At 40.5% G+C, this 72089-nt stretch overlaps 3 protein-coding genes across 4 annotated transcripts; 2 read left to right on the forward strand and 1 right to left on the reverse strand.

Annotated features, from left to right (window-relative positions):
* The first annotated feature begins 2036 nt into the window (after window positions 1-2036).
* LOC109212921 lies at window positions 2037-7709 on the forward strand. 2 transcript variants are annotated; one of them, XM_019376650.1, is made up of 5 exons: window positions 2037-2358; window positions 4954-5039; window positions 5684-5920; window positions 6003-6107; window positions 6627-7709. In XM_019376650.1, the coding sequence occupies exons 3-5, from the start codon at window positions 5737-5739 to the stop codon at window positions 7373-7375; spliced, it is 1038 nt and encodes a 345-aa protein (XP_019232195.1). In that variant the 5' UTR covers window positions 2037-2358; window positions 4954-5039; window positions 5684-5736; the 3' UTR covers window positions 7376-7709. The 2 variants fall into 2 exon arrangements, with proteins under 2 accessions (XP_019232195.1, XP_019232197.1); XM_019376652.1 differs by lacking the exon at window positions 2037-2358 and adding an exon at window positions 2855-4437.
* A 437-nt stretch (window positions 7710-8146) lies between these two features.
* On the forward strand, window positions 8147-15477 carry LOC109212923 (chromatin assembly factor 1 subunit FAS2). The gene is made up of 12 exons (XM_019376654.1): window positions 8147-8409; window positions 10465-10576; window positions 11673-11699; window positions 11835-11907; window positions 13012-13115; window positions 13202-13413; window positions 13501-13597; window positions 14239-14311; window positions 14404-14492; window positions 14578-14716; window positions 14848-14948; window positions 15046-15477. The coding sequence occupies exons 1-12, from the start codon at window positions 8296-8298 to the stop codon at window positions 15249-15251; spliced, it is 1347 nt and encodes a 448-aa protein (XP_019232199.1). The 5' UTR covers window positions 8147-8295; the 3' UTR covers window positions 15252-15477.
* A 479-nt stretch (window positions 15478-15956) lies between these two features.
* On the reverse strand, window positions 15957-20044 carry LOC109212922 (protein trichome berefringence-like 7). The gene is made up of 4 exons (XM_019376653.1): window positions 18278-20044; window positions 17385-17543; window positions 16847-17155; window positions 15957-16288 (listed from the first exon to the last, which is right to left on the reverse strand). The coding sequence occupies exons 1-4, from the start codon at window positions 19105-19107 to the stop codon at window positions 16270-16272; spliced, it is 1317 nt and encodes a 438-aa protein (XP_019232198.1). The 5' UTR covers window positions 19108-20044; the 3' UTR covers window positions 15957-16269.
* Window positions 20045-72089: the final 52045 nt, after the last annotated feature.

Genomic DNA, 72089 nt, shown 5'->3' on the forward strand with positions numbered 1-72089 from the left:
GCGAGATGGATGAAATGGAGGCTTGCATCTAGCATTTTATGTGATAGGAATATGTCGCCAAGACTCAAAGGTAAATTTTACAAAGTAGTGGTCTGACCAACTATGCTATATAGGACGAAGTGTTGGCCAATCAAGAACTCACACGTGCAGAAGATGAAAGTAGCAGAAATGGGGATGTTGAGATGGATGAGTGGGTATACCAGGAGAGATAACATTAGGAGTAAAACTAATCGGGTTAAAGCGGGAGTGACCTCCATGGAGGACAAGATGCGGGATTCGAGACTGAGATGGTTCGGGCACGTAAAAGCGAGAAACATTGATGCTCCCGTCAGGAGATGTGAGAGGCTGGTCGTGGCGGGTTTGAGGAGAGGTCGAGGTAGGCCAAGGAAGTGCTGGGGAGATGTGATTAGGCAGGATATGACGCGACTTCAGCTTACTGAGGACATGACCCTTGATATGAAGGTGTGGAGATCGAAGATTAGAGTAGAAGGTTAGTAGGTGGTTGTAAGTTTCTTCTTTTCTTACTAGTTACTTTAGTAGCACTCATGTTCCTCCATATTCTTAAGTAGATTTTTATTACGTCATGTGATCTAGTTCGCTTCTATTATCGTATTTTCTGTTATTAGTATTTAGTAATACTTATTCTCCCCCTTCTTTTTCTCACTCTTTCTGAGTTGAAAACAGACCCAGCAGACCCTCTCTATTAGGAATAAGGTCGGTATACACACTACCCTCTCAAACCCCACCTGTAAGAATATATTGGATTTGTTGTTGTTGTAGATTTGATTTATGAAATTTCAACTGAAAAAATCCTTCTTTTATATAACCATTAGGTATTCGAAACTTATTCATCGATTAATTTATATTCGTATATATATGGGGCATAGGGCATAGGGCATGGGATTCGTTTAAGGAAAACGTTCTCTACTGAAATTTCTCCTCTCCTAGACATAAATTTTCCACTCTTAGGGTGTGTTTGGCATAAAGGAAAATATTTTTCAAGAAAATATTTTCTTGAAAAACAAGTAGTAATCTTATTCATTTTTCGCTGTTTGGTACGCAAATTAAGGAAAATGGCTTCTCAAGAGTATTTATAAATAATTTAGATATAATAAACATGAAGCCATAAACTTTCAAATCAAAAACCTTCCGAACCCACATATTTCATAAACTTTCGAACCGCTAAACTTTTGAAAGCGCAGAATTTCGAACCCGTAAACTTTATAATTTCTAAACCCGTAAACTTCCAAACAAAATAAACCTTCGAACTCATAATTTTGGAACTTGTAAAATTTTGAACCTTTAAAATGATAAATAAAAAAATTAAAACTGAAAAATATATTTAAAAAATATTTTTTTCGGGGGGGGGGAGGGGGGAGGTGACAGTAAAACGAAAAAGAAACAGAAAATTAAATTACAAAAAAAAGTTTTTTTTTGTAACGGGGGAGGGGGAGAGGGGGAGGTGAGGGGGGTTGGGGATGATGGGTGGTGCAGAAAAATAAAAAATAGAAATTTGAAATTACAAAAAAAAAAAATTTAAGGAAAATTTAGTTTTTTTAGACGGAAGGGGGTGGGGTAGGGAGGTGGGGTGGGGTGGAGGGGTAGTAGGGTGGGTGGTAACAGAAAAACTGAAATTTGAAAAAAAAGCTATTTTTTGGAGAGAGGGGGTAGGTGGGTTGGTGAGGGTGGAAGGTTGAGAAGGAGTTTTGGAAAATGTTTTCCCTTTCTCTTGATAAGGAAAATATTTTCCTCCAATTGGAGAAAAATGAGTTAATAAGGAAAATATTTTCTAAAACATTTGAGCTAACCAAACATAAAAAAATTAAAAAATATTTTCCTTCGTACCAAATACACCCTAGCTCGAACACATTTTTTGATTAACGGTAGATTGATCTTATCCGTCTCAAAAAAGGTCAAAATATTGCTTTAACATAAAATTAGGAAAACAGATAAGCATCACATAACGCTGAATCCGTTAGCTCAGTTCTAACGGCCCCAGATTTCGCAGTCCACATAAATTTATCCTAATTATAATTTTCATAGTCAGACGAAACGTGCATTCCGATACTGGTACGACGTGCAAAATATTTTGTACTTTCTCCCCAAAAATTCGACCAATTCTTGAATTTTGATCCACAGGCAAAATCCCGACCCAACCCCTCCCAGCACCCAAAGGGGCAAAATCCCGCTTTTGCTTTAGCTGGTTCTTTTTGGCCACGCCCCCACTCACACACCTAAGCCTCACCTGTATTAGAAGGTTCAGTAATATTAGTGTTTGTTAATTCCACAAAACCCTACACCAGAAACTTCTTTATTTATCAGTTCTTGGTCAATAGATGCACCTTCCCCATTAATCAGGTACTTTCTCATATACCCTTTTCATTTTGGGGATAATGTGTAGATATTAGTGGGTTTCTCTCTCTGTGTGTGTGTGTGTGTTTGGTGGCATTTGGGTCTTTGTAATTTTTCGTCTTTTCTTTGTTTTTATATTTTTTTTTATACTTGGGTCTTGCATTTCTATGGATAGTTTCATCTTAAATTTGCTATGACCTGTTAAGTATGTGCAAAATAAATGGGGTCATTTAGCAGTCAAAATTAGCTTGCCGAGAAAATTTTCTTCTAATGCTTCTATTTATATTTGCATAATATTAGCATGAGATGAGTTTAAATGGAGTAACATGATTGGATTCATATAGGTGACGCCAACTTGTTTGGGACTGGTTGTTGTTGATGTAGTGTCTTTGTATTCATTTCAATGCATATTTTTCTGTTTGATCATGGAAGTAAAAACAAGGGAAATTTGTTAGAAATCTGGAAGAAAACTAGACAAANCCTACATTATCTAAAGCACTAAGCCATAAAGGAAGTTAAAACAAACCCACTTAGTCCACTAAGTACACAACTCCCCCATATACCCATAAGACTAGGAAAGCAGAAACTAACTAATTAAAATATCTAACAAAATTAACAAGGGAGAAATTGTATTTAGCAGGATCAAGCTGCTCCATGTCTCCACCTATTAGCTGTTTAGGCCGTTTCTGGCCATTTTTGGTGATTGAATCTGTGGGTTTGTTTGACAGATTTGTTTTCGTGAAATAAAAATTTCACGGTTTTATTTTGTTGTTGTATGGCAAGTCAAAGATAGCTTGAGTTGGTGGGGGCATTCAGTTGCTATTTTGACTGCACCTATGTCTCAATGAGCCATTTGATCCTAAATGACCAATGAGGTCAACAATTTTTGGATGGATGAAATTCAAAAGAAAGAGATGGTCATGCATGTTCAATATCTTATTTGCTGCCTCAAGTGAAAGGCATAAGTCATTTTCAATCTATTATATTAAGTAGCACCTACTAGTAGCAGGCTTTTAGATGTCATACTTTACGTCTTATATATGCTAGGTACTTCTATTTATTGAAAGAGTATAATGGATTTCACGAGCAGCAATCAACATTCGTCATTGTGAAATGGTGCTTGCTTAATGCGTGTTTGGTGTGTTGCTTGTTAAAACTTTTGAATATCATGCCATCATCCAGTATTTAACTTGGTCCTCGTTAGGATAGAAAGAAACTTCTAAGTTATCTTCTTAATGGCTACCTTAATACTTTAATTCTCAGCCATGGGCTGTTGAAAACTGCTTCCTGTGCATTTATCTGTTGTTCTGGCAGTTTTGGATCATGTTTAAGTCTATGAGTTAGCAGACTATCTGGTGGTGGAGGACGAGTAAGTAGTTAATTGCATGATAAGGTTAGGTTAGTTATCAACTTCAAAATTAAATGACACCAAACTTATCATCTGCTGCGTGCAGAAAAACTGGCCTTTTCTTTTAACTTTTTTCTTGACCCTTTGCCAATTTGCCTCATTAGGATCTTTGCTTTCCAAAATCTGAATGGAGGAGACTTTGATATGTTGGCAATTTCCTTATATTGATGCCACTCTGAATCTGCTATAGTTTTCTAGTCTTTAAATTCATTTTGATGGCTCTGATAGGCTTACAGCTTACTGCTTCTTTACATGGAAATGCTGACTTAGGAATTATTTTGTCCATTTCACTTCAGATCTTCTATCCTATTTTGCCTGTGAGTATGTGTATACTGTGTGACTTATGAATTGCAGATGTTATTCAAGGTTGGAATTGTCTCTACCTTAAAAATAAAGTATTTAGTTCTCAGCCATTATAATTGTCTTGGTTGAATTTGCCATTTTGAGGATCCAAGTCTGACATTATACTTTATCAGGTGCAATAGTGTCATTAAAACCAGGACTCTTTTCTGTTTGTTTTGGGGGTGGGGGGTGGGGGTTGTAAACAGGAGAGTGAAAGTGTTTCTTCAAAGTTCCCAGGGGAACAGACATCACAGAATTTTAGGCGTTCTCTGCTCATTTTAAATAAATCTCTCTTCAGATTTTTCTCCGATGAATAGTCTCCCTTTTTTCTTGAGGTACTGTCTCCATAATCAGCTTTCCTCTCTAGTCTTACTTCTTTCGTCAAAATGTTTTATTAGCAATGTATACCAATCCACCGTCAAGAGGTTGGAAACGACCTTTAGTTCTTGTTTTCTATGTTCTTTGCTTTGCCCATATAAAGGGCCTTACTACTTCTATTTTTTATAAAGGAAGATGGAAACTTGTTTAGCCTATACTGGTTTAAGTCGTCAGCATTTACTTGACTCTGAGCCTGTGAAGCGTGAACTGTTGATTTGTGCTGTAAACCAATTTTCAATGAACCACATGAATGTAACGTTTTGAGATTCTGAGGAATGCTAAATATTGAGCAGCGTGTTCCACACATACAACTTATTTAAATGAGCAAGCATGCAATAGGTTACTGTAATTGCAATGTCAGTGGATGGCTACAGGAGCTTATTCTATTTGTACTTTAGTTAACTATTTCTTTCCTTATTATTCTGTTTCTTCTGGGTAATAAGTGCTGTACTTTCTGTTGCATTTTCTTTCAGAATATTTCCTTTGGGGGTCCTACTGCCATTGTACCATCTACTGTAGTCAGATTCATGAAGGTGCGGCACCAGCACTTGACGTGAAGGTATTTATGCTATTAGAATTGCATGATTGCAGTTACCTTTCCTTTTGGGAACTGGGAATTTGTTGCTTGTTCTACACTCCGGCACTTATTCTTCTGGGAATCTTGTTGCTTGTTCTACACTCTGGTACTTATTCTTCTGGTATCTTTTAGAAAAAGGAAATGAAGTACAAATGTGAACCACACTAGCTAGAACAGTTTAATTTTGTATGTCCACCTATACATTTTTATAGAAAATTGCTTCCTCCTTCAAATATTTGTTCTTTATCAAAGGAAAAAAGCCCTACCCTTCATTCAAAGTTTCATCGAGCTCCACATAGTTTTGCCATTGTAGACTTGCTTTTCTGCCTTTTAATAACTAAAGTGTTTGCAATATTATAAATAAACATGACTCTGGAAATCCCCTCTTGTTGGCGAAAATCAGAGTTCAACAGATACCAGACTTAACTTTATCTGGACATCTTTCGTTTGGATTTTCTGGATATTTTTTCCTATCAAATATCTGTTTTAGACTTGTTTACCTGCAAAATTCTTGTGGTTATAAAGTGTTAATACTTTTCAATTAGCCTATACCCACTTGATTTGAGTGATCAGAAAACTATGCTTCTCCTGGCATAAATTGACGTTATGCTGCATTTCCTATATAGGGTTACTTTGATGGTCTGTAGCTTCTCCATCTTCCAATTCAGTGACTCCAAAAATGAAACCAAGAACTAATGTGGGGCCAAGGTCCCAGAAGTCCAAAGGTGTTCAGAGTGAGGGGCCAAACTGGGTCATAATTGCAGGTAGTGCGTTATTAAGTACATTATCTGTCCGCTTAGGCTACAAGCTGAAGCAGGTGCTTGACTCGAGACAACAGAACAAGACTACCAGCAGTTTGAAAGGTCCGATATTGTGCAAAGCATTTTGGTCTGTCTTGTGAAATTATTTTACCCTCTTAGATATGAGAAGTGGCTTAAAATGCAGGAAATGAAAAATCTCCTGATGGAAGGAAGTTAGGGAATGGTCATTTGCAGTCAAGTACTTATTATTTTGCGCAAGATGATGGTGGCTGCTACAATTGCAATACAGGCACGTAAATTCTTGTCATCCCCTTGGAGTTTTTAGAATTTAGGTTGTTCTTTTTGGAGTAAAAAACACGGCTAGTGATTTCATGTTGGCATCATCTTCTTCCAATGATCATGTTCAGTTTTTTAACTCCCGATTTTGTGAGAGTATAATTTGAACTAGTAAAGTTAATTAGAGTTGTATGCATCGAAACTATCATTTGTAAACAACTTATGCATGATAATGTTGATCCTCTGGTTGCTTTCTAACTGGAAAAGCTAGACACGATGTTCTTCACAAAATGGACATATTTTCAGTTATCTTGCTTGCTTTAAGAGGTTTATGGTGATGTCAAGTGAAAGATTGGAACATAATGAGGGAGGATTCATGTGATCAATATGATGCTTTTCTTGGTATACATGTTGCGCTAGCTACCACGTAGGACCAGTTTTTACCTTCTATGCTGAGTTTTCTTCAAAAAAAAAAAAAAGTTTACCAAATCACTAGTGCAGTTAATGAACATTTGCTATTTTTACAAGACAGGAGCTGGAGGATTGGGGGTTATAAAGCAGCAGCAGTGTAATGGGTCTGAGCCTGAAATGGTGCTCCCTCTTGTGACTGTTCCTGCCCTCGAATTCAATAAAGAGAATGGTGGGCCATGGTCAAGCTCTCCTGACCGTCTTGAACTGCCACAGAAACCATTTCATCACTCGAACAGCTCCGAGTCGCCATGCGTCTCAGAATCTGGTTCCGACATATACAGTAAGCGAGAAGTGATACAAAAGCTGAGACAACAGTTAAAGAGAAGGGACGAAACAATATTAGAGATGCAAGAGCAGCTTGTAGAGTTGCAGGGTTCTCTCAACAGTCAGCTGTCGCATTCTGCCCATCTGCAGTCGTTGCTGGACGCTGCAAACAGGGATCTGTTTGATTCGGAGAGAGAGATACAGAGGCTGAGGAAAGCAATTGCAGATCATTGCGTTGGACAAGTTGGTTCTTGCGAAAAGTCCCCAACAGTACCTGTATGGCCAGCTGAAGTCCGATATGGTCATACGAACGGTCACACAAATGGTCACCTGGAAATTGATAGAAATTCTGATACCTCAGAGAAGGGAAGAGGAGGAGATGTGGAAAGGTTCGAAATGCTGAAGCGCGAAAAAGATGAGTTGAAAGAAGTGATTGAAGGGAAGGATTATCTAATCAGGAGCTACAAGGAGCAAACTGCTGAGTTATCAATCAAGGTGAAGGAACTGCAGCAGAGATTGGATGCTCAGCTCCCAAATATTTTGTAGGCACGCGTTAGAGTTGTGTATTCTTTAGTTTGCTTCCATCTTATGTTTCTCATTCCCTTGATTGGTTTTAAGCTTCATGATATGGGAATGCTCTTTTCTCGGTTTTCTTCTGTTTTTTTTCCTTTTTATGTTTTTATTCCTTACCTCCATCTAATCCATTCTGTTTTCTGTTCATAATGTTTGACGAAACGATTTGGAGAACGTGCGTAGAAGTAGTAGATCGAGTTTGAGGATTGCTTCCTGTATTGCTGAACATGTAAAAATGGTTCATACATGCATGGAGTAGTTTTATCTGAAGTTTTGAAATAGACATTTGCTCAGCAGTTTGATCATATTTCTCACCTCCAAAACAACCATGGCAAGCGTTACTGTTCTCTCTGTCAAGGGGATTTTTTCAACGTTTAGGATATCACTTAAAATTTGTTTTATGATATTATATGAAAAAACTCCTATATATACCTTTCTTTCTATTTAATAATACAACTAAAGCGTAAATCATGGTACAATTAGATCTCCCTATAGCAGGCATATTTTCTAATATTACTATATTATAGCTGTCGAGTTTCTTTGGAATCAATTTTTTATATTATGTTATAATATATGTTCTCTTTAATACTACATTATTATAGCAGCCAAAAAATAGAAAGTTTTGATCCTGCTGTGATAAATTCTGCTCGGATCAATCCGCCAGAAAGAAAAAAGAAAAAGAAAAAAAAAGAGAAGAGAGAGAACAATTATTTAAAAAAAAAAAAAGAAGGGAAATTAAGGCGCCCTCAATTTCCCGCCAAATCTCAAAGTTCCCCCCACAAAATCACTCACCGTCCAGCTGCTCTTCTAAACCCTACTTCCTTCTTCAATCGCAAAAAGAAAAAAAATTCAATTAAAAGAGTGGAAAAAAGATCAGGGAAGGAAGATAAAGAATGAAGGGAGGTACAGTTCAGATTAATTGGCACGACACGAAACCCGTTTTGTGCCTCGATTTTCACCACCTCTCCGGCATCCTTGCTACCGGTGGCGCCGACTATGACATCAAGGTTAAATTTACTATTTCACCCTTCTTCATTTTCCTCTATTACTTCTAAATTTTGTCTCTGCATGTGTGTTTCGCACTTTGATATTTCTTGCATGGTGAATTTTGGTTTTAGTAATTATTTTAATTGGTTCCTCGGAAATATCGAAATTCTCTTTTGCATTTTCATTCACTAGTTTACAGTTTCTATGTTACTTTTCTCAATCCGGAAAAGTATATTTGTGATATTGTAAAAATCGAGCTAAAAGAACCTTTAAAGTTCAAAGGAAACGAAAATACAGTAAACACCATCTCCAAGGCGGCAAGGGCATGCATCATTAATCATGGTCAGTTACTTCTGATGCGTCGCATCTCCAATGTCATGTAGAATGATCCATGTTAAAAAGACAATATCAAAAAATGAAAGTGCGAAAATTGGCCCTGAAGGTCACCAAGGGTTGACACTTCAGCTACAGATTGTAGAATCATCTTCTTTGCAGGATCAGGCGAAAGTTGGGGATAGGCATTTGATACAATATTCCTAGTGTGATATTCTTACCAATTGAGTATCATTTAGGTGAATGCCCACATTAGTCGAATTAGAAAACTCATTCATGAAATTTAGAGTAATATCTAACTGCCAGATTTACTCATCCAGTTAACCAAGCAACTACAATGTTTCTCTTCAGGGAGTTTATGATCCCGTACACTGACTCAAAAAACTCTTTACTTTGTTGAACTAATTCATATAACTCCTATTAAAAGGAACATCACAACTAAAGCAAACGTCCAACCAAATCTGTTTTTTGTCCAATGCAGACAAAATAATCCAACTAAAAGGATGACAGCAACAGCCCTTACTATTTTCACCATGCTTATCTTTGGTTGGTCCACCTTTATGCCACTAAAAGTTGAAAGACATGATGTAACAGGAGTGACAATTCCATCGGTTATGCTTGTGTGAACTTCCAACAAATATAAGAATAAAAATTTCACTCTTCCTGAATGAATAGGCCTCCAGCTATCTCTCTGTTGTTGCAGCAGATGAATGCTCACAGAGGTTGCTACATGTAGCTTCTTTTCTGTCCAGTTGTAGTTGTGAAATATCTTTACCTCCACATGTTGGTGTATGAGCATTTTCCTAGGTTTGGTAGCTTCTTGATAATTATAAGCTAAGTTGCTCCGACATGGCAGTTTATGGGATCCGTACCAGATCTGGTCAAACAATTTTGGATACTTTGACCATGACAGAAGGAAAAATTCGAGGCGAGATACAACTTGATTCCCGAAATCAGAACCAAAACTAGGGTAAATTTGAAGAAAATAGCATATCTTATCTAGGAAATCAATCATTCACTTATCTACAACTTGAGAATAAAAAAGAAATCCATACTTTACAAGTCGTACGTAGGTATTCCACAAATTTTCTCATAATTTAGAGATATTTTTTTATTTTTATTTTTTTGAATTATTTTTAGCCGGATCCCCGCACCCGTATCCGTATTAGGATCCGCATCCCCGAATCGTAGAATTTATATTTTGAAGGATACGACCTCTAGATCGCACCCGTGTTGGACACCCGCGCTCGTGTCTGAGCAACTTAGATTATAAGCAGTAGCATTACATCTGGGCTAACAGATCCTAACTAATACGCCTTATCACCCACATAAGCTGAAAATTTATTTTCTCCAATTCAGTGCTAATTCTGTTTGTTGCATTGCCATTTATTCAACTATTTTCACTGGCTCTTGTAGTTTCACAACTCGGTCAACAAAGTCCGCTAGTGAAGCATCATTTTGATCTCCTGGTTTCCTACTGTGCTTGTGTTGAGCACCAAAAATCAATAATGCATTCCACATTCCTTAATTCCTAAAGGCACAATTAGCACTTCTAATCATACCACATGGAGTATTAAGGACACATTTCTTGTACTGTGTTGATGTATTAACCACTAGTTTCAAATTAGCTGATATATAAAGGACTAACATATTAACTTTATTGACTAACATATTAACTTTATTGATACCATTTTTATGTGGGATGAAATATGACATCATTGGGTTCATAAAATTTTCAACAGATGTGGGTGATTTATTCTGGGGAAAATGAGAAGAAAGCGCCTTCAGTTTCATATCAGACTAGCCTTTCTTACCATAGTTCTGCTGTTAATGCGCTTCGGTTCTCTCCATCAGGTAGTTGGCTCTGTTAAAAGGCTGTGGTAGCTATTTTTGAATTTTACGTTGATTAAAGCATTATTACGAGGCAAGAATTCGTGCATGGTTATCTTCTGTGGGGTGTTGGAGTTTCCTCTGAAGCTGCAGGTTGTTTCATGCAATTTATGTGTATGTTGGTGTTCGAATGACTGCCTTTCTTCTCTATGTTTCTCCATACTTTCGTGAAGCAAAATGTAATATTGGTTTTCTAGAGGGTCGGCATTTGATAAATTTATCTGCTGACTCTACTAAGCTGCACTGGGCTGTAAACTTGGTTCTTTCTATTTTTTTTTTAGCTCCTTTTTTCTTTCAAATGTTGCTATCGTTGAAATAGTCTTGTAGGTTTTTACCTCCTTTAGTTTCAGAAAGCTGATGGCTTGTTAGCCAGTTTCTTGAACTAATAATTTCTGTGAAATGTATTTTTATCCAGGTGACCTCTGTGGTGCTTAGAAGATTAATACTAGAAAGTAAGATTATCAGTAGTTAGATATTCTATTAGATGATTTTTCTGGAATATTTGCTATAGATTCAGAAATTCCTGTAGTCAGAATCTTTTTGCTGAATATGCATTTGAGCACTCGTTAATTTGAGAACCGGAAATACAGAGCGGAGCGTGGAACTTCTTTTGCAGTCAGATCTGTTGGATACTGAGCTGTGATGAAGTTCACGAAATCATCAATTACCTTGGATTGTATAGAGAAGGTTGCTCTTGCTATGAATGAAACAACAGAAAGAGATGTTTCTGCAAGTATTTGCAGCATTTGATTTGACATGTAACAGTGTGATGGAGGGTTAGAGTGACAATCTTCTGTAGTTTCATTTGACTTACTTCAAAGTCAATGTCATATTACAAGCCTCTCTTGCCTCTCTGGATTGATCATTATATTGAAAAAGTTAAAGTTTCTGCTGACTGTGTGACTGTGGGTACTTCATTTTTAGCAACTTTTGCAGTTACCAAAAGTTCTACTATAATTGACCTAATGCATGCTTCTGTCTGATTTATTAAACTGTTAGATAATATACTTGTACTATCTAGTTAGCCAGAAAACTGAATACCATTTTCTGTAAAATGCAGGAGAGCATTTGGCCTCTGGTGCAGATGGTATCGACTTGTCCCTATAAATCTCTCCATTTAGTCTAGATCAAATGATTTAACTTTCTTCTGCTGCATTTTCTTCTTTTCCACTTTTTATTTATATGCCTCTTTGTATTTTTAAGAGTACTACTACTGATGTAGGTGGTGAGCTCATCATCTGGAAGCTTCATTCTTCAGATGACAGTAAAACATGGAAAGTCCTGAAGACGTTATCGTAAGCCTTTGATTTGGTCCAATTGTCACTTTGAATTACTAAGCACTCTTAGGGATATCTTAGGGATAGCTCTAGAGTTCTTGCTGCTTTTTAGATGCTGAAAGGAACTGGAAAATAATACATTTGAGGGCACTGGCTCGAAAATGGAACATTAGCTACTGTTTTTCTGGTTTGAGGTTTATGGTTTATCCAGGGAATTATCAGAAAATACTGTTTGGTTCTTGTCCTGCATTTTCGTATTCTGATCCTTATCTTTTATGCTTGTCAAATAAAGTTTTAGATCTGATGGTTGAAGAAAGAAATAGTTCTATTTGGCATTTGAGTAGCCTGGCTTTGTTTAGTGGATGCAGGTAGGTAGAAGAGGGTTTTACTTTTGGGATTATAGGATATTTTAACCACATGAAACAGTTGCAGGGTGAGATAACAAGTAATGTTTTTTTTTTCTTGATAAAATAAAGTAAATCAATATAGATTGTATTCGAAGAGTCAATTCATTTGGATACTATTTTGGTTTAAGCAGAATGAAGGGGAACCTTGGAGTAACGGTAAAGTTGTTTCCGTGTGGCCTATAGGTCAGGTTCAAGCCGTGGAAACAGCCACTAATACTTGCATTAGGGTAGGCTGTCTACATCACATCCATTGGGTGCGGCCCTTCTTTGGACCCTGCGTGACTGCAGGATTATTTGTGCACCGGGCTGCCTTTTTGGTTTATGCAGAATGTTGCAATCAACCAGCATATGTACTATAATAACTGATTTTACAGGAAAAGCATCGGATTTATGTGTTAATCAAACTTTAACAAGAATGTTATTCTATATATATATATTCAATTATTTTTGCTAACATCTCCCTAAATAATAAGTAATCCCAATATAAATAATCCATAATATTCTGATAGTCCATATTAAACAGACTTCCCGAATGTTGGTCATAACTTTCCAGCTTAGTTTTTCTTCGAGGAAGTGCTTTGAAACTGTCAACTGCGATAGTCATGGATAAGATATTTCACCTATTGCCTTTGAGTTGCTGTAACAAAAGGAGCAAAATCATTTTTTTAATGAAATTGTCATTCGATACAAGTACTCATGACTTAATCTTTCTCAGATTTCATCGTAAGGATGTATTGGACTTGGAGTGGTCTACTGATGGTTCTTTTCTAATTTCTGGTTCTGTTGATAATTCATGCATCATATGGGATGTCAACAAAGGTAAGAAATAACTGAGGATCTAACTGAAAGATTTTTTAGTAGAGATTAATAAACTTTATACTGACAGTCTGCCATTTCCTCATCAGGTTCAGTTTATCAGATATTGGATGCTCATTTGCACTACGTGCAAGGTGTGGCGTGGGATCCATTGTCCAAGTATGCTGCCTCACTCAGTTCAGATAGATCTTGCCGGATTTACATCAACAGACCATCTAAAACAAAAGGAGTTGAGAAGTTGAATTTTGTGTGTCAACATGTCATTATGAAGGTTGAACCACAGCTGCCGGATGAGTCCAAGGTCAAATATCATTTCAGTTAGTCATTGCCTTCTTCAGTATAAGTTAATGTTACATACATATTAACTTTCTCATGCAAATGCGTGCAGTCTACTAAAAATCATCTCTTTCTTGATGAGACTCTGCCATCTTTCTTCAGAAGATTATCTTGGTCCCCTGATGGTTCCTTTCTGCTTGTGCCTGCAGGTACAACCTTGACACTCAATCCCATTATGCATTTTGATAATTCTTTTGATTTGTTTCCTGAAACTTATCTTATCTCTTTCTACATCTTCCCTGCTCCCCCTCCCCCCTCTCCTCACCCTCCAGAAAATAAAAAGAAAAAGAAAACCATCCTGAGAGAGACAAAAAAAAAGAATTTTCTATCAAGTCTTCATGTGTTTTTTTTCTTGAGCATACTTTGTTTAATAAATGACAGGGCATTGGTGTCAGTTCAGTCACTGTTGTGAAATATTGTACTCTGATTGTATCCAAACAGTTCCTTTTTTTTTCCTTTTAAGGAATTTTTCAATATTTCTCCACTTTCAGAGTAAGCCAATAATGCGGCATTAGGACCTCCTTTTGTGTCCCAAATTTGCAGATTAAAATCATCTAATAGCCCTCTCTGTTACTGTCTTGACATTTTTGTAGTGTCAGGTTAATCTCCACACAGCTGATGTAATTCCCATTTAAGCTATATATATTTGGACTTTTCATTTGCATTTCTTCAGTCTCTCTACTTCTCACTTTCGCTTCAAGCCACATGGACCTCATCTTGTTTTATGTTTTTTGCTGTTAAAAACACTGCGTTGAAGGTTTGAGGATATAGAGGTGTTCTGCTATTTCAGGTTCTTACAAGTTTACACCTGCTTCAGAACCCTCAAATACTGCTTATGTGTTTTCCAGAAAAGATCTCTCAAGGCAAGGATTCTTCTGTTTCTTTGGTACTATATTATTGCTATTAGATCACAACAGTCTGATACTGTCGTCTTAACTTCCTCGGATATTCACAGGCCAGCTTTAATGCTCCCAGGTGCCAGCAAACCTGTTGTTGCTGTACGCTTTTGCCCCATGACTTTTAGCTTGAGAGGATCAAGCAATTGTAGGTTCTCCTACTGGATTCCTTTTTTAGTTGATTGTGCTGTATTATTCTCTGATACCACCACGATCCTTTTTAATGACTGCAGCCTCATTCTTCAAGCTCCCTTATCGTCTTATTTTTGCTGTGGCTACATTGAATTCTTTGTACATCTATGACACGGAAAATGTTCAACCAATAGCCATCGTAGCTGGTCTTCATTATGCTGCCGTAACAGACATAGCATGGTATTCTTTGCTTCTCTATTCTTTTTCAAATACAGTCGGCACTCCCATTCTCTTCCGTACAGCATTCTAGAAATCTATTTGATTCCTTTTGGCCTAAATCAATATGTATGTATGTTTTTGACTCTGTCAAGGTCGGCTACTGGGAAATATCTGGCTTTATCCTCCCAAGATGGTTACTGCACTCTGCTAGAATTTGAGAATGAGGAACTAGGATCCACTTTATGTAGCCCAGGTTTGCTATGTTTCTCCAACTAAATGGTTAATGTTTTATCCATGTTATCTTCCTCATCCTGACTAACGATTTTGTTTCTGTTGGAAATTGTTTGCAGAGAAAGAAATTGCTGGAGGTGATAGAAATATTGAGCAGAAACAGGCTGAAAATGTTCCGGAAACTATTAGCCGTGATAAGTCCATGGATATAGATAGTGCAAAAGCAGAAGAGAAAACAGAACTGAAACAAGAACCAATAATATCAACTCCACAAATTCCTAATAAACCTACCAGAAAAAGGATCACACCAATGGCCATTGATTGATTTTGGTAGTTCTCTGAAATTCTAGTTTGCTTTCTTTTGTTCCATTTCCTTTTTTTAGAGGTTGGGGCTCGGAAGTGTTGGGGGAAATTTGAACAACTTCTCATGTATATATGTATACCAGTAATATTGTTAGCCAAATCATTTGCCTATTGTTTACGACCAGTTATATAAATGTAGTCACTTTGACCTATTTTTAAGTTAAATTACACAAGTTTGTCTTCTATAAGCTAGATGATTATATATTTAGCAAGTTGAAAAATCTCAGAACGTTTCAAATATTTACGGATACTGACTAATTTTGGTGTAACAAATCTGTTAAAATATATTAATGGCCAAAGAATGAAAAATGACAGTAGTCTTTGCGCCATAAGCATAATTTAGTTAGAGACTAATGGCTATTCTATTAGAGTGGAAATTTGATATCACGTACAGCTTTTCCGAAACAAATGGAAAAGCATTCCCAAGCTAAATGTTGATTTTGTGTACCTTTTATCTCTGAATGATTAAGTTTGGAAAATAAAATGAAATAAAGAATAAAAAATAGTACTATCGTTTTAAGAGTTTACAAAATTCAGACCTTACGATTCAAAAATAACTTTGAACCACATCAAACTGGACAAGATCGGAAGGGGAAGTGTTACATTTTCCTCTTTTCTGCTGCAACAAGAATAGAATGAACAAAATAAAACTCAAGAGATGCCAAACTTAATATGCAACACTTCTCATCAGTGTAATAAATTTTTGAACACTGCATATAAATTTTCAAATATTACACGATACAAGACAAACATTCTGGGAATGATATACATTTTCTCCTTCCCTCTTACAAAATGAATTTAGTGAACGAAAAAAAAAGATGAAAATGAAATAAATTTCCCGGTACAAGAGTTTCTTCTCACCATGTAACTATACATTTCTGTTCAACTTTTTTTTTTTTTTTTTTTTTGTGCTGGAATTGCAAAATTGATTGACCTTCACAGAAAAACATAAGCTGGTATGAGTTCCTGTTTATCGTACATCAGTCCATGCTGTTGAACCTGCATCAAACAAATGACCTGTAAACAAGACTAGGTTGAATGTTAAAGAAATGTGGCTAAAGAAGAACACAAGCGCCAATCCAGGTATCTAGAAAAGACAGTTTGCTCTCAAGTCTCAACTCGACAAAACTTTGCCAAAGTCAGCCAGGGTTGAAGAAGCAAACATAATTCAGAGTTGAAACTGAGGTCATTTGGTTGCAAATACACTAGTCAACTTATGGCGACTTTTGGTTTCACTAAGGCAACTACGTCCACCAAGTTATAAATGAACTTATATAGAGGTGTATTTGCAAAAATATAAGCAAGGTGTCAAGGAAGATAGAACCCCAAGCATTTATCTTGAAAAATGTCATGTAAAATGTGGATAATGAATGAGACTTTTATGGATTTAGCAAACATGGCTCTATTTTGCTCTATCTTGGTGACGTCTTGACTTCTCAGTACATACTGGCTGTTTGAGTCCACTTAGAATTTAGATTATCATAACACATCACACAGTGGGAAAAGAGAAATACTATTGAATTGACCAATTTTCATATGCAAGTATACAAAACTTACTCTCTTTGTTGATGCAAAGGCGTATGGCGATAGCTACGATGAAGGTATGAAAAGACCATTTCGTTCCAAAGATCAGGAACTCCAGGTAGACACCAGTGGCTGCAATCAGAGAGAGATGGATTATCACTCCAAATACCGACATGTGAATCTTTCCTGAACGCGGACATGGGAGTTATGTGTAGCACAGTAACTGGAACTTTCATTCCGCGCGCCACCTCTAGTGCTGCGTCTGAAAATGTGTTACTCTCCTGACCCTTAGTCTCTGAAAGAGGTTGATTTGTCACATTGCACAACCGCTGAGTTAGATTGCTGATGCAAAACCAATATGCATTTCATTAGTTGCAAAGACATACTATGTTCGATCTAAAACCAACAAAAATAATGCACTCTGAGAAACTGGACAACAGAAGAACAGCAAGCTCTATGACTAATAAACGATGTTTGTTTGACGGTGAAAGAAAAGACATTTGCTGATATTATTAATGCAGAGCTAAAAGCATATAGCTGTATAGAATGCATAGCTATCAACAACAAGTACCTCCAGTGAGATGGTTCAAACGTTCTGAAAAAAACACGTGTCCTGTTAGGGTTAATTTTGGTATCTATCCAGGATGCCCAAGTCTCAAGGGCAGTTCTGAATGCTGTGGGAATTGACATTCCAAGCTTGAGTGTATTATTTAGTTGGAAATAGCATCCCCTGTAAAAGAAAAATTTAGGAACATCGTGAGAACAACCGACACACAAAAAAAAAAACCAGCTACTTCTGGATGAAAACTAAGAAGGAATCACAATCACAATATCCAGCTCATGAAAGTTCCTGGATTTTACCTAGGTTAGCAATTTGAATTTTTTTTCATATCAACTCTTTAAACAATATCAAATTGAACCACTATCTTTCCATAGAGTTTTGTTGCACATTGGATTAAAAAAAATATTTGAATAAGTCAAGGATGAATCGTAAAGGAAATCTTTATTGGTTCTACACTTCTACCTCCTATTTTTTATGAAATGAATGGATTTTTTTCTTGAAGGACACAAACCGTCAAAACAAGTTCAACATCATAATGTTCATCTAATATGATGTTGTTATTATGATATGTTCTTTGTTTACTTCTTTACATATCAACACCACTTGCAGAAAACCCTGCCTGCGCCCCCGTTTGCACATACAAAGAAGAGGCTTTCTACTTTTTAGGAAGAAAAAAAGCATATATTTACAAATGTAGGAGTGACAAAACAAAATCGAGACATGTGAGAAGAAAGAGAAAGAACAGGGGGAAAAGAAAAAAGAAAATCAAAAGGGGGAATCCATAAATGAAAGCCCCATCTATACGTTAAGGATATTTTAGTTCAATGATAGTTCGCAATTATATGAATTATACTAGTAAAAGGAAAGGAACTTGTGCCAGTAAAAAAACGAAGTGCACTTACACTCCAAAAAGCTTCCCGGGTACCCACCACTGTCCAGAATTGAATATGAGGACATCTGCATTAATCCATTCGTTGCTGATATCATCAAGCTTGTCCAACTTAAGGGTTGATCTAACTCTCTTTATTCCATATTTGGAAGACCAGTTGTGCTGGACAAGGAATACTGATCGATAAAATTCAACAGTGAAATTGAAGGAACTAAACCTCACTCCCAAAAAGCGAATTACTTTTGTGATCTTATTCCCATTTACTTCATATACACTTTCCTTATCTTGCACCCCGGTCATTAGCAAGCATATCAAGGACTCCCATTGAGTCCTACTCATTGAGTCTCCAACAAAAACAATTCTCTTATTTCGGAGAATTTCCAACAGATTATGCACATCAAACCTCGGGATTTCACAATTCCTCGGCTTCCACCTCCACTTAAGATAATCATCATTGGTTCTACCATTAGCCAAACAGTTGAATCCTTTCTCCACAAAGGGGCATTCTGAGGCATTGTACAAAGGATAGCTGTTATCGACTACCCATTTTCCATCAAATATGTCACAAAAACTATCCGAACCATTAAAACTAAGGCCGACATCCTCCTCATGAGATGCTTTTGTAAGATTGGGCAAAACATATAAATACCCTCCTCCAATTGCCAGGAAAAAGGAAACAACAGATCCTAATGCTATAAGTACACAAAAAAGTCTTGAAACCTCGCTTTTCCTACTAAATCTAGGGCTGCTAACGGACTTATCGAACAATCTAGGGCTGCTAACTGTCAATGCCCTCTGTTTATGAGAGAGACTTCTACCGAAAGTACTTATTGTCCCAGACATTGATTCCACTACTTCCAATAACCAACGTAATCACCTTCAAAACACATTCTAGTCAGTACCATTGATCCCTCACAGGCCAAGATAATCGAACAGCAAATATCCAAGAAACCATTAGCCCAACTACCATTTACCAAAACAAGTAGAACCCCTTTGAATCTTGATTCACTTGATAAAAAAATACAAACTTTAACATATAATACTACTACATAAACCAATGTAATCACCTTCAAAACCCATTTTGATACCTCACAGGCCAAGTAATCGAACAGCAAAAATCCAAGAAACCATTAACCTAACTACCATTTCACCAAAACAAGTAGAACCCCTTTGAATCTTGATTCACTTCTTCAATAAAAACTCAAACTTTCACATTTAATACTCCATAAACCAATGTAATCACTTCCAAAACACATTTTACTCAGTACCATTGATCCCTTAAAGCCTAAAATAATGCATCAGCAAATATCCAAGAAACAATTAGCCCAACTACCATTTTACCAAAAACCAGTAGAACCCCTTTTAATCTTGATTCACTTCATCAATAAAAACTCAAACTCTTCAATACTACATAAACAATGCTATCAAAAACCATACAAATCGTTTATTGTGTATCAAAAGGGACAAAATCTTGAATAAATCTAATGACAAACAAGCATTTACAAAGATATACCCTCAAAATATTTTTGCCAAATGAGGAGATTTGGCAAATGATCTAGACAACTTACAGCGGCTTTTTTTGACAGTGGGAATGCAAATCTTGAATTGGTATAGATCGAAATTGCAATATTTTTGTGATTTTAAGAAAGAAGCACCTGAATGAATAAAGAAAAGAGAGATTAGTTGCAGATTTGGTACGTGGGATGCAGACTATCGAACAGAACACAGAGTGGGTGGCCTTTCTTTTTTTCCTTCTTCTTTTTCCCCCCCATTGTTCAATTTTTTTTCCCTATTTCCTTATAATTTTGTTTGTTTTATAATTGGGAAAATTTCACATAATAACAACTGAGATCCCTGCTTTTCAATTTTATAACCCATATTTTAATTTACAACCAACTAGCCTAAAAATAATAGGCTAAGATTCAATATCCAACTCCAATAGGTTCTAGAAATTACTATTTAATTTTTAAAAAAGATTGCTCAAGCTTTTAAATTAATTTTTGAATCAGTAATTGTGACTCAAATATTAGTTCAACAAACCAAATCCATTTGGATGGTGGAAATTAAATTTGTAACAAGCTTAAACATGTGGGTTTAAATTTCGAATTTGATTTTGTGAGAAATTTGGAGTGGGTGTTATTTAACTTGTTAGAAATAGTATAAGGAGGTTGTATATAAAATTTGAAGTCATTTAATGGAGATTTGGACTGGTTTTGAACAAGAATTGCAACTGAAAATCGTGGAAGAAGTTCGTCTACAGACACTTGTATAAAGGTGTATAAAAGTGTATAAGATATGTTTATACACTCATATACACTATTATACAAGATTATACATAATTATACAAACACTAACTTTGTCTTCTTCCTTGCGTCTTTTTTAAAGTTTAACTCAATTTTTGCTCAAATCTACTCCAAATTACTTCAGATTTAAATTTTGAACTCCTTTTGATATTTTCAATCAATTGGAACAACACCTAATCCAAACAACTAACAAACTCAAAAAATTCTATTTTCGAAAGCAAAGCTTTGAATGTCCTTCAATGGTGGACTTCTACTCTTCAATTTTCTTACATTGCAATCAGGTGACACAGGGTAAGANAGATGTTAGACACCCCTCAAGATCCACTAGTGTGGTTCCTGGCCATGTCATATTGTGACTTTAAAATGCAAACAACAAGTAGGCAAACAAATACAAAGGGGTTTTCACATAATAGTTGCAAGAGATTAAGGAAGTTAAAGAAACTGAATTTTAATAGAGGAAGCAGTTTCGAAATCTTGAATAAAGGAAGAAATTTTCATATAGTTGTTGCAAGCAGTTTAAAAGCTGAAGTTTTGGCGAAAAAGTAGTTGAAATTCTGAAAATAAAGTGGACAAATGAGGGAAGGGGTCCTAGGTTTATACATAATATGGATCACTCCACACAACACCCGGTAACCGTTTATACACATGGTGTTATCGCGTGGTCATCATATCCATATCTACCCGTTCCCACCCCGTTAAGGTATTAAACGCGGAATGGTCTCGTTTTACCTATTGCATGTTATTACCCGCCCCTATCTTATTAGTCCCGGAGGCACTTAGGACCACTAATCCTAAAGGGTAGGATATTAGGCTGATTTGTTTCAAAGGATAAAAATCTAAGGCGACATACAAAACATATACTGCATGTTGGGGGAAGCATGTAGACATATAAAGGCTCATATATACCTCCTCAAACAAAACACATAAATAGCATGGCTTAAACACAATTAAGGTCTCAAAAGATAGGAGCAGTTAAAACATGGTTTTGAAAACGAAGTAGTAGCAATAATAGCACGATTCTGGGCAGAGATGAGTAACCTAGTAAATAAAATCAGAAGCTCAATAAAAGTAAGTAGGTGCATCATTTCAAAATCGTTTTCAGCGGAGTTTTGTTTAAGAAAAAGATTAGTGAACTTCAGAAAATCAAAATAAGAATAGGAATGGCAGAGTTAAAACATAAAGAAGTTGGTTGGTTTTAGGCCAATAGAGACACAATTGATCAGTTCTTATAGGACCTGAAGTTTGCCTAGGCGTCGTTACACATTGTCTGGTTATTTAGAGAATGAACACACATATTTCGATTCTGATTTATAAAGGTACGCGTGATAAGACATTTGCATAAAATGTTTCAAACCACTTAGCCATATTTTAACAAAGTTATTAGCTAAACGTGAATTAACTACTGCAACTCAAACGAGTGAGAAGTCCTATGGGCAGGATATCTAATGCACAGAAGAGTCCCTAAAAAAACATGATTTCTAATATGCCAGTGCAGTAATGACGAGTTATTTCGCTTGTTGTTAGTTATTTGCTGGTTATTAACTGATCGTGATTCAAAGAGAGCGTAATGACAGGCTGAAAGTAAAGAACCTAAAGCAGGATCTTTAATGAATGAGATGCATGGCCTATACAGGTTATCTATTGCGCAGATAAGTAAATAAAATCCTACAAGCATGTTTTCTACCCATTATTTATACTGAGCATGCATAACCCTCTCCCATATTCACTATTCAACCTCAATCGTTTGTTTACAAATTATTACAAACCAGTATTATCTGAATTACAGTAAATAAGAACAAAAATAAGAAGTTACTCTATAGGGAGCCTTCAATCAGGCCCAGTCTTCCAACCTCAACCCCTTCGAGTTTACAGCCTTTGCCATGGTCTAGGTGCGGCAAAGCTCCCTAGGGCCCCATTAGGTCCCTGGCCAATACCAGCACCTAGACATTTAAAAGAAAATGCAGGACATGTGCAGTGTGGAATACCAACCTTGTGTGTCAAAGTTCAGTGGGCACTCAGAGGTACTCAAAGCAATGCTCACATGAACGGGGCAGAACCTATTCTCTAAGAGTAGTGTGAAGTGCAGGAAGAGAAGTTTTCAAAAAAAGGGGGGGGGGGGTTGTTTTAAAAGAAAACAGCAGGGACAATAGTTTAATAGCATAAGATTGCATACAATGGTCATGGGAGAAAGGGAGCAAACAGATCACAATATTAAAGATGACTACACAGAATCAGAAGATTAAGGGGGCCAGGATTGGTCAGGCTTAAACATAAGCCTTAGACAACAACAGGGGAACAATCATGACATGCAAACCAAGTAAGACATACATAGTGCCAAGGATCAGGGGAACTGGGAAGTGGTAAATTTAGGCATGCTAATGTATAGCAATAGGACATAGGCATAGCAAGGAATAGACAAAGTCAGACTTAGCATGTAAATCAAAAGACATGGTGAAGTATTTAAAGCAAAGAATCAATTACACATTGAACAGGAGAAGCATAAGTAGAAGAAAATCACAAAGATAATGAACTGAAGCAAAAATAAACATATTGGTGTGAGACTTGAAAATTAATTAGGACATACCAGTAAAAGAGCAAAAGCAGGATGCAAAGACAAGGTAGTAACACTATCTTAGCCTTGGCTTTCAGCCGGCTAATAATAAGCAGTAGCAGAGAATAGCAAATAGAACAAAGAGCAAGAGAGAATGCAGATTTTTAAAGTGTTCAGTGTGTGTAAGCCGGGAAGACTTGTCGTGTATTTATAGTTGAAAGTAGGTGGTAAAATAAGGTAAAAATCACAGAAAACTGTTAATTGAAGAACCCGGGATCAATTAATTAAAGAATCAAGGAGGTAATCGCATTAATTGAGGGAATCAAAATCAAACGAAAAGATTCAGCACCATATAAGGCAAGTAGACCAATCAATCCAAAACCCCCTAAACCTATCATTCCTCACAACACGCCGCTTCTGAATCCCCCTCCTCTCTCAAATCCTCTCTACACCACCCTCAAACCCTAGCCGCCGCCACCCTAATCCGCCCTAATCCATGGCCTTCCAAGGTCATCAGAGACTTGTATCAGCCTCCCATGGCTTCTACGTGTTCGTTTCTGTGGTCTCATGACCAGATCATGAAGGGGTTTGGTCCAGACTTTGCTCGATGACTGTTCTCCGGTCGTCTCTAATCTTTCTCCAGTCAGCCATGGCCATTCGAGTCAGACCTTTGACTCTCCTGCTTAGATCAATGGCTTTCAAGGCCTTTCTCGTCACTTGGGGTTCTTCTGAAACCCTAATCTCTAAGGTTCTTTCGATTTCTTTCAGATCTGCTTCAGATCTATGTTTGCTTTGAACTTCTAAGCATTTTTCTCGAAGATTCTTTTAAAACTCTGCTTTCAAAACTCTTTATCTTTTCCGATTAGGGTTTTCTTGTTAAGTTATTTCAAGACTTTCTCTGATTTTTGACATGTTTTGCTATGTTTGCTCGTATTGTTCTCCTCTCTGAGTTTGCATGATAAAAACCCTAATTTCTTCTGAGGTTTCTGAGCCATTTGTTAGTATTTGTTTGATTTACTTGCTTATCATCTCTAGACTCGATTGGTGTTGAAAACCCTAATTTTTGGGTTTATTCGAGTTCCTGAGACTATTTGTTTGTTTGATTTACTTGCTTATCATCTCTAGACTCGATTGGTGTTGAAAAACCCTAATTTCTTTTGGGTTCAGTCGGGTCTCTAAGTATTTGTGTAATCTGTTTGCTCATCATCTTTAAACTCGATTGGTTTCAAAACCCTAATTTCTTCGGGGTCTATTCGAGTTTCTGAAACTGCTTGTGCAATTCATCTGTTTGAAGTTGCTCGACTTGATTTGAAATTCCTTTGTTTCAGCATCTCTTTTCTTTATGTGATTCTGGGTTCTTACTATCTTTAAAACTCGACTATGTCTTCAGAAGGGTTTTTCACTTGACCCTTTACATGCTTCTGATACTCTATCTTTTTCTCTACTACTAAGTCACTGAAGCTTGACCTACGTGACTATCATGTTTCGAATGTTTGCTGTCTACTAACTTTGTGCTATTATCGCATGTTGTTTCCTTTTGCCAATAGTTTTGCCTCGCATGTCTAGTGTTTGTGCACTCTATTTATTTGCTAAGTTTCCCTGTTTGATTGATCTTCAATTTTGTGACTGATTTCAAACTTTTCTTTTGTGAAAATCTGATTTCACTCGCCCGTTAAGGTTAATTGATTTCTTTCCTTGTTTGCCTTACTGAATCCTTTCCAAAACAAGTATATTCCTGTACTTAGACTTAATCACTTGCTTGATGGTTTTACTACTTCTTTTATGGCAATAATCAGTCTGCCTATAAATTAATTTCTTTCTTTATTTTGAATCTGTCACTTCCCGTTAAGAAAGTGATCTCTTAATTAAAGGCAATCATGTGTGTAATTGATTCTGAATAGTGATCGTTTTCATGTTTATGTTAAGTCTTTGCTTATTACCTTAATTTCTACTCGTTTTCAAAACTATAAATTCCCACCTTCTCTTCTTTCAAAGACGAACAATTTTAAGTTCAGAACACACACTTACACTCAAAAACTCTCTCTTGCTTTACTGCTACTTGTGCTACTATCTGTTTAGCCGGCTGAAAGCCTAGGCTAGACTTCGGAGTCCTCTTACTTTTCTTTACTGCACTTTGCTTCTCTGACTGGTATGTTCTAACTAATTTTCAGCATCAACAACAATATGTTTCTTTACTGTTTCTTTCATTCTTGTTTGTCTCTTGTTTGTATTTAACTAAGTTCCATTGTTAAGCATGCTGTATTCTGCCTTTTCTGTTCTGAATTAATGTTTCTGTTACTTACTTGTCATGGTTTGTGAACCTTAAATTGTGTTTGGCATCTGTGGTTGGTTTGGGGCATGGCAGCATTGAACATTGCTGTCCATTTGCCGAAGTGCATAGGCTCCTTGCAATGTTCAATTCTGCATTTAGAGCGTGTCATTTTGTTTTATACCAACAGATATCATGTAATGCAACACTAGATATCATGTCTATAGGAGTTAAAACCAGCAATAATGGACGCCATCGTCTGCAGAATCTGAGACTAGTCTAACTTAAAATCAGTCTATTCCGAACCAGTTTTTTTATAATTTAATCCCCTTTTTGACATGGTTTAGCAAGCATGCCTATAGGATTTCAAACCGCTCTCTTTTTAGTTTTGTTATTGCTTTGCCACATTCTGAATCCGTAATAGATACCATGCTCATAGGATTCTGCCCCAAACACTTAGGCAAACCTTAGGTAATAACAATAAATAAAACTGAGCCCGTTTCTGATAATTAATAATTGCTACAACCAACAGGCAGGCCTGATTCGGACTTCTTATCTGAGTTATGTAATAAATTGGTCTGCTTCAACAACTTAAACTCCCCTTTTGCCTAAATATTTCCAGACCCTGCTTGTTGTTTGAGTCATGCTATTTGATTGCCTTGTTTGAGGAGGTATATGTGAGCCTTCATGTCTTCCCCTGTTATTGTGCTACATGTTTTGTATGTCGCCTTAGATTTTTCACCTTTGAAACTCCAAGTCAGCCTAATACCCCTCCCTTTTAGGAATAGTAGTCCTAAATGCCTCCAGGACTGATAGGAATGGGGCGGGTAATAGCATGCAATATTGGTCGAGACCAATCCGCGCTTTAGTACCTTAACGGGGTGGGAAGGGTAGATATGGATATGATGACCGGCGGGTATTGCATTGATGTGATCCATATTATGAATAAACCTAGGACCCCCTTCCCCTTTCTTTCTTTGTCTTTAAAATATTATGACTTCTTTTCAAAATCATCCCTTTTATAACTGCTTTTTCATACTTTGTTTACTTTCAAGCATTTGTGTATTAAAATCACCTCTTATTTGAGCCTTATCTGCTTACATGTTAATTGCACCAAATTCACAAAGAATTGTCTGGCCGGGAACCACACTAGTGGATCCTGAGGGGTGCCTAACACCTTCCCCTTAGGATAATTTCAAGCCCTTACCCTATCTCTAGTTATCAAAAAAATGTAGTTACAGCGAACATTATAGGTGTCCTAATGCACCCTAAATCATTAGGTGACGACTCTTCAAAATGCAAAACCCAGTTCCCAAAAGGAACGAGTTGTCCATACCCCAAAAATGTCATAAACCCGATTCTCCCGCCGCGAGGAGGGAAAAAAGGGGGCGCGACAGCATGGCGACTCCGCTGGGGACAATTAGGCTTTTACCATTTCTGATTGTACTTGTGAATTTGTGCTTTCCCTTTATACTGTTTTTCCTTTACCCTATGCTAATTAAATCGGGGGGGGGGGGCTAACCCTTCTGTTATAATGAGGCACGAATCCCCAGATTCGGCATGGTTACCAACATCCACCCAAGACTGCTAAGCTGGTGGAAAGATCTTCACTCTAGTGATCAGACTCTCGTCCGAAAATATCTAGGAAATCTACCTTCCTTCCTGGAAATTCAACCCAACAACAAGATCATAGAAGCTGCCACACTGTTTTGGGATTGTGAAAGGGCTGTGTTCCGCTTTGGGGACATTGAAATGACACCCTTGCTAGAAGAAATAGGAGGATTGGCCGGTTTGGTGTGGGAAACTCCGGGTTTGCTAATGCCTGAGAACCGCAAAGGTAGGGGCTTCCTGAAAATGATGGGTTTGAAGAAGAATCCAGAATTAACATGCTTGAAAGATTCATACATTTCTTTTGATTACTTGTATGAAAGGTACGGTCACAGCAAATCTTACCGTACTTACTCTGGCGAATTTGCCCTCACATCTTTGGGGCACATCCACCGCAGAGTTTTCGTCTTCATGTTCTGTTTCCTGGGGCTGGTCGTGTTTCCAGTGAAGAAAGCAAGGATCCACACCAGGCTAGCTATGTTAACCAAAACCCTAATGGAAGGTCCCTGGCATTGAAGTGTCGAAGTTTGGCCCTTCAATTGTAGTATCTCTCGATATGCTATTTTTGGGCGGCCAACCGAACAAGGGCGGCTTTGTGCCTTTCATCTAATAGCTCCAGGCTCGTATTCATGACCTCGTCATTTGATTCCTTAGTTGCGTATCTAAATCTGAGACTTGGTTCTCCGACTTTAAGCGGTATCAGAGCTTCGGCGCCGTAAACCAGCAAGAATGGGTGGCCCCGGTACTGGACTTCGAGGTCGTACGGTACGCCCATAAGACTTCGGGCAGGATTTCCTTCCATTTTCCTTTGGCATTGGTTTACCTCTTTTTGAGGTTTTGGAGTATGGTCTTGTTGGTCAATTTTGCTTGTCCGTTCCCACTAGGGTAGTAGGGTGTTGATAGGATCCTTTTGATCTTATGGTCTTCAAGAAACTTGCTTAATTTGCTATCGATGAATTGTTTCCCGTTGTTGCACACGATCTCGGCCGGCATTCCGAACCGGCATATGATGTGGTCCCAAATGAAATCAATGACTTCCTTTTACCTGACCTTCTCGTATGCCTGGGCTTCCACCCACTTAGAGAAATAGTCAGTCATAAACAATATAAATTGAGCCTTACGGGGTGCCCATGGAAAGGGGCCAATGATGTCCATTCCACACTTCATGAGCGACAATGGTGACCAAACCGTATGCAGCAGCTCCCCAGTTTGATTAATCATCGGAGCATGTCTTTGGCATTCATCACATTTTTGTACGAACTCCTTTGCGTCCTTTTCCATGTCGATCTAGTAATAGCCATCTCTGATTACCTTTTGAACTAATAATTCAGCGCCTGAATGACTTCCGCAAGTGCCCTTGTGAACTTCCCTCAGAACGTATTCGGTATCTCACATATCGCTAGTGGGCCATTGTACGTTCTTTTGAACAAGGTTTTGTCTTCGGACAAGCTAAACCAGGCTGTCTTCATGCGTAGGGCCCTCGATTCTTTTGGATCCGAGGGTAGTTTTCCGGTCTTCAGATATTCTATATATATTTGTTCCTCCAATCCTAAGTTAGGCTTGTAGAGTTTATCTCGGTGTGACCCTCATCCACTATCGATCTCATGAGTTGTACGACTGCCCCTGAGTTGAGCTCGTCGTCCTCGACCGACGACCCTAAGTTAGCAAGGGCATCGGCCTCGCTGTTTTGATCCCGAGGTACGTGTTGCATAGTCCACTCCTTGGACCGATGTAATGTTACATGCAACTTGTCCAGGTACCTTTGCATTCGTTCTTTTCTGACCTTGAATGTCCCATTAACTTGGTTCACCACGAGGAGGGAATCACACTTAGCTTCGATCACCTCCGCCCCCGGGCTTTTGGCTAGTTCGAGACCTGCAATCATGGCCTCATATTCGACCTCCTTGTTCGTCAATTTCACAGTCCTAATAGATTGCCTAAATAAGTTGCCTGTTGGTGGCTTTAATATGATGCCAAGCCCAGACACTTTTGCGTTCGAGGTGCCGTCTGCAAAGAAGTTCCAGATTCCCGAAGACGTCCTCGAGTTTACCAACCACTCTCTTTCGACCTCGGGGGTATTAGGGACAGCGTAAAGTCGACCACGAAATCTGCCAAAATTTGATATTTAATGGCTGTCGAGGGTTGGTATTCGATATCGTACCCACTGATTTCCACTGCCCATTTGGCCAATCGCCTCGAGAGTCCAGGTTTATGCATTATATTTCGCAATGGGTAAGTAGTCACAACACATATAGGATGACGCTGAAAATATGATTTCAGTTTCCTAGAGGCGCTTAGCAAAGCGAGTGCCAATTTTTCTAGGTGAGGGTACCTAGTTTCGGCCTCACCTAGAGTCTTGCTAACATAGTAAATTGGGAATTGCGTACCTTGCTCTTCCCGGACCAGGACTCCACTTACCCCTATCTCTGATACTGCCAAGTACAGGTATAGTTGTTCGCCTGCCTTCGGTGTGTGAAGTAGTGGTGGGCTCGATAGATATCAATTGAGTTCCTCCAAGGCCCGTTGGCATTCCGGGGTCGCCGAGAAGTCATTCTTCTTCTTCTTCAGTAGCGAGAAGAATTGGTGCCTCTTATCGGAGGACCTCGAGATGAATGACCCCAGGGCAACTATGCGTCCATTAATCTTTGCACGACCTTCACGTTATCTACAATCATGATATCTTCGATGGCTTTGATCTTGTTGGGGTAGATCTCAATTCCCCGATTGGATACCATGAATCCAAGGAATTTACCTGATCCGACTCCAAACACACATTTCTCCGGGTTCAGCTTCATATTGTACTTCTTCAAAATACTGAAGGTTTCCTGTAAAAGTTTTAAATGGTCCTCTGCTTGCAAGGACTTAACCAACATATCGTCAAATGTAAACTTCCATTGATTTTCCTTTTCATTCCTCAAACATCCGATTTACTAGGCGTTGATAAGTGACACCGGTGATTTTTAATACGAATGGCGTCACGTTATAGCAGTATGTGCTGTACTTAGTGGTGAAGGAGGTTTTTTCCTGATCATCCGGGTCCATCCGTATTTGGTTGTACCTAGAGTAGGCGTCGAGAAAACTGAGGATCTCGTGGACGGCCGTGGCATCGATCATGCGATCGATGTTGGCCAAAGGGAAAGAGTCATTGGGACACGCCTTATTCAAATCCTTATAGTTTAAACATATTCTTAATTTATTCCCTTTTTAGGGACTACCACTACGTTTGCTAACCAATCCGGGTATTTGACCTCTCGAATGGACCCTATTTTAAGGAATTTAGATACCTCATCCTTGATAAAAGCATGTTTTACCTCGGACCTGGGTATCCTCTTTTGGTTGAGTTGGTGGAATTTCGGGTATAGACTTAGCTTGTGAATGGATATCTCTGGCGGGATCCCTGTCATATCAAGGTGGGACCAAGCGAAAAAATCTATGTTAGCTATAAGAAATTGAGTGAGTTTTTTTTCTGAACTGGGGACTTAGCCCCGTGCCCAGGTATAACTTTCGATCGGGTAGATGCTTGATCAATATGAACTGTTCCAGCTCCTCGACCATTGATTTAGTGGCGTCAAAATCGTCGGGGGACTATAAAAAATCTAGGAACCTCGTAATCATCATCTTCATCAGTCCCCTATTTCTCTGGTTAGGTCATGACCGGTGTCGGTAATTGCTATTTAGCCTCTTGATTTGTGACCGAACTTGGTTCCTTTGACGTTACAAGTGCGAATATCGGAATCACCTCTTCGACCGCAAACATTTCCTTTGTGGCTGATTGTTCTCCGTAGATCGTTTTAATCCCTCCTGGCGTCAGGAATTTTATCACTTGGTGAAGAGTCGAGGGCACTGCCCTCATGTTATGGATCCATGGCCTCCCTAACAGAGCATTTTACCACATGTCTCCTTTGATCACATAAAACATGGCATCCTGAATGGTTCCGGCGGCATTCACTGGTCATGTTATCTCTCCCTTAGTGGTTTCATATGCCATGTTGAATTGTTAGCCGAGCTACCTGGGTCAATTAACACACGCTTAACTCAAGATTTCTTAATGAGCACAGATATTACCAGTGCATCGTTATGGGACCACACGATCCCTTCTGCGTCCTCGTCGTTGAAAGACAAGGTTTCTTTTGGTATGTAATCTCGAGTTCGTTTTTTCCTTGTGATGGATACTTAGGTGCGCTTCAACATTGGCCCTTGAGGGACATCGACCCCACCGATGATCATATTAGTGACGTGCTGAGGTTTTTCTTATTCAGTCTGTTTACTAGAGTCCCTATTTCTGAAATGATTCTTGGCTTGGTCGGTCAGGAATTGTCGAAAGTGCCCGTTGTTGAATAACCTGGCTACTTCCTCTCTCAACTGTCGGGAATCCTCTATTCTGTGGCCGTGAGTACCATGATATTTACACATCTAGTTAGGATTCCTTTGGGCTAGATCAGATTGCAGAGGTCGAGGCCATTTGGTGTCCTTGATATGTCGGATAGCTAATACGATGGCAGCAACATCGACATTAAAGTTGTATTCTGATAACCTCGACGCTTCTTTAGGCCCGATAGGCCTGTCGAAACCGTTCTTGCTCATGAGTCCCCGGTTGCTTTGGCCTCGATCATTTCTCCTTTCATTTCGCATAGAATTCTGCCGGGACCCACTGCTTCTTTGGTCCCCATTGTTCGGCTGATACCGATCTTTGTTTGACCTTGGTTCACGGTCGATACCTCTATTGACCCTGTCGATGGATCTAACAGGATAAATGGACCCGGAAGGGGCCCCAAGTTGATCGTCCTTGACTCTAATTTTTGATTGATACTGGTTATGGACATCGGCCCAAGTAACAGCCAGATATTCTATAAGATTTTGCTTCAACTGCTGTGAAGCCACCGAGTTTCAAATATTGAGTCCTTGGGTGAAATCTTGAACTAACCAATCATCAGCGACCGGTGGCAGATCCATTCCATTTGAAACCGGGACACAAACTCCCTAAGCATCTCATTATCCTTCTGTTTTTCTTTGAAAAGGCCCGACTTCCTGGTCTCGACCTTGATAGCCCCGGCGTGTGCTTTCACGAAAGAGTCTACAATCATAGCAAATGAGTCAGCAGAATTAGAGGGTAAGTTGTGATACCATAACATAGCCCCCTTTGATAGGGTCTCTCTGAATTTCTTCAACAAGACAGACTCAATATCATCATCCTCTAAGTCGTTCCCTTTGATAGCGTATGTGTAGGAGGTAACATGCTCGATTGGGTCGGTCATTTCGTTGGACTCAGGAATCTTGGGCATGCGGAAATTCTTAGGGATCGCCTTTGGAGCTGCGCTCGGAGGAAAAGGCTTTTGCACGAACTTCTTGGAGTCCAGGCCCTTCAATATCACTGGTGCTCCTGGGATTTGATCAACCTTGGAATTGTAGGTTTCGACCTTTTTGTGATTTGCTTCGATTTTCTTCTCCCCCGATTCTATCCGTTTCGTTAATTCTTCGAGCATGTTCATGATCTCCGGATTAGTCCCCGACTCCTTCTCATTTGGTCTCTGGGTTGGTTCATCTCTGTGGATGACTTCCCCTGATGGTTCGGGCTCAATCCTACTCGGCGCGCGGCTCTGGTTTTGGAGTTTGGATATCGCTGCCTATTGAGCATGTAACGTTTTGAAGATCACCCGCAAGTTGATTCCACCATCTTCTCCGCCGTGTGTGCTTTGTGCAACCGATCAAACATTTCTACGGACGCTATCCTCAGAATCGGTGCGCAAATTTGTTTGATGGCTCATGTGAGCTAACATCGATCGGGTCTATAGCCGGGACTCCATCGAGGTCGACTGGAGGCACCTCGTTTTTGGGTGCTACATTGTCATTTTCGTCATGGTGGGCAGACTCATTGTCAAAATGCAGGGGTGCTGGTTGTAAGTTTAACATTTTGAGCTTTAACATGAAATTAGAGGAACTTCAAAGAACAAGTGTAAAGCAGTGTGTGTTATCGAAATTTGTATCGAATAATCCACTATTATCCTTAGTCCCACGATGGGCGCCAAACTGTTTACCCTCCAAATCGGATAACAATTGAATTTGTAAGTGGTTTTAAGGAGACATGGATTTACTTGACACAAAGCGATAAATTAAATTGCAATTGAAATGAAAAATGATAAAGTAAATTCAAACCACACGAATTGAACAGTTACAGCCTTGGGAGGTTAGCCACCCTCGAACTGAGTGCACTTCGATTGGCATTAAGACACATCTCAAAAAATAGCTTAAAGAGAAAAATAATGTATTGCATTGGAATGTGTGTTACAATGCGTTTTATAAGTAACCAGACCCCGTTTATATAGTAGGGGAGTCCTACTTTAGGTACAATTCTATAAAAGGTAAAAATCTCTTGATTTGCTGAATTGCGAGTTCCTTATTGATATGTGCCAAGATTCCCGCCGTGATATCCGACCGGTCACGGATATTTTGGTCTTCTATTATTTCGGTCTTCTGTTGGTTACGCTAACAATATTTCCTTGAGCTCGTTCGGAGTCAGGGTCGATTCTAGGATCACAGACTCGATGTTCTCGAAGACAGTTATTCTGACCTTGGGTTATGGTCCGATGGGCCTCGGGGTCGATCTTTAGTCCCTCGTGTTCCGAGCCCGATCTACTATGTCTTAGACGAGCCCAATTTTGACCGTATAAAATGATACTACTGTCGGAGTTTTTAGATAATTGACCGCTTTGTCTTTTGCAAATAACTCGAATGAAAAATGTTTGGAGGTCCCAAAGAGGTTGAAAGATGACATCTAAGAATTTTCTCTAAAGACTTAGAGCGATGTGCTATACCGGTATTGTAACAACCCGACTGGTCATTTGGAGATTTGTAGCCACGATCCCCTGCTTAGTGCTTCACCCGTATCTCTTTCTTCTTATGTGACTTGCCGGGAGGTGTTGGTTGTAGTTTCAGAGTATTTTTGGACACTTAGTCCCTAAACGGAAGCTTAAGTCTTAGGATTTTGACTTTAGTCGGAACTATGTAAAGATGACACCGGAATGGAGTTTCGTCGAATCCGTTAGCTCCCTTGGGTGATTTTGACTTAGGGGCGTGTCCGGATTATGTTTTGGAGGTTTGTAGCTCATTTAGGCTTGAAATGGCGAAAGTCGAATTTTTTTAGATTTTGATCGGTAGTGGACTTTTTGATATCGGGGTCGGATTTCGATTCTGGAAGTTGGCATGGGTCCGTAATGTTGAATATGACTTGTGTGCAAAATTTGGGATCAATTGAACATGGTTTGATAGGTTTTGGCATCGGTTGTAGAAATTTGAAGTCTCAAGTTCATTAAGATTGAATCGGAGGGTGATTCGTGTTTTAAGCGTTATTTGGGTGATTTGAGGGCTCGACAAAGTTCGTATGGTGTTTAAGGACTTGTTGGTGCTATTGGTTGAGGTCCCGAGGGCCTCGGGTGGATTCCGGATGATAAGCAGATCGAATTGACTTTTGGGAGAATGGCTGAAGTTACTGCACCTGGTGTAATCGCACATGCGCAAGATACACCGCAGGTGCGAGCCCGCAGAAGCGAGAAAAAAGGGCGTAGGTGCGGTTTGGAAGGAATAGGTTACAGGTACTAGATTTTGGCCGCAGAAGCGAAGTCGTTTCTACGAAAGGTGGAGCGTAGAAGCGGAGTGGCCTGGAGCTGGAGGATTGCAGATGCGGAAATGATTCTGCAGCAGCGGGTGCGCAGGTGTGACCCATTTGTCGCAGAAGCGGATTTTGGATTTAAGTTTAATCCGCACCTGCGATGGAAATTCCGTAGGTGCGGCATTGTAGGTGCGATCATAGGCCCGTAGATGCGAAATCGCTGGGCAGAAAAAGGGCCAAGTCGAGGGTTTTATCCCATTTTCAATTTGGGACTTGAGAGTTCGGATCAAGGCGATAATTCAAGGATTTTTCATAGAGAACTTTGGGGTAATGATTCTTAACTCTTTTTTGGTTGTATTCCATTAATCCATAGTCGATTTCATCATTAAATTAAGGAATTTGGGTGAGAAAATTGGGGAAAAAGGTTGGAAGTTCTTCAACTAAGTTTTTGAGATTTGATTGGGATTTTGATATCGAATTTGGATAATTTTTGTACGAGTGAACTCGTGAGTGAATGGGTGTTCATGTTTTGTGACTTTTACCCGATTCCGGGTCGTGGGCCTGGGGAGGCTTTTAGGGCGATTTTCGAATTTCTTGTTAAAGTCTTAATTTTATTAATTAGATTAGTCTATTATAGTTGTATTTATGATATGTAATTACTTTTGGCTAGATTTGGGCCATTCGGAGTCGGATATTCGTGGGAAAGGCATTGTTATGGATTGATTTGAGCTTGGTTCGAGGTAAGTGGCTTGCCTAACATTGTGTAGGGGATATCCCCTTAGGATTTGGTGTTGTTATGATATGTGAGTGCCGTGTACGCAAGGTGACGAGTGCGTACACGAGCTATTTTTTGAAAAACCTAATTTTTACTGAGTAATAACCTATTTTCATCTTATTTGAGTATACTAGCATGTGTGTTAGCCTAGAATAGCATGTCTACGTGTCTTAATTGCTTATCTGAACTCTTTGCAACATGTTTAGCTGATTCCTGCTTCTTTTCTTGACTTGTACTTAGTCTAAATTGTAGGTTTTCTTGCTGTAACTATTATCTTCATTTTGTTTGAGCTGCGTATTTACTTTGGGACTACGGAACGGTATCCCTGGAGATCCTCCTGCATGTTTACTATTGGGACTACGGGACGGTACCCCGGGAGATCCCCCTGCACATTTACTTTTGAGACTATGAGGCGGTACCTCGAGAGTTCACCCGGCACATTTACTTTTGAGACTACGAGGCGGTACCTCGGAAGTTCTCCATGCGTAGTTATTTTGGGACTACGAGGCGGTAACTCGGGAGTTTCCCCGCTGTTTATGTGTTGTACTATTATTTTGTTACGTTTTCTTTCGTTAAATTCTAGTCTAATATTATATTGTATTCTCTTGCCTTATTTATTATTTACCAGTGGGCCTTACCTGACCTCGTCACTACTCGACCGAGGTTAGGCTTGACACTTACTGGGTACCATTGTGGGGTACTCATGCTACTCTTCTGCACATGTTTACGAGTGCAGATCCAGGTACATCATTCCAGCCTCGCTATTAGTTGTGCACCAGTTGATAAGTAGGGATTTTGACTACTGGTTTGCACTCTTTTACTTACGTTTTAGCTCAAAATCGCTGAAAGGTATTCTCGAAAACTGATGAAATGTGCTTTCTTGCAGGAGCGTTGGAATATGAGTCAAAGAGATGAAAATCAACTCAAGAAGGAGTAATGTTGGACAAGGACTAAAACAAAGCAAAAAGAGCAAAGTGCGGACTGCACAATGTTGAGTGCGGCCGCAAACCATGAAGAACATCTGACAGATTTCCTTTGCAAAGTGCCGACCGCACGATTATTGTACGGCCGCAGAAGATGAGGTTCAGAGAGATGGGAGTCTGGATCCATGAAGAAGTATGGACCGCACTATTATTGTGCGGCCGTAGAATTCAAAAGTGCGCCCGCACTTAGAAACGTGCACTCCGCAGAAGTCTCTCATGTCAAGCTCAAGTTCATGAGTGCAGTCGCACTCAGAAATGTGCGGTCCGCGAAATCTGAAGAAGTGCGACCGCAACCCAAAATTGTGCGGCCGCAGAAGTCCATCCTGTCAAGCCAGCTTCAAAGTGCGGATCACACATAGAATTGTGCGGCCGCAGAACCTCCGCAGGGGCAATTTTGTCCGATAAGTTCAGCTGTGTATAAATAGTCTTTTTTTGTCAAAATTAGGTCAAGTTTTAACACTAGAAAATAGATAGCCATTTTTCCTTTACTTCTTTGGGTAACTATTTTAACATTGGATTTTCTTCCCTTTAGCATCTATTATGAGTTTAATCTTATTTTGTCCTTTAGTTTCTTCAATTTTCTCTATGAGTAGCTAATTTCTTAGCTAGGGTTGTGACCCAACCCTAGTATGGGTACCTAATGTGTGTTTAATTTAGGGCTTGTTTGTGATTGGGTGAGTGATATTTAGCCTAGTTCTTGCTTGAATTTAAGAATTAATGGTTGCAAACATTGATTCATGCCTAATTGACTTAGTCTCTACTTGAGAAAGAAAGACTAAGTCTAGGAAAACTTGGCTAACAAGGAATTGGGGTGAACTCAAGAAATTGATAGCCCTAATTAAAGGGTTGAATCTAGAGATAGTAAGACCCCACTTGAGCATCTATCACTTGTTTTGTGAATTACCCATTTGGACTTGAGAAAGCCAAATTGGGCAAAACAACTCTAACTACCGAGAGGTATCGAGTGGGTAATTGTGTGTGATTGCTATATTACACCCCGACCAATCAAACCTACCTTAAAGCCCACAATCCGTTAGGTAACAACCTAGGTGGAAGTCACGACCCTAGATCTTTTGTAATCTTGAAAAACAACAACACCAAAAAAATATCGTTCTCTAGCTTTTCATTTGCAAACATTAGCATAAAAATTTGAAGTAGAAAGATACAACGAAACATGTGGAAGTGCATTTTGGGCACATCATACACTTAGTCCAGATATATACCTAATCCAATATAAGCTCTCTGTAGAATCGACCCTGACTCACGTTGGGTAATTCTAATTGCATCGACAGCTTCACAATCCTAATCAGTGGTGTGAATTTGGGCGACATCAATTTTTGGCGCCGTTGCCGGGAAGCTAAAAATGGATTTAGCTATATATTTGGTTTTGTGTGTGATTTGTCTTCCTTTCCTTCCGGGTTACTAATATCTTTGTGTAATAATTGTAGGTGATACAATGACTCTCAACAACAATGATCCTCTTGTAAACATGCCACTGGGGGATGACGGGGATGATGACCAAGTTGAAGAGGTTCCTCTTGAACCTCAAGCATGAGGCAAATCGCCTCAAGACAATGTTCTCGTTCCAACCCCACCTCCACGAAGAGCGGCTGCACACCAGGTGTTGCCGAATGAAGGATACGCAAGTGCCATAGTCCCGCCCTGCATTAGGGCGGGAAACTTTCAAATCACAAATATTTTGCTCACACTATTAGAACAACGAGGATTCTTCACCGGTGCTCCAAGTCAAAATGCATACAAGCACTTGAAAGGGTTTGTTGACCCTTGCTGGGGGAGTAAACAGACCAACATCTCTGAGGATGCTTTATAGTTGAGGCTATTCCCTTTTTCTCTACGGGGGAAGGCCTTGGATTGGTTAGAGAGGTTGCCAAATCACTCTATCCATACATGGGATAAATTGGCCGAGAAATTTATTGCCAAGTTCTTTTCTCCCGGGCATATGGCAACTCTTAGGGATGAGATTCTAGATTTCAAACAAGAACCCAATGAGCCTTTGCATGAGATATGGGAGAGGTACCGAACAATGGTCAAAGAGTGCCCCAATAATGATATGACGGAGGCTATGATTGAACAAACTTTCTATAGGGGGATCAACACTACCAATCAATGCGTGGTCAACCAACTTGCCGGTGAAAATTTCATGACAATGCCATATGCGGAAGCTTGTGATGTCTTAGACGAAATGGCAGACACTTCATCGGCATGGAAAAGTAGAGCAAATATTCCTCAAGGTGATCCAAATATGATTCACCTCCACAAAGAATTGCATTATCATGGGCAAGCAATTGCCAAGTTGACCACCACAATGAATTAATTAGCCGAAGCTTAACTTCAACAAGTGCAAGGGCCTAAGCAAGTAAATGCTATGGAGGGAGTTAATATGATGGTAAACAAGAGGAGGCAAAAGGGTCCTCAAGTGCAAAACCCTGTTGAAAATTATGTGCAAGATGACAGTGGATTTGATCAAGAGGGACAATATAATGAAAAAGAGGAGGAAGTACAATATGTGAACAACCTCCAAGGGCAAAGAAACAACAATCAAGGCTCAAATCAACAACAATGGCGATCACAAGGAAATCAAGGAAATTGGAATTCAAAGAACCAAGGTAATTGGAATGGTGGAAATGGTCAGGGGAATTGGAACAATCAAAACAATCAATGGAATTGGAACAATCAAAATAACCAAGGAAATTGGAGTGGCAATAATCAAGGCTATTGGGGAGGCAACAAACAAGGAGGGTGGAACAACAACAACAACAATCGAGGGTCGGGTTTTCAAAGGTCCCTGATGTTCAACAACCAAGAAACCCGCCTCCTTTTCCTTCTCAAGGTCTGAGCTCGTCCAATAATGAGATGGGTCGAATTGAGAACATGTTTAAACAAATGATGGAGAAGAATGCCGACTCCGATGCTCAATTAGCCTCTCATAACACTTCAATTCGCAATTTGGAAGTTCAATTGGGCCAAATCTCGCAAGCTCTGAATACTCGTCCTAAGGGGGAACTACCAAGTGATACGGTGGTGAACCCGATGGGTGGGAATAACACGGTACATGCTATGGCCGTGACTAGAAGGAGTGAAAAAGATGGAGATGCAACTACCTCAAATCAAAAGAAAACTGTGGATGATGAGCAATTGGTACAAGAAGATGAGATGCCAAGTAATGAAGTGCAAGCAAATGACGAGGTGAGAATTGATATTGAAGACAATGTGGAGGAGACTCAAGAAGAAGTGAACCCGTCTAGGGAGCACATTGTTGACATATCAAAACCGGTAATGCCAAAGACTAAGTAACCAATGCCAAGGCCTCCTCCTCCATACCCTCAAAGGCTTGCCAAGCAAACTAGCGAAAACCAATTCAAAAAGTTTATTGACATGATAAAGAGTTTTTCTATTATTGTACCATTGGTTGAGACCTTGGAGCAAATGCCGGGTTATGCAAAGTTCATGAAGGACTTGGTGACAAAGAAGAGGTTGATGAATATGTGAGACTATAAATATAACACATCAAGTGAGTGCAATTGTGCACTCAATGGCTCCTAAATTGGAAGATCCAGGCGCTTTCACAATCCCTTGTACAATTGGAAGCGCTGACTTTGCCAAAGCTCTTTATGATCTTGGGACGAGTATCAACTTGATGCCCTATTCGGTATTCAAAACTTTGGGAATTGGGCAACCAAGACCCACATCTATGAGGTTACAAATGGTGGATCGTACTATGAAGAGATCATTGGGTATTATTGATGATGAGTTGGTTTGTGTTGATAAGTTCATCCTCCTGACGGATTTTGTGATTCTTGATTGTGAAGTGGACTATGAGGTGCCTATTATTTTGGGTAGAACTTTCCTTGCTATGGGGAAGGCTTTTGTTGATGTGGAAGCCGGCGAGCTCACCTTCCGGGTGGGTGATGAAAAGGTGGTCTTCCATGTGTGCAAATCTATGAGGCAACCAAATAGCAATGAAGTTTGTTCGTTCGTGGACTTGGTGACCAATGTGATTATTGATGATACTAGTGCCACAATTAATATTGAGGATACTTTGGAGGCCGTTTTGCTCAATCTTGATGAAGATGAGGAGAAGGATGGCTATGTGGAATGTGTGAATGCTTTGCAAGGAATGGGGTCGTACACTTATGAACCCCGCAAGTTATCCTTGGATCTTGAAAACCGGAAAACTCCTCCAACAAAGCCCTCAATCGAGGAGCCTCCCACCTTGGAGTTAAAGCCATTGCCTCCACATCTCAGGTATGAATTCCTTGGCCCTTGTTCTACTTTACCGGTTATTCTTTCCTCTTGTTTGACTAACGTGCAGGTACACTCCACATTGGCGGTGCTACAAAAGAGGAAGAAAGATATAGGATGGACATTGGCAGATATTCGGGGAATAAGCCCCGCCTTTTGCATGCACAAGATTCTTTTGGAGGAGGGTGCCAAACCCTCCGTTGAACATCAAAGGAGGCTAAACGAAGCAATGCAAGAGGTGGTCAAAAAGGAGATCATAAAGTTGTTGGATGCCGGGGTTGTTTACCCCATTTTCGATAGTTCATGGACTTCTCCGGTGCAATGTTTCCCACAGAAAGGGGGCATGACTGTGGTTACCAATGAAAATACGAGTTGTTTCCTACAAGAACAGTGACCGGGTGGAGAGTGTGTATGGACTACTGCAAGCTCAACAAAGTCACAAGGAAAGATCATTTCCACTTCCCTTCCTTGATCAAATGCTTGATAGGTTGGCCGGCCGTGCTTTCTATTGTTTCTTCGATGGGTATTCCGGCTACAATCAAATTCTTATTGCTTTGGAGGATCAAGAAAAGACTACTTTCACATGTCCCTATGGTACTTCCGCATTCTCGCGGATGCCATTTGGGTTATGCAATGCACCGATGACTTTTCAATGGTGTATGATTGCTATCTTCACTGACATGGTGGAGGATTTTCTTGAGGTCTTCATGGATGACTTTTCCGTGGTTGGGAATTCTTTTGATGATTGCTTGAAAAATTAGGATAAAGTCTTGGCAAGATGTGAAGAAACGAACTTGGTATTGAATTGGGAGAAATGTCACTTCATGGTCGAGGAAGGCATTGTCCTTGGCCATAAAATTTCTAAGAACGGTATTGAGGTCGACAGGGCCAAAATAGAGGTGATTTCTGAACTCCCACCCCTACAGCCGTGAAGGGAGTGAGGAGCTTCTTGGGTCATGCGGGGTTCTATCACCGATTCATCAAGGATTTTTCCAAAGTGGTGAACCCCTTGTGTAAGCTTTTGGATAAGGATGCCAAGTTCTATTTCAACGAGGATTGGATGAAGGCATTCGAATTTCTTAAGTTCAAGTTGACCACTATTCCTATTATTACCGCACCAGATTGGAGCTTGCCTTTCGAGCTCATGTGTGACGCAAGTGATGTGGCGGTTAGAGCAGTTCTGGTTCAACGAATCGACAAACTCTTCCATCCGGTCTACTATGCTAGTAAGACCATGAATGATGCCCAAGTCAATTATACGGTGACCGAAAAAGAGCTCCTTGCTATTGTCTTCGTTATGGAGAAGTTCTGCCCGTACTTGATGGGTACAAAGGTGATTGTCCACACCAATCATGTGACGCTTCGGTACTTAATGAGGAAGAAGGATTAAAAGGCGAGATTAATGCGGTGGGTGCTTTTATTGCAAGAGTTCGATCTAGAGATCCAAGACCGCAAAGGCAGTGAAAATCAACTGGTGGACAACTTGTCTCGATTGGAGGAGGAGGGGAGGCCACATGACGGCCTTGAGATTAATGATTCCTTCCCCGACGAGCAACTTTTAGCCATTTCAATGATCGAGATGCCATGGTTCGTCAACTTAGGAAATTATCTTGTGAGTGGCATTGTACCAAATGAGTTCTCTTCAAACTAAAGGAACAAGCTTAAACGGGATTGCCTTGACTATTATTGAGATGAACCGTACCTCTTCCGAATTTGTAATGATGGTGTGATTCGAAGATGCGTACTGGAGGAGGAACAAGTGGGAATTCTTGAGGCTTGCCACTCTTCACCGTATGGTGGTCACAATGGTGGAGCGAGAACGGCGGAAAAAGTGTTGAGTTGTGTATTCTGTTGGCCTACTCTCTACAAGGATGCTAGTGAGCTTGTCAAGCGTTGTGGTGAATGCCAAAGGGCCGGTGGAATCTCAAAGAAAAATGAAATGCCTCTCACCACCATTTTGGAGATAGATATTTTTGATGTGTGGGGTATTGATTTCATGGGTCCATTTGTTAGATCTTGTGGGAACACCTACATTCTAGTCGCGGTTGATTATGTGCCTAAATGGGTTGAGGCCGTTGCTTTGCCCAACAATGAAGCGAGGAGTGTGGTGGAATTTTTGAAGAAGAACATCTTTACAGGATTTGGTGCTCCAAGGGCTATCATAAGTGATGGGGGTTCACATTTTTGCAACAAGGCTTTTGATACCATACTCACAAAGTAAGGTGTCACTCACAAAGTCTCGACCCCCTATCGTCCTCAAGCAAGCGGACTAGTGGAAGTCTCCAACCGGGAGATCAAGAGTATTTTGTCAAAGACAGTGAATGCCAACTGGACGGATAGGTCAAGAGAGCTTGATGATGCTCTTTGGGCTTATAGGACGGCTTACAAAACACCTATTGGGATGTCTTCATACCGATTGGTGTTTGGGAAAGCTTGTCACATTCCGGTGGAACTTGAGCATAAGGCCAAGTGGGCATTGAAGAAGTTGAACCTTGAATGGGATGTCGACGCGAACTTAAGGGTGGCACAATTGAATGAGCTAGATAAAATTCGGTACCATGCCTACACAAGCTCGTCTCTGTACAAGGAGAAGATGAAGTACCTCCATGACAAGTACATTCGAGACAAGGAGTTCAAAGAACGTGATCTTGTGTTATTATTCAACTCTCGGTTGCGGATGTTTCCGGGCAAGTTGAAGTTTAAATGGAGTGGCCCATTTGAGGTTGTGAATGTAACCCCCTTTGGTGCATTGGACCTGAAAAATAAGAATGATGAAGTGTTTAGAGTCAATGGGCACCGGGTGATGCACTATCTCTAAAAAGTTGATGATAGCCACGTCGTGGCGGTTCTTCATTTCAAATTATTGGTAATATGCATCGTGCCGCGACGTTAAATCAGGCGCTTCTTGGGAGGCAACCCATGTTTCTTTTTACTTTTCTTGTTCTTCTTCTTTAGATAGGTTTTATTTTGTGCGACTAGTTTTGAAGTGTATGCAGGAATGAGTGTGCTTTGCAGGGACTGTGCCCAAGAAAATGGCTAAGTGTTGAAAAAAGAGCGGACCGCACAACCTTGATCGCCACATCAGAAAGAATTCTGAACTGTGAGGCCGCACAACTGGAAGCCCAAAAATGCAACTTCTCTGAAGTCGGTCTGATAGAAAACACAGCCATTCTGCAGCCACACTTGAAATTGTGCGGTCCACACAAATTTATGCGGCCATACTCACTTTTGTGCGGACCGCAGTGCTTCATCAAGGTCCAAGTAAAGAGTGCGGACTGCACTCAAAATTGTGCGGCCGCACTCAGCTTAACTTTTGACCGACTTGATCAACCTATAAATAGAACCTCAATGCACTATTCACAACTTTACACACTCTGAGTTCTTGAGACCTAAGCAAGCACAGTGAACGACAAATTAGTTCACACTCCTCATTCATTTCATTAGTGTAGATTCCTACCTGCATCATTCATCATTGGTATGTTCAATGAGTTTTTAGATTTTTCAATTTTTCTTAGTTTTTGTTCTTCAGTAGTATAGTTATTTTTAGGCCTAAAATGTCAAATGTTATTCATGTGTGCTTAAAATCATGTGGGTAATATCATATGTGTTCATTAGGGACTAGGTAGATCATTAATCATGTTTATTTTCAAATACCATGTCTAAATTGTGTAAAAATTTCAACACATAAAGTTAGTGCTCTGTGATTTCAAATTGTGCGGCCACACACAAAATTGTGCGGTCTGCAGATCTTGAGTTAGGGCAAAATGTAATGCATGAAAAGTGTGGACTGCACTCAAAATTGTGCGGATCACAGAAAAATTGAGCGGCCATGGGAAAATGTGTGCGACCACACTTTTGAAAGATCAGAGAACCAATAGTCTGAACCTGGGATTGTGCGACCGTACTAAAAATTGTGCGGTCCGTACTTCAGGATGTGCGACCGCACTTTGAAATTGTGCGGTCCGCACATGGCTGTCTGCGGCTGCACTCACTTTTGTGCGGTCTGCACTGTCTCTTTTGAACACTGTTTTTTGCACATCTGTTAACACTGTTTTGAACCGTAACTAATTTATGTGCATTGTAATGTAGACAATGGTTCGATCACAAGGTACAAGCGGTACATCTAAAGGGAGAGGTGAACCCTCCCGAGCCGAGGCAAAGGTAATCAACATTTGGGAGTGCAGAAGAAAACATTAACCAAAAAGCAAACCACGGGGAGAGGTAGGGCCACACAGCCATCAGAATCAAGCTCATATGTCCCGTCTAAGGAAGCCTCCGAAGGTCATTCAGTGGAGGAACAACCTGAGGCCCAATCCCAATCATCATTATTCCCTGGGAGATACCAACTCCGCGACGAACCCTCCACCACAGTAAGTTTTTTTGAGGGTTCAGATGCCGACAACCAGGGTTCAGAGCCCTTCTCTACACACACTCCCCGTGCACCAGTTGCAGTAGAAGATGATGATGATGTTCTTGATGATGGTAGATGAGGTGACACTAGAGTGGGTGGCCTAGAGAGGTCGAAGAAGAAGGAGATATGGGAAGATAGATTTGTGAGCTTGACGGCCTTCACAAGGTTCTGAGAATTGTGTTCCCAGAGATCGCTCACACTTGAGCGGCAATTCTTATTGAAGGATTTGGATAGAAAATCCAAATGTCCTTAAGCAGTTCAGGGAGCGCAAAGGGTGGATGTGATTCACCCAGAGTGTTATGGATGCCAATGAGCACTTGGTACGTAAATTCTATGCCAATGTAGCACACATCAAGAAGGGTACCAAAGTGACCAAAGTGAGGAGTTTGAAGGTTAGATTCGATCAAAGCTCTCTGAATAATTACTTGGGGTTCGAGGAGGTAGAGCCAGTCCAGTACATGGAGAAGCTTTCTATGGGTGATGCAGCTCGCCCTTGGCTAGCAAAGATCTTGGCAGCTCCAGGACCATCACCACCGTGGATCACAACGGGGGTTTGCATTGCACGGGGCACCCTCAATTTTGAAGCAAAAGGGTGGCAAACTTTTGTGTGGAGCCGGTTAGACCCGAGCCGGAATCAAAACAATCTTACACTCCCTTGAGCAGTTTTGGTGGCAGATATCATGGTCGGATACCCAATCAATGTGGGTGCCATCATGTCAGCCAACATGTCAGCGGTTTTTCGAAAAGGTGAAAGCTCCTATCCATATCCCAACACAGTCACAAAATACCTTATGGATGCAAAGGTGGAGCCAAGGAGCTTTGATACAAAGGTGCGGCCCAAAAAGCCCTTCTTATAGTACTCTTTGCAAGGTCCGAGAAACCCAAAGTTCAAGGGTAAGGCAACTGCCATCGGTGTCCAGTCTGATGAGCCGACAGTGGTGGTTACAGATTTAGCTGCTGAGCCTGTTACAGCTCCTATGCCTTCTACAGCTGCCATGCCTTCCAAAACAGCCGGTCCTTCCATCGAGACAGCTGACGTGCCACCACCTCCATCTTCTAGACCTTCTGCATCAATACCACTACCCGCCTCATCCACATATCCACTTACTGTGCTGCGAGTCTCCAGACATGCACCCAACAACTTCAAAGCTGTCTGACATATCAGTGCTGTTGCAGCACAGTCTTCTGCCCCAGTAGCATCACAGGTACCTCCGTCAGTGGAGGAAACATTGAAGAAGATCCTGGACAATCAAGACCATCATGGATACATTGGTGGCGCATGGGGGAGCTATTGAGGAGTTGGCAAAACAGGTGAAGAAGATGCGAAAATCTCAAGCTTCGAAGAAATTAGTGGATAGATTGAGAAAAGAAGTGGGCAAGATAGCATTCGCTGGGGATATACCACTTTACTTACTGATGGAGACAGTTCCATCAGCACCAGCATACCTAGCAGCACCATCCGTAGAGGCAGCAATTGGCCAGTTTGAGGAGCACAGATATTACCAGTGCATCGTTGTGGGGCTGCACGATCCCTTCTGCATCCTCGTCGTTGAAAGATAAGGTTCCTTTTGGTATGTAATCTCGAGTCTGTTTTTCCATTGTGATGGATACTTTGGTGCGATTCAACATCGGCCCTTGAGGGACATCGACCCCACAATGATCATGTTAATGACGTGCTGAGGTTCTTCTTGTTTGGTATTTCTGAAATGGTTCTTGGCTCGGTTGCTCGGGAATTCTCGAAGGTGCCCGTTGTTGAATAACCGGGCAACTTCCTCTCTCAACTGTCGGCAATCCTCTATTCTGTGGCCATGAGTGCCATGATATTTGCACATCTTGTTAGGATCCCGTTAGGCTGGTTCAGATTACAGAGGCCGAGGCCATTTGGTGTCCGTGATACGTTGGATAGCTGATACGATGGTAGCAACATCGACGTTAAAGTTGTATTCCGATGGCCTCGGCGCTTCTTTAGGCCCGATAGGCCTATCAAAATTGTTCTTGCTCATGAGTCCCCGGTTGCTCTAGCCTCGATCATTTCTCCTTTCGTTTCGCATAAAATTTCGCCCGGACCCGCTGCTTCTTCGGTTCCCATTTTTCGGCTGATACTGATCTCTGTTTGACCTTGGTTCACGATCGATACCTCTATTTACCCCATCGATGGATCTAATGGGATAAACGGACCCAAAAGGGGCCCCAAGTTGATCATCCTTGACTCTAATTTTTGATTGATACCAGTTATGGACGTCGGCCCAAGTAACAGCCGGATATTCTATTAGATTCTGCATCAACTGCTGTGAAGACATCGAGCTTCGAATATTGAGTCCTTGAGTGAAAGTTTGAACGGCCCAATAATCAGCGACCAGTGGCAGATCCATCCGTTCTATTTGAAACCGGGACACGAACTCCCTGAGCATCTCATTATCCTTCTGGTTTACTTTGAAAAGGTCTGACTTCTTGGTCTCGACCTTGATAGCCCTGGCGTGTGCTTTCATAAAAGAGTCTACAAGCATAGCAAATGAGTCAATAGAATTAGAGGGTAAGTTGTGATACCATATCATAACCCCATTTGATAAGGTCTCTCCGAATTTGTTCAACAAGACAGACTCGATATCATCATCCTCCAAGTCGTTCCCTTTGATAGCATATGTGTAGGAGGTAACATGCTCGTTTGAGTCGGTCATTCCGTTGTACTTAGGAATCTCGGGCATGCGGACCTTCTTAGGGATCGGCTTTGGAGCTGCGCTAGGAGGAATAGGCTTTTGCACGAACTGCTTGGAGTCTAGGACCTTCAATATCAGCGGTGCTCCTGGGATTTGATCACCCTTGGAATTGTAGGTTTCCACCTTATTGTCATTTGCTTTGATTTTCTTCTCCACCGATTCTATCCGGTTCGTTAATTCTTCGAGCATCTTCATGATCTCCGGGTTGGTCCCCGACTCCTTCTCATTCGACCTCTCCGGGGTCGGTTTATCTCTATGAATGACTTCCCCATGATGGTTCGGGCTGAATCTTACTCGGCATGCGGCTCTGGTTCTAAAGTTGGGCTATCGCTGCCTGTTGAGCCTGTAATATTTTGAAGATCACCCGCAAGTTGATTTCACCATCTTCGCCGCCGTGTGTGCTTTGTACAACCGATCGAACATCTCTACAATGTGCAAACTTGTGTTGATGGCCTCATCTGAGCTAACATCGATCGGGTCTGTGGTTGGGACTCCGTCGAGGTCGACTGGAGGCACCTCATTTTTGGGTGCTACATTGTCGTTTTCGCCATGGTGGCCGAACTCGTTGTCAAAATGTAGGGTGCTGGTTGTAAGTTTGACATTTTGTGCTTTAACCTGAAATTCGAGGCACTTCAAAGAACAAGTGTAAAGTAGTGTGTGCTATCGAAATTTGTATCAGATAATTCACTATTATCCTTAGTCCCTCGATGGATGCCAAACTATTTACCCTCAAAATCGAATAACAATTGTATTTGTAAGTGGTTTTAAGGATACGTGGATTTACTTGACACAAAGCGATAAATTAAATTGCAATTGAAATGAACCATGATAAAGTAAATTCAAACCACACGAATTGAACAGCTACAGCCTTAGGAGATTAGCCACCCTCGAACTGAGTGCACTTCGAGCGGTTTCAAGACACAGCTGAAATAAGAGCTTAAAGAGACAAATAATGTATTGCTTTGGAATGCGTGTTACAATGTGTCTTACAAGTACCAGACCCACTTTATATAGTAGGGGAGTCCTACTTTAGGTACAAATTCTATAAAAGGTAAAAATCTCTTGATTTGCTGATTTGCCGGTTCCTTATTGATATGTGCTGAGATTCCCTCCGTGATATCCGACCGGTCATTGGATATTTTGGTCTTCCGTTATTTCGGTCTTCTGTTGGTTACACTAACAATGTTTCCTCGAGCTCGTCCGAAGTCAGGGTCGATTCCGGGATCACGGACTCGATGTTTTCGAAGACAGCCATTCTGACCTCGGGTTCTGGTCCGGTGGGACTCGGGGTCGATCTTCAGGCTCTAACGTTCCGAGCCCGATCTACTATGTCTTAGACGAGCCCGATTTTGACCGTATAAAATGATGCTATTGTCAGAGGTTCTAGATAATTGCCTGCTTTGGCTTTTGCAAATAACTCGAATGAAAAACATTTGGAGGCCCCAAAGATGTTGAAAGACGACCTCTGAGAATTTTCTCTGAAGACTTAGAGCGATGTGCTCTACCGATAGAGTATAAAACTTTGCGTAGAAGACGATGAGCCACTATTAAGAAGGTCAAGAAGCAAATATAATTTCTAAGGATTCCTAATGATTTTATTCTCCTCTCTTTTATGTTTTTCATAGATTCTTATTAGATTATACTAATATTTTTAAATGATAGGTATATTTAACCCAGATGATGATAATTCAGGCCCACAATAAATATACAGAAATAGCAATAGTTTTGAGCAAGGTAAAAAATGTCTGGCCAAAAAGCTACAGTGTCACCTTCATTTTAACACTTTCCATCCCCTATAATTCTTTTTCCAAGAATCGAACGGATAAAAGATCAAATAACCAAGGTAACCAGGAAACTAAGTTTAGTGTTCGAGCTTTCATACAACAAACTTAAACACTGGGGGACTACATAAAGACTTACTAGTCAAACCCAACAATAACTATATTTGGAATAAGCTTGAACTAACCAAGAAGTCAATTATTATGTACTAACGGTCCACTAGCACCCACTTTCATTATATATTAACGCTCCGATAACAGCTATTTGTCAAAGTAAAAAAGCCTTTCAAAGTGGCTCGAATTATTATCATATAGATCAGTTATCCCATTGAATTTCCCTATGTATTTTTGGTCTAGTAGCGGCCACATTACCAAAATAGAAGTACATCCTTTTACAGGACATCATGTATACTATCCAAATTATCAGACATGTCATATTATTCATTGAAATAGACCATTATCATATTACCATTCGGGTGAGTTACCCGTTACGGTTAACGTACTATTACTTGTACTATAATTCAGATCTGTTATCATTTTATGTCTAAATGAAAATGCGACATCATTTTCATATGCATCGAACTCATTATAGGACCTTCTTATATTTTACACTGGCTGAACAAGGCAACTACAACGACTAAACACTTGATATTTCATTTCAATACGAATTATTTCTCTGAAAGAAAAAAGATAAAAAAATCTTAGACTACATAAGCTAAGTACAACCAAAATATCGACACATAACATTCATTCCGGAAGTGCCAAAAAACTTGAGTAAATATTCATGTCAAAGCAAATCTTGCATACATAAAACCAAGCGAAAAAAAAATATCATTTCATTAAACGGCTTGATCCCGGTGGCACAGAATTTGGATCCAGAGTAGTATTCTATGAGGTTGTGGGGACATCCATCATAGGAGTGACTGAAAGGATTGTTCAGGTAGTATGTTGTCACGACCCAAATTTCAACCTGTCCTGATGGCTCCTATCACATTATTAGGCAAACTGACAATCACATAACAACTACTCATTTGAATTTAAAACACGACTTTAACAAGTTCAACAGTGAAAAATCTCATAAATATCTGATAAAAATAACTAAAACTCAACGGCAACAAATCCCAAAATTCTGGTGTCACCGAGTACATGAGTTACTAATGTCAACATAGTCTAAAACTCTACTACAACTATCTTAGAAAATAGAACAACACTGAAATAAAATGAAAGGAAGGAGAGTCAAGGTCTGCGGGCATCATAGCAGCTATCTCGAAGGCTCCGAGCATGTACTAACACAGATCTAGCAACTACCGCGCCGGATGTACCTGGATCTGTACACGAAGTGCAGAGTGTAGTATGAGTATAACCGACTCAATATACTCAATAAATAACGGGACTAACCTTGGGATGAAAGTAGTAACGAGCTTAGAAAGATACAATCCGAATCAAATAATGATAACACAAATATAACAAGATAATGACAGTAATAACTCAGAGAACTTCCATATTCATCTCGTACACAATATAGAAATTGGGCATGCTTTAATGTTCAACAATTTAAGCCCAACACAGATAAAATATGCCAAGTACAGGTAGCATAAGGAATATTACATCTCTATGCCTAGAAGTCAAATATGCATGTCAAATGTAGTGCATCACAATGATACTTTAAGGTACTCACACTCTCGGAGTACTCAATCAGTCCGTCTCAAACTCCCACTCATCACACACAATCACTCAACACTGTATGGTATTTGCACTCACTGCTGGTATACAACCTACGAATCTCCAAATCAAGCCAAAATGATCTACGGACCTCCAAATCAATATCCGGACATACTCCTAAGTCCAGAATTACCATACAAAGCTATTGGAACGATCAGAACTCTATTTCAGAGTTGTTTACACATAAGTCAACATCTGGTCAACTCTTTTAACTTAGCTTTCCAACCTTGGGACTAAGTGTCCCTATTCATTTTGAAACATTTCCGGAACCGAGCCGACCATCCCGACAAGTCACATAATAACAAACGGTCATAGAATAAGCAATAAATGGAGAAACGAGGCTACAATACTCAAAACGACCGGCCAGGTCATTATATTCTCCCCCTCTTAAACAAGCGTTCGTCCTCAAACGGGTCTAAAATCATATCTGGAGTCTCAAATAGGTGTGGATAGCTGCTCCGGATTTCCCGCTTGGTCTCCCAAGTGGCCTCCTCGATTGGCTAACCTCTCCACCGTACATCACTAAAGCTATATTCTTCAATCTCAACTTTTGAACGTGCCGATCTAAAATGGTCACTGGCTCCACATCATAAGTCAAATATCCATCTAACTGAACCATGCTGAAATCCAAAACATGAGAGGATCACCGTAGTATCTCCGAAGCATGGAAACATGAAACACTGGGTGAACACTCGATAGACTAGGTGGCAATGCATGTTTGTAGGCCACCACTCCAATCTTCTCAAGCACCTCAAAAGGGCCAATATGCCGAGGGCTCAACTTGCCCTTCTTCCTGAACCTCATAACACCCTTCATGGGTCAAAATCTGAGTAATACCTTCTCTCCCACTTTATAGGCAACATCACTGACCTTCCGATCGGCGTAACTCTTCTGTCTATACTATGCCGTGCGAAGCCGATCCTGAATCAACTTGAACTTGTCCAAAGAATCCTGAACCAAATCGGTACCCAACAGCCTAGCCTCACCCGCTCAAACCAACCAACTGGAGACCGACACAGCCTCTCATATAAGGCCTCATATGGAGCCATCTGAATACTCGATTGTTAGCTGTTATTGTAGGAAAACTCGGCAAATGGTACAAAATGATCCCAACAAACCCCAAAATCCATAGCACAAGCGCGTAGCATATCCTCCAATATTTGAATGGTGCGCTCATACTTTCCGTCCGTCTGAGGGTGGAATGTTGTGCTCAGCTCAACACGTGTGCCTAACTCTTGCTGCACTCCTCTCCAAAACGTCAATGTGCACTGCATGCCCCAATCAGAAATAATAGACACCGACACACCATGACGACGAACAATCTTATGGATATAAATCATTGCCAACCACTCCAAAGAATAGGTAGTTACAACCGGAATAGAATGTGTGGACTTAGTCAACCTGTCCACAATCACCCAAATAGCATCAAATTTCTTCAAAGTCTGTGGGAGCCCAACAACTAAGTCCACGGTGATACGCTCCCATTTCCACTAAGGAATCTCAAGCCTCCGAAGCAAACTGCCCGGCCTATGATGCTCGTACTTCACCCACTGATAGTTCAAACACAGATCTACAAACTCCACTTTATCTTTCTTCATTCTTCTCCACCAATAGTGTTGCCTCAAGTCATGATACATCTTAGCGGCACTCGGATGAATGGAATACCGCAAACTTTGGACCTCCTCAAGAATCAACTCACGTAACCCATCCACATTGGGCACAGAAATCCGACCATGCATCCACAACACCCCATCATCTCCAATAGAAACCTCTTTGGCATCACCGTGCTGAACCGTGTCCTTAAGGACAAGAAAATAGGGGTCGTCATACTAAAACTCTCTGATACGATCATATAAAGAAGACCGAGAAACCACACAAGGTAGAACTCGTCTTGGCTCCGAAACATCTAACCTCACGAACTGATTGGTCAAGGCATGCATCGACGCCCCCTTTTTCTCGCAAAATCGGGTTTACGATATTTGGGCGGACAACTCTATTCCCTTTTGGGATTTGGGTTTTTTGGATTTGAAGAGTCGCCACCTAATGATTAAGTGCATTAGGACACTAAGAGTTTTTGAGTTGGAAAACCAGAGTTCGGGTAAGGGCTAGAAATTATCTCGAGGGGAAGGTGTTAGGCACCCCTCAAGATCCACTAGTGTGGTTCCCGGCCATGTCATATTGCGACTTTAAATGCAAACAGCAAGTAGGCAAACAAATATAAAAGGGTTTTCACATAATAGTTGCAAGAGATTAAGGAAGTTAAAGAAACTGAATTTTGATAGAGGAAGCAGTTTTGAAATCTTGAATAAAGGAAGAAATTTTCATATAGTTGTTGCAAGCAGTTTAAAAGCTGAAGTTTTGGCAAAAAAGTAGTTGAAATTCTGAAAATAAAGTGGACAAATGAGGGAACGGGTCCTAGATTTATACATAATATGGATCACTCCACACAACACCCGATAACCGTTTATACACGTGGTGTTATCGCGTGGTCATCATATCCATATCTATCCGTTCCCACCCCGTTAAGGTATTAAACGCGGAATGGTCTCGTTTTACCTATTGCATGCTATTACCCGCCCCCATCTTATCAGTCCCGGAGGCACTTATGACCACTAATCCTAAAGGGTAGGATATTAGGCTGATTGGTTTCAAAGGATAAAAATCTAAGGCGACATATAAAACATATACTGCATGTTGGGGGGAAGCACGTAGACATATAAAGGCTCATATATACCTCCTCAAACAAAACACATAAATAGCATGACTTAAACACAATTAAGATCTCAAAATATAGGAGCAGTTAAAACTTGGTTTTGAAAACGAAGTAGTAGCAATAATTCTGGGCAGGCGATTTAGAGAAACATATTTTGATTCTGATTTATAAAGGTACGCGTGATAAGACATTTGCAGAAAACGTTTCAAACCACTTAGCCATATTTTAACAAAGTTATTAGCTAAATGTGAATTAACTACTGCAACTCGAACGAGTGAGAAGTCCTATGGGCAGGATATCTAATGCACAGAAGAGTCCCTAATAAAACATGATTTCTAATATGCCAATGCAGTAATGACGAGTTATTTGGCTTGTTATTAGTTATTTGCTAGTTATTAACAGATCGTGGTTATAAGATGAGCGTAATGACAGGCTGAAAGTAATGAACCTAAAGCAGGATCTCTAATGAATGAGATGCATGTCCTATGCAAGTTGTCTATTGCGCAAATAAATAAAATCCTATAAGCATGTTTTCTACCCATTATTTATACTAAGCATGCATAACCCTCCCCCATATTCACTATTCAACCCCAATCGTTTGTTTACAAATTATTACAAACCAATATCATCTGAATTACAGTAAACAAGAACAAAAATAAGAAGTTACTCTATAGGGAGCCTTCAATAAGGCCCAGTCTTCCAACCTCAACCCCTTCGAGTTCACAACCTTTGCCATGGTCTAGGTGCGGCAAAGCTCCCTAGGGCCCCATTGGATCCCTGGCCAATACCAGCACCTAGACATTTAAAAGAAAATGCAGGACATGTGCAGTGTGGAATACCAACCTTGTGTGTCAAAGTTCAGTGAGCACTCAGAGATACTCAAAGCAATGCTCGCACGAAGGGGGCAGAACCTATTCTCTAAGAGTAGTGTGAAGTGTAGGAAGAGAAGTTTTCAAAAAAAGGGGGGGGGGGGTTGTTTTAAAAGAAAACAGCAGGGACAATAGTTTAATAGCATAAGATTGCATACAATGGTCATGGGAGAAAGGGAGCAAAAAGATCACAATATTAAAGATGACTACATAGAATCAGAAGATTTAGGGGACCAAGGATTGGTCAGGCTTAAACATAAGCCTTAGACAACAACAGGGAAACAATCGTGACATGCAAACCAAGAAAGACATACAGAGTGCCAAGGATCAGGGGAACTGGGAAGTGGTAAATTTAAGCATGCTAATGTATAGCAATAGGACATAGGCATAGCAAAGAATAGACAAAGTCAAACTTAGCATGTAAATCAGAAGACATGGTGAAGTATTTAAAGGAAAGAATCAATTACACATTGAACAAGAGAAGCATAAGTAGAAGAAAATCACAAAGATAATGAACTGAAGCAAAAATAAACATATTGGTGTGAGACTTGAAAATTAATTAGGACATACCAGTAAAAGAGCAAAAGCAGGATGCAAAGACAAGGTAGTAACACTATCTTAGCCTTGGCTTTCAGCCGGCTAATAATAAGCAGTAGCAGAGAATAGCAAATAAAAAATCAGGGCAGGGTTAAATAAGGAATGAGTCAAGGTTTAAGACCAAATTCAGGAAAATTACAATTAAGGAAAGGCTTAAAAGAACAGAGTACTATAACGAATAAGGTAACAAAAAATAAATTAATTCAAACGGGCGAGTAGAATGCTAGGGTTTAAAAGAAAATTTTAAATATACCAATCAATCAAGGAAAATCAGAATCAATCATGTGAAGTCATGATTCTGCATTCTCAACATATAAATAGAGGTGAATGAACAAGAGTAACAAAACAAAATTAGCCAGGAAGGAACAAGAGATGAACAAACACAACCATTCAGAGATAGTGAAAACAAGTTAAGATTCAGCAGGACATATTCGAAGCATGAAACATTAACAAGAATCAAGCCAATAGACTAGCAGACAGAACCAAAGCGAGGAAAATCAGGCTAATACGTACAATCGAATGAAGAAACATGCTAACACATAGAGACAAGGCAAAGGAAATTAGGCTAACACGTATAATCGAAGCATGCTAACACACATAATCAAACGAAGGAACCTTTTTCTAGAAATTAGGGTTTTTTAGCAGAGTCAAACTAGAAAACAGTAAGAGCATAGAAATCGGTCAGAATAAACAAAGAAAAGGTTTAATCATAAAGAAAATCAATTGGAGCATCCAAGAAACCCTCATTTTCAAAGAAAGTAAAAAAAATGGTTCAAAGTAGAGGATTTTTCAGAATAAACACGAGAATAAGCAGAACATAGAGGAAAACATGAAAATAGCATGAAATAACACTGTTTTTGAGAGATTCAGGAGAGAGTTAGGGTTTCAAAAAGGGGAAACCCTAATAGAAGTGGAGAGAACCTGTCGAAGCTTCATAGATCGTGACATATAGGGTGTGATTTCGCTTGAAATCACACCGGAGAACTCACAAATAGCAGAACCAGGAACTCCAAGTTCAAATCACCATGGTCCATAAACCTTGAAGGTCCTAGAGGTGTTGAACAGGATGATGAGAGGCCCATCGGAGCCTTGGGGTTGAAGGGAGGTGGCCGGAGATGGCCGAAAACAAACCAGGCGGAACTTTTAGGGATTGATTCGCATGGTGGGGGTTTCTGGGGTCTCAAAATAGAGGGAATCGACGAGCTAGGGTTTCATGGCGGTTGATGGTCGAATGGGGTGAGATTGGAGGTGGCCGGAGAGGCGGTGGAGATCATCGGAGAAGAGAGAACCAGAAGGTTCTAGAGAGAAGGGAGAGGAAGAGACGAGATAGAGAGAGAGACAGTCTCGTGAAAATGAAGGGTCTGGGGGGGAGGGGGTAATTGAATTTAATTAAGAGAATTAAATCTGGGCCGTTGATCTCATTTGATCAATGACTCAGATTAAAGAAAGATTGGACCGGGTTATTTTTTAGGGATTGGGCTGGGTTGGTTAAATGGGGTATTGGGCCATTTAGAATCTGATAGGGGGTGTGGCCAATTTGGCTAGAATTGAAATAATAAGGGTTGTTTGTTAAATAGCCAATTTTCCCTTTTATTATTTTTTTAATAAAATAGTAAAAAATGATTTGAAAATAAATTAAAGGTACTGGACCAATTAATAACCTATAAATATTAATGTAAAAAACTAAAAGTGATTTTATAATTATAAAATGCTGTTAATTGTAAAATAGGCTATAATTGCAATTATACGCAATTTAGTTTTAAAAATACCAAGCAAATGTATAAAAAATATGCAAAAATTACCCCAATTATATCTTAGTGTAAATATGAGAATGAAATAAATTATTCACCAAAAAATGCTAGTTTGGGAATAATTATTGAATTTTGTAGTATTAAAATAGGCAATAAATTGATTTAAAAATCTTTAAAAACAAAAGAAAAATACTAAACTTTAGGGCATGCTTATATATGCGTGTACATGCTATTTTGAGGATATTTTGAGTATAAAAATATGTAGGGAAAAATTGGGTATTAACAGCTGCCTCTCTTTACCCGAGAAGAATGAAAGAGTTGTCGGGTAATGATATGATAGCCGATTTTGACCGAAAGAAATGATTTGAAAGGTTTTGACCGAGCTCTGGCTCCTGAGCTGCCTACATATCCCTGGTCTTATAGGAATCAGGCCACATGTAGTTCGGGAATCCGTCGGCGGAACATGCTGATGGAGATTTCGAATGACGGACACAATATTCGGGTTGGGAAGGACGGTCAGGGACCGATGGGCTACAGGAATCGGAGCGAGATCGCTCCTGCTGTGATGGCCGTTGCTAGCCGGTGTACCTGCAAATAAGCAATACGAGCATATATCGTGCATAAATTTAAACGTGATGCAAGTTCCCATTGAACCATGAATGCTGTCTTCGGACGGATAGGATGACGTCCTCAAACCATGACGTCCTGGGCCATGAAGCGTATAACAGAGGATTCGCAGGCTATGAAATGATGTTCTCGGGCTATGAAAATGATGCCTCTGAACCATGATGCCTTTGAATAATGATATGCAGAAGACAAAAGCGGGGTCCTCAGGCCATGGCATGGCGTTCTCGGGCTATGAAAATGGTGCCTCCGAACAATGACGCCTTTGGACAATTTGGCGATCTTTCAGCCCATGAAATGCAAGATTTGGCGATGTTTCAATCGATGTGGGATTTAAATAAAGTTGGCGATATTTCAGCCATACAAAGATTTGAATAAAGTTGGCGATATTTCAGCCGGTGCAAAGATTTAAATAGGGATGGCGATATTTCAGCCGATGCAAAGATTTAAATAGAGTTGGCGATATTTCAGCCGACATAGAGATTTAAATAAAATTGGCGATATTTCAGCCGATGTAGAGATTTAAATGAAGTGGGCGATATTTCAGCCAGGCAGGATTTAAATAAAGTTGGCGATATTTCAGCCATGCAAGATTTAAATAAAATTGGCGATATTTCAGCCGACATAGAGATTCAAATAGAGTTGACGATATTTCAGCCAGGCAGGATTTAAATGAAGTTGGCGATATTTCAGCCGACATGATTTAAATAAAATTGGCGATATTTCAGCCGACAGGTGGAGACAATGCTTAGTCTCGGAAGGCAGAAAGGTAGCCTTATGCAATGCAAGAAAAATGCAGGATGGAGGTAGAGCTTAACCTCGGAAGGCAGAAAAGTAGCCTTATGCAATGCAAGGAAATGCAGGATGGAGGTAGAGCTTAACCTCGGAAGGCAGAAAAGTAGCCTTATGCAATGCGAGAAAAATGCAGGATGGAGGTAGAGCTTAACCTCGGAAGGCAGAAAAGTAGCCTTATGCAGTGCAAGGAAATGCAGGATAGAGGTAGAGCTTAACCTCGGAAGGCAGAAAAGTAGCCTTATGCAATGCGAGGAAATGCATGATAGAGGTAGTGCTTAACCTCGGAAGGCAGAAAGGTAGCCTTATGCAATGCAAGAAATAAAGGTGGAGAGTAACGAAATCTCTTAGCTGATAGACGATAGCTGATAGTTGATTGTGTCATTGTGGTCGCTGGGGATGTCATGTGCGAACAACACTTATAAGTGAGCGATGATTCTAAGAGTTGTACTCCTGCAAAATAGGAGTATGTAACCGTATCTGATAGTTCTATGTCTTGGGGTGCCTGTATACAAAGAAAGATCGTGAGTTTTGTCAAGGGGGAAGGTTAGTTCGTCTTCCCGTGGACTCCGCTCGTCCTACTCGGCTCTTGTTTCCATTGGAGTAGCGTCGCTAAACAAAGCAATTTGACAGTAGCCATGCACAAAAAATATGATGTAACTACATAATAAAAATGATTTTCTTTTAGATGAACCAACGGCTGCGGCGCAGTTCAAGACATTGCGACCTCTTTTGTTCCGGAATTTTGAGGGTCCTCCTCAAAATTCTGTCCCAGTTTACTGGGCTGGTACTTCTGACGGCTCCATGCGACGAATGGTTGAAAGTTGACTTCGGAAATTTGAGGGTCCTCCTCAAAATTCTGCCCCAGTTTCCAATATCGGGGGAAAATGAAATTTTATTGAATTGTGACCGAACCCATAAGGCTGCCTACGTATCCCCTCTTAAACGGGAATCAGGTCAGACGTAGTTCAAATTACATCATAAAGAAATCATAATGATTACACATAATAATGCTTGACTGCATCTGAATTAATTAGCTTTGGCCAGACTTCTCCATCCATTTCTGCGAGTATGAGGGCTCCTCCTGTTAGGATCCGGTGAGCCATGTACGGGCCTTGCCAGTTAGGAGAGAACTTTCCTTTGGCCTCATCCTGATGCGGGAAAGTTTTCTTCAGCACCAGCTGCCCTAGTGTGAATTGTCTTGGCTTGACTCTTTTGTTGAAAGCTCTGGACATTCTGTTCTGATACAATTGACCATGGCAAACTGCATTCATTCTCTTTCCATCTATAAGGGCTAACTGCTCGTAGCGACTCTTTGTCCATTCTGCATTTTCAAGGTCTGCTTCCTGTATAATCCTCAGGGAGGGAATCTCTACCTCGGCCGGGATGACTGCCTCGGTACCATAAACCAACATATAGGGAGTCGCCCCGGTTGATGTGCGAACCGTGGTGCGGTACCCCAATAAAGCAAATGATAGCTTTTCGTGCCACTGCTTGTGTTTCTCTATCATTTTCCTCAATATTTTCTTGATATTCTTGTTGGCGGCTTCTACGGCTCCATTCATTTGAGGCCTGTAGGCTGTAGAATTCTTGTGCTTAATCTTGAAGGTCTCACACATTGCTTTCATCAGGTCACTGTTGAGATTGGAACCATTATCAGTAATGATTGACTCTGGGATGCCGAACCGGCAAATGATATGGTCGCGGACAAAGTCTGCCACAACCTTCTTGGTCACTGCCTTATATGATGCTGCTTCAACCCATTTGGTGAAATAATCAATTGCCACTAGAATGAACCTGTGCCCATTTGATGCGGCGGGCTCGATAGGTCCGATGACATCCACTCCCCAAGCGGCGAACAGCCATGGCGAGCTCGTTGCATTAAGCTCATTGGGAGGAACCTTTATCATATCCGCATGTATCTGCCAGCGATGGCATTTTCGGACATACTGGATGCAGTCCATCTCCATAGTCATCCAAAAATAACCAGCTCGGAGTATTTTCTTGGCTAAGACGAAACCATTCATATGTGGGCCACAGGTCCCTGCATGAACTTCTTCTAATAACCTGGACGCTTCCTTTGCTTTGACACACCTTAGCAATCCCAAATCGGGAGTCCTCCTATACAGGATTCCTCCGCTGTGAAAGAAGTGATTGGATAACCTTCGCAGTGTGCGCTTCTGAGTAGCGTTTGCAAGTTCTGGATATTCCCCTGTTGTCAATACCTTTTGATATCATGGAACCAAGGTTTTCCGCCTGCTTCTTCCTCGACATGAGCACAGTAAGCGGGTTGATCCTGGATTTTTACAGGGATAGGATCAATGAAATTCTTATCTGGATGCTGAATCATGGATGATAGAGTGGCCAATGCGTCGGCGAACTCATTCTGGAATCTGGGGACGTGCCGGAATTCTGTCTTTGTAAACCTCTTCCTCAACTCCTGTACATGATGCAAATACGGGAGTATCATGGAGTTCTTGGTTGCCCATTCTTCTCGGACCTAATGTATGAGCAAGTCGGAATCCCCGATCGCTAGTAACTCCTGAATGTTCATGTTAATGGCCAGCTTGAGCCCTAAGATGCAGGCTTCGTATTCGGCCATGTTGTTGGTGCACGGGAACCTGAGCTTGGCGGACACCGGATAATGCTGACCTGTTTCTGATACTAGAACTGCTCCTATGCCCACTCCTTTAAAGTTTGCTGCTCCGTCGAAAAACATTCTCCAGCCATCATAGGATTTTGCAATGTTTTCTCCTATGAAAGAGACCTCTTCGTCAGGAAAATACGTCTTTAGAGGCTCGTATTCTCCGTCCACGGGATTTTCGGCAAGATGATCTGCCAGTGCTTGTCCTTTGATTGCTTTCTGGTCACGTAGACAATATCAAATTCACTCAGCAGGTTTTGCCATTTGGCTAGCTTGCCCATGGGCATGGGCTTCTGAAAGATGTACTTCAGCGGATCCATCCTTGATATGATCTAAGTGGTATAGGCACAGAAATAATGCCTCAACTTCTGAGCTACCCAAGTCAGAGCATAACAGGTGCGTTCTAGCAGGGAATACCGGGCCTCGTACGGGGTGAACTTCTTGCTGAGATAGTAGATGGCTTGCTCCTTTCTCCCCGTTTCATCATGTTGACCCAAAACACAACCGAACGCCCCATCCAGTACTGCAAGGTAGAGCAATAGCGGTCTACCCGGTTCGGGCGGAACCAGAACTGGCGGTGTTGACAGGTATTCCTTGATTCTGTCGAAGGCCTTCTAACAATCATCAGTCCATTTAGTGGCGGCGTCCTTCTTCAACATCTTAAAGATTGGTTCAAAAATGACAGTGGACTGAGCTATGAACCGGCTGATGTAGTTGAGTCTCCCCAGGAAACTCATAACCTCTTTCTTGTTCTTTGACGGTGGCAATTCTTGAATGGCCTTGACCTTTGACGGATCTAGTTCTATCCCTCGTCGACTTACGATGAACCCAAGCAGTTTCCCGACAGGAACCCCGCATGCACATTTAGCGGGATTCAGTTTCAAGTTGTACCTTCTCAATCTGTTGAAGAACTTCGTCAGATCTTCCATGTGGTCAGTGGCTTTCTTGCATTTGATGATGACATCGTCTACATACACCTCGATCTCTTTTTATATCATGTCATGGAAAATAGTAGTCATAGCCCTCATGTAGGTGGCCCCATCATTCTTTAATCCAAATGGCATCATTTTGTAACAATACATCCCCCACGGCGTAGTGAAAGCCGTTTTCTCCGCGTCTTCTTTGTCCATCCATATCTGATGATACCCAGCAAAACAATCAACGAAGGACTGCAGCTCGTGCTTGGCGCAGTTGTCAATCAGAATATGTATGTTTGGCAAGTGGAAGTCGTCTTTCGGACTGGCCCGGTTGAGATCCCGGTAGTCGACACAGACTCTGACCTTCCCGTCCTTCTTCGGCACTAGCACAATCTTGGCTAACCACGTTGGATACTCCACTACTCTGAGACCTTGGCTTTGACTTGTTTGGTAACTTCCTCCTTAACTTTCAAACTCATGTCTGGATTGAACTTCCTGAGCTTCTGCTTTACCGGCGGACATGTCGGATCTGTTGGCAGTTTGTGAGCTACAATAGATGTACTGAGACCGGTCATATCATCATACGACCAGGAAAATATGTCCTCATACCCTTTTAGAAATTCCGTGTACTCTTCCTTTTCTGATGGTGATAGATGAACACTGATGCGCGTTTCTTTGACATTCTCTGTGTCCCCCAAGTTGACAACCTCAGTTTCGTCCAAGTTAGACTTAGGCCTATTCTCAAAGTTCTCAACCTCTTTAACAACCTCTTCTGGTATATCATCCTCTTCTGAGTCTGTATCCATTTGTTGCGTTGCCTTGTCGCAAGTCACAATCGTCGGTTCATCAAGATAAGTAATAGTAATGCTGTGTAAATAAAGTAAATGATAGAGAAAATAATAAGAGCGAGATTTATAAGAAACTGAAATACTTTTATAAATTCCATAATTGTTTTGAATATCGAAGCTCTTTTTGAAATTTAAAAAAGTACGGAGAGGAAATCAACTAGCGAAAAAGTAAAAGATAATGCATAGTGCTTTGTTCAGCCTTGCTACCCCGAAGCTTTTCGGGCCTTGGTGGTTCTAATGGACCAATTATTGAGGCGCGCCCCTCGGCTCACAGCTTGTATGGAAGGGCCTTCCTCCCCTTCCTCCTCAAAAATGACATGACAGTCCATATTGTCGTCTTCCAAGAATAGATTCTTCATTTCCGCCAATGTTTCCTCTTCTTCTGACCCATATACGATGTCTGCCGGCTGGAAAGTCTGCTCCAGGCGAGGTATAGGGTGCTCCAGTGGATAATAAGGGCCGCGCCATGGTGGCGACCAATCCTTGAATTCTTCCCAAGTATATCCATACCCCAACACGAAGGTGGTGCCGTGCTTCTTCAGTTTGATAGGTTTAGGGATTCCCTGGAGGTTCTTGCTGAGCCCCTTGCCAGGCTCATATCCGCTCCAATTCAGTATACTTTCAATCTTGTTATCCCACCACTTATCCTTGTCCACGGTGTTGACTCGCTCAATGTGATGGTAGGTTTCTCCGCCTATCTTCCTTCTTCCTCCGATTGCTGGGATGGTCTGGCGACTGTATATGGGATTACTACCGTCGCCATGAATAATCACCTCTTGGTGATTCCACTTGAACTTCACTGCTTGGTGCAGGGTTGATGCTACAGCTCCAGCGGCGTGGATCCAAGGTCGTCCTAGTAGTAAGTTGTAAGATGATGGGATGTCTATCACTTGAAAGTCAACGTCGAACCAAGTCGGTCCCATTTGCAGACACAAACTGATTTCCCCAATAGTGGACCTTTGGGAACCATCGAAAGCTTTGACGTTGATGGCCCCATCCTTGATCTTATGCTGGACCCTCCGTCAATCAAAGTCCTGGTGACGAAATAGTCTTCACATTGCACAGTGATGTGCAACGCTTTGTTGTGGCTTAACCCTTCTGGGGGCAACTCATCCTCGTGGAAAGTGATTTTATGACTCTCCAATATCTGCCCTACCATGTTCGCCATTTCTCCTCCAGTTATGTTGCTGGGTACATATGCCTTACTGAGTATCTTCATCAAGGCGTTCTTATGTTCATCGGAGCTTTGCAGCAGAGCTAGGATGGAGATCTGTGCCGGTGTTTTATTCAGTTGATCAACGACTGAGTATTCTTTTGCTTGTATCTTTCACCAGAGATCATCGGGCCCAGTTTCAATAGGCCGTCCAGAGGCCTGCTTACTTGATTCAGCTAAATGCTTCGGAGTATAAATCCTGCCTGTTCTGGTCATGCCCTGTGCTGCAATTGCTTCTCCAGATCTAGTTTTCCCTTTTCTTCTCGCCTCGGTGGTGTAATCCCAAGGAACGACCAGTGTATGGAATGGTGTTATGGCTGACATTGCTACAGGAATGGGTACCCCGCTTTTGCAGGTAACACAACAACTTCAAATGGTATAGGTGCCTTTGGAGACCCAAACTCAACCTCAATTGGCTCTGTGGTCTTTGTGGATGACGGTGTTTCAAGCTCGAGGGGTACGAACATGTTTACTTCAGCATCCCCAGAGGGCTGGATCTGGACCACAATTGGATTCAGTGTGATTGTTGATTTCTTGGGCTCGTCACCTTCGGTAATTAATCCAATCGACCCTTTGGGGTCCCAATCATCTTCTACCTCGATCATGTGAACGCTTCCACCCTTATGATCAGGCAGGGGATTGTTGCGAACATTGGGAGCAGGCTCTTTCGCCACGATGATCTTGTTGTCAATTAAGGCTTGGATTTTATCCTTCAAAGATTGGCATTCATCAATGGTATGCCCCTTCATGCCGAAATGGTATGCACAGGTTTTGTTCGGGTTGACCCATTGGGAAGGATTTTCTGGAGTTATGGCAGGGATTGGGGTGATGTAACCAGCAGCTTTAAGCCTTTCATACAGCTAGTCAATTGGTTCGGTGATGGCGGTGTATTACTTGGGAGGTCTACGATCGAAATTAGGGCGTGGTCTAGGGAAGTTTTGGCGGGTGGGAGGTAATTGATAGTGAGAGGGCTGAGCATTATAGGCTTGGTAGACGGGTGCAGGTTGGGAATATCTTGGCGAGGTAGGTTGGTATGTGGGGGATGGAGATGATTGGTAAGTCGGTGGTGGAATTCGGTAAGAGGGCGGAGGTGCTTGGTAATTAGGGACGGGTTGATATGTGAGAGGAGCTATTGGGTAAGCTTGGTATTTTACTGGGGATTTCGTTCTCTGTGCAACCATCATGGCACTCTCATCCTTTTTCTTGGACGTGCTACCCGACTGTAGAGCCTTGTTGGTAGCTTGCAATGCCTTAAAATTAGTGACTATACCACTTTTAATGCCTTCCTCGATCCTTTCCCCTAGTTTGATGATGTCGGAAAATTTCTGGCCTTCGATCAACATCAGCCTCTCATAATACTGTGGGTCCTGAGCTCGGACGAAAAAACTGTTCATCTGCTCTGCTTCTAAGGCCGGCCTGACCTTAGCAGCCTCTAATCTCCAACGAGTAGCATACTCGCAGAATGTCTCTGTAGGTTTCTTCTTCAAATTCGGGATGTAAAATACATCTGGCGCATTCTCCGTATTGAATCTGAACCTGTCCATGAAATCGGACGCCATTCCTACCCAGCTTGTCCACTTCTTGGGGTCTTGGCTAATGTACCTAGATAGAGCATCACCTTTCAAACTTCTCATGAAGAGCTTCATGCGAATCTTTTCATCTCTTCTGACACCGACCAGCTTATCACAGTATGTCCTCAAATGGACTCTGGGATCCCCTGAGCCGTCAAACATCTCGAACTTGGGAGGTTTGTACCCCTCAGGAAGTTCGACGTCTGGCTGAATGCAAAGGTCCTCATAATTCAGCTCCTCAATACCTTTGTTTCCTTCAACACCCTGGACTCGGCTAGTCAGTTTCTTGAGTTCTGCGGCCAGGTTCTTGATGAGATAGTCATTGTTGTCAGACTCCGGTGTGCTTGAGATAGGTTGAGTGTATTGTGGTATGGTGTCCACATAGATGGGGGTATGGTGGGGATGATCATTTGTGTTTAGTGGTTCGGGAATGAGTAGCGGGGTGTTGTTTGAAGTGTGACATGTGTTGCAGTTCTGATGGGGAGCGGGTTGTTTCTGTGGTTTTAGGATGTTCTGTGGAGGTATATGATTTTGAGCATTGGGAAAATTGACATCCGGGGTAGTGAGGGAAAATGACAAATTTGCCAAGATCCGAACTTGGTCTAGTTCTTCTTGAAATTTCAGTAACTTCTGTTCGAGCTGGGTTCGCTTTCTTTGGAACCCTGAATACCCTGAGGAACCTCTACCCTTTCAACTGAGTTCTCCTTCCTGATGTTGCTCAAGTCTTCCATTTTTGCTATGTTCTTGTTTCTGATAGGACTCAGAGGAGGAGGAGGAGGTGGAGGGCCCTTAGATCTTGTGGAGTAGGATGATGATGCCAGAGTGCACGAACTAACCTTTTGGGGAGGGGAATAAAACAAAAGTAAAAAAAAAGGTAACAAGTTAGTGAGGGTTATGAGAAAAAAAAATGTTGCAATATTTAAACACATAGTGTGAGAATATAAATCGTGTCCTAATTTGGGTGCCTCGTTGTGCCCGAGGTAGGCCTAGCGACAAGTTAATTTGGAGAACTTATAATGCTAAATGCCTCATCTTATTGATAAAAATAAGACGATTCCCAAAACGACACTAAAGTTGCAGAAAGTAAATGTCACTAATGGCCATTGGCCTTATTACATTTAAAAGTAAAAGAAAAGACTCCTAACTACTTGGTCCCAGAAGGACCCTCCGCAGGTTGAATGCTCTCGTTGATCAAATCCTCCAGCTCGCGTAGGTTCACCAGTAAAAATGCCTTTGCCAGGCGTTCTCCTTCGTTTCCCTTAGCGTTCTGGCAGTCGGCGACTCTTTTTCTTACTTTTCCTTCCAATTCCAGCAGACTGTATTCCAGATATTCCAGCTTTTCGCTAGCCTTGGTGACCCTCTCTTTCCATTCATTGATTTGGTCACTTGATGGGAGATTCCTCCACCAGGTCAACAAGAGTGAGGGTATACTGACCATACCGAAGTCGGGGACTTTGTTCTTCATTTTCTGCAAAACAAAAGGGTTAAGACCATACCCCCCCACCGGACTCGACTATTTAAACCAATAATTAGCATTAAAGCATTTAGTTCTCCAAATAAACGTATAGAATATGGTGGCGTCCATTTGGGTTTCAAGGAAACCCAGTGGACTTTGGACAAGGCTATCTTAAAGAGTCATTATGTGGACAACATAACTGACTCAACTAGGTTTGACAGTGATGCATGCATATTTGAACAGAGTAAGGTTTCTATGGGGTGTTAGACCGGTTCCCTTGAGCGGACAACTCAAGAGGGAAAGGCACGGAATCGTCGACTACACCGCTGATCGACTGGTTTTACCGCAAATACGCCTTTGCCAAATTTAGGGGGTGATAATATCGGAAGGGCGCAACCAATCATTATAAGCGTTGCTATGGTATTTGGTTGGCACGAGTGAAATATGATGTTGAAGATGCAATTACAAGAATGAAACAGGTTGTCACATATTTGCACGTTCATAAAGTAACGATTACAATAATTGCTCATAATTACAACAGTATTGAAGGAAAGCCGTAAAAGCATTTAAAGAAAAGAAACAAAGAGCCAAGTCAGTTTCATAGTAGAAAAGAGATAAAGACATTAAATAAAGGCAATAAAGAAATAGTAAAGTCACAAATAACATGAAATGGTAAAAGCCTAAAGAGTATTCCCCAGCAGAGTCGCCATGTTGTCGATGCCCCCTTTTTCTAAGGCGAAATAGGGTTTACGACACNTAGCCAAATTTAGGGGGTGATATATCGGAAGAGCGCAACAACTCATTATAAGCGTTGCTATGGTATTTGTTTGGCACGAGTGGAATATGATGTTGAAGATGCAATTACAAGAATGAAACAAATTATCATGTATTTTCACGTTCATAATGATTACAATAATTACAGAAAAAATTACAACGGCATTGAAGGAAAACAGTAGATGAAAGCATTCAAGAAAAAGAAACAAAAAACCAAGTCAGTTTCGAATAAGGACATTAAATAAAGCAATAAAAAGCAATAAAGCCACAAATAACATGAAGTGGTAAAAGCCTAAAGACATCCCCAGCAGAGTCGCCATGCTGTCGACGCCCCCTTTTTCTCGCGAAATCGGATTTACGACATTTGGGCGGACAACTCTATTCACTTTTGGGATTTGGGTTTTTGGATTTGAAGAGTCGCCACCTAATGATTAAGTGCATTAGGACACTAAGAGTTTTTTGAGATGGAAAACTAGAGTTCGGGTAAGGGATAGAAATTATCTCGAGGGGAAGGTGTTAGGCACCCCTCAAGATCCACTAGTGTGGTTCCCGGCCATGTCATATTGTGACTTTAAATGCAAACAACAAGTAGGCAAACAAACAAAAAGGGGTTTTCACATAATAGTTGCAAGAGATTAAGGAAGTTAAAGAAACTGAATTTTGATAGAGGAAGTAGTTTTGAAATCTTGAATAAAGGAAGAAATTTTCATATAGTTGTTGCAAGCAGTTTAAAAGCTGAAGTTTTGGCGAAAAAGTAGTTGAAATTCTAAATATAAAGTGGACAAATGAGGGAAGGGGGTCCTAGGTTTATACATAATATGGATCACTCCACACAACACCCGGTAACCGTTTATACACGTGGTGTTATCACGTGGTCATCATATCCATATCTACGCGTTCCCACCCCGTTAAGGTATTAAACGCGGAATGGTCTCGTTTTACCTATTGCATGCTATTACCCGCCCCCATCTTATCAGTCCCGGAGGCACTTAGGACCACTAATCTTAAAGGGTAGGATATTAGGCTGATTGGTTTCAAAGGATAAAAATCTAAGGCGACATACGAAACATATACTGCATGTTGGGGGAAGCATGCAGACATATAAAGGCTCATATATACCTCCTCAAACAAAACACATAAATAGCATGACTTAAACACAATTAAGGTCTCAAAAGATAGGAGCAGTTAAAACTTGGTTTGGAAAATGAAGTAGCAGCAATAATAGCACGATTCTGGGCAGAGATGAGTAACCTAGTAAATAAAATCAGAAGCTCAATAAAAGTAAGTAGGTGCATCATTTCAAAATCGTTTTCAGCAGAGTTTTGTTTAAGAAAAAGCTGAGTGAACTTCAGAAAATCAAAACAAGAATGGCAGAGTTAAAATTTAAAGAAGTTGGTTGGTTTTAGGCTAATAGAAACACAATTGATCAGTTCTTATCGGGCCTGAAGTTTGCCTAGGCGTCGTTACACCTTGTCTGGTTATTTAGAGAATGAACACACATAATTTGATTCTAATTTATAAAGGTACGCGTGATAAGACATTTGCAGAAAACGTTTCAAACCACTTAGCCATATTTTAATAAAGTTATTAGCTAAACGTGAATTAACTACTGCAACTCGAACGAGTGAGAAGTCCTATGGGCAAGATATCTAATGCATAGAAGAGTCCCTAAAAAAACATGATTTCTAATATGCCAATGCAGTAATGACGAGTTATTTGGCTTGTTGTTAGTTATTTGCTGGTTATTAACTGATCGTGGTTACAAGATGAGCGTAATGACAAGCTGAAAGTAAAGAACCTAAAGAAGGATCTCTAATGAATGAAATGCATGTCCTATGCAAGTTGTCTATTGCACAAATAAATAAAATCCTATAAGCATGTTTTCTACCCATTATTTATACTAAGCATGCATAACCCTCCCCCATATTCACTATTCAACCCCAATTGTTTGTTTACAAATTATTACAAACCAGTATCATCTGAATTACAGTAAACAAGAACAAAAATAAGAAGTTACTCTATAGGGAGCCTTCAATCAGGCCCAGTCTTCGAACCTCAACCCCTTCGAGTTCATAGCCTTCGCCATGGTCTATGTGCGACAAAGCTCCCTAGGGCCCCATTGGGTCTCTGGCCAATACTAGCACCTAGACATTTAAAAGAAAATGCAAGACATGTGTAGTGTGGAATACCAACCTTGTGTGTCAAAGTTCAGTGCGCACTCAAAGAAATGCTCACACGAAGGGGGCAGAACCTATTCTCTAAGAGTAGTGAGAAGTGCAGGAAGAGAAGTTTTCAAAAAAAGGGGGGGGGTTGTTTTAAAGAAAACAGCAGGGACAATAGTTTAATAGCATAAGATTGCATACAATGGTCATGGGAGAAAGGGAGCAAACAGATCACAACATTAAAGATGACTACACAGAATCAGAAGATTCAGGGGACCAAGGATTGGTCAGGCTTAAACATAAGCCTTAGACAACAACAGGGGAACAATCATGACACGCAAACCAAGAAAGACATACAGAGTGCCAAGGATCGGGGGAACTGGGAAGTGGTAAATTTAGGCATGCTAATGTATAGCAATAGGACATAGGCGTAGCAAGGAATAGACAAAGTCAGACTTAGCATGTAAATCAGAAGACATGGTGAAGTATTTAAAGCAAAGAATCAATTACACATTGAACAGGAGAAGCATAAGTAGAAGAAAATCACAAAGATAATGAACTGAAGCAAAAATAAACATATTGGTGTGAGACTTGAAAATTAATTAGGACATACCAGTAAAAGAGCAAAAGTAGGATGCAAAGACAAGGTAGTAACACTCTCTTAGCCTTGGCTTTCAGCCGGCTAATAATAAGCAGGAGCAGAGAATAGCAAATAGAATAAAGAGCAAGAGAGGATGCAGATTTTTAAAGTGTTCAGTGTGTGTAAGCCAGGAAGACTTGTCGTGTATTTATAGTTGAAAGTAGGTGGTAAAATAAGGTAAAAATCACAGAAAACTGTTAATTAAAGAACCCGGGATGAAATAATTAAAGAATCAAGGAAGTACTCCCATTAATTGAGGGAATCAAAATCAAACGAAAAGATTCAGCACCATATAAGGCAAGTAGAAAAAATCAGGGCAGGGTTAAATAAGGAATGAGTCAAGGTTCAGTATGCATATAGTAACCAATTAAGACCAAATTCAGGAAAATTACAATTAAGGAAAGGCTTAAAAGAACAGAGTACTATAACAAATAAGATAACAAAAAATCAATTAATTCAAACGGGCGAGTAGAATGCTAGGGTATAAAAGAAAATTTTAAATATACAAATCAATCAAGGAAAATCAGAATCAATCATGTGAAGTCATGATTCTGCATTCTCAACATATAAATAGAGGTGAATGAACAAGAGTAACAAACAAAATTAGCCAGGAAGGAACAAGAGATGAACGAACACAACCATTCAGAGATAGTGAAAACAAGTTAAGATTCAGCAGGACATATTCGAAGCATGAAACATTAACAAGAATCAAGCCAATAGACTAGCAGACAGAACCAAAGCGAGGAAAATCAGGCTAATACGCACAATCGAACGAAGAAACATGCTAACACATAGAGACAAGGCAAAGAAAATTAGGCTAACACATATAATCGAAGCATGCTAACACACATAATCAAACGAAGGAACCTTTTTCTAGAAATTAGGGTTTTTTAGCATAGTCAAACTAGAAAACAGTAAGAGCATAGAAATCGGTTAGAGTAAACAAAGAAAAGGTTTAATCATAAAGAAAATCAGTTGGAGCATCCAAGAAACCCTAATTTTCAAAGAAAGTAAAAAAATGGTTCAAAGTAGAGGATTTTTCAGAATAAACTCGAGAATAAGTAGAACATAGAGGAAAACATGAAAATAACACTGTTTTTGAGAGATTTAGGAGAGAGTTAGGGTTTCAAAAAGGGGAAACCCTAATAGAAGTGGAGAGAACCTATCGAAACTTCATAGATCGTGACATATAGGGTGTGATTTCACCTGAAATCACACTGGAGAACTCACAAATAGCAGAACCAGGAACTCCAGGTTCAAATCACCAT

Source organism: Nicotiana attenuata, unplaced genomic scaffold, assembly GCF_001879085.1.
Source record: "Nicotiana attenuata strain UT unplaced genomic scaffold, NIATTr2, whole genome shotgun sequence".
NCBI lineage: Eukaryota > Viridiplantae > Streptophyta > Magnoliopsida > Solanales > Solanaceae > Nicotiana > Nicotiana attenuata.

Excerpts from the sequence above, each read along its gene's own strand:
- LOC109212921 (XM_019376650.1), top strand. The coding sequence starts at position 5,737 with ATGAAACCAAGAACTAATGTGGGGCCAAGGTCCCAGAAGTCCAAAGGT. Across the intron at positions 5,921-6,002 it reads GACTACCAGCAGTTTGAAAG|GAAATGAAAAATCTCCTGAT; the intron begins GTCCGATATTGT and ends CTTAAAATGCAG. Across the intron at positions 6,108-6,626 it reads CTGCTACAATTGCAATACAG|GAGCTGGAGGATTGGGGGTT; the intron begins GCACGTAAATTC and ends TTTACAAGACAG.
- LOC109212923 (XM_019376654.1), top strand. The coding sequence starts at position 8,296 with ATGAAGGGAGGTACAGTTCAGATTAATTGGCACGACACGAAACCCGTT. Across the intron at positions 10,577-11,672 it reads GCTTCGGTTCTCTCCATCAG|GAGAGCATTTGGCCTCTGGT; the intron begins GTAGTTGGCTCT and ends TGTAAAATGCAG. Across the intron at positions 11,700-11,834 it reads TTTGGCCTCTGGTGCAGATG|GTGGTGAGCTCATCATCTGG; the intron begins GTATCGACTTGT and ends CTACTGATGTAG.
- LOC109212922 (XM_019376653.1), bottom strand. The coding sequence starts at position 19,107 with ATGTCTGGGACAATAAGTACTTTCGGTAGAAGTCTCTCTCATAAACAG. Across the intron at positions 17,544-18,277 it reads CCCGGGAAGCTTTTTGGAGT|GGGATGCTATTTCCAACTAA; the intron begins GTAAGTGCACTT and ends TTTCTTTTACAG. Across the intron at positions 17,156-17,384 it reads TTTGAACCATCTCACTGGAG|CAATCTAACTCAGCGGTTGT; the intron begins GTACTTGTTGTT and ends GTTTTGCATCAG.